This window comes from Anolis carolinensis, chromosome 4 (genome assembly GCF_035594765.1).
Source record: "Anolis carolinensis isolate JA03-04 chromosome 4, rAnoCar3.1.pri, whole genome shotgun sequence".
Lineage (NCBI taxonomy): Eukaryota > Metazoa > Chordata > Lepidosauria > Squamata > Dactyloidae > Anolis > Anolis carolinensis.
In genome coordinates this window covers 131,617,048-131,685,761 of record NC_085844.1, presented here as the reverse complement: position 1 = coordinate 131,685,761, position 68,714 = coordinate 131,617,048, and the positions used below count along the sequence as shown (strand labels likewise).

The following is a 68,714-nucleotide window of genomic DNA, read 5'->3' as shown; positions in this document are numbered from 1 at the left end:
CCGTTGGGCCAAGATAAATAACAAGAGATTTGCAGTGGAAGGAACTGTAGTGGCGCAGCGGGTTAAACTGCTAAGCTTCAGAACTGTTTGATTGGAAGGTCGAGGTGAGTTCCTGTTGTTAGTCCCAGCTTATGTCAACCTTGCAGTTCGAAAACATGCAAATGTGAATAGACCAATAAGTATTGCTTTGGCAGGAAGGTAACAGCACTCCATGAAGTCATGCTGGCCACAAGACCCAGGAAGCACCTATGGACAAAGCTGGCTTTTTGGCTTAGAAATGGAGATGAGCACCACCCCCGAGAGTCGGACTCGACTCGACTTAATGTCAAGGGGAAACCTTTACCTGTATCTTGCAGTGGAAAATAAGGATTATTTAATGTGTTGTCAAAGGCTTTCATGGCCGGGATCACAGGGTTGTTGTATGTCTTTCGGGCTGTGTGGCCATGTTCCAGAAGCATTCTCTCCTGACGTTTCACCCACATCTATGGCAGGCATCCTCAGAGGTTGTGAGGTATGGCTCACAACCTCTGAGGATGCCTGCCATAGATGTGGGCGAAACGTCAGGAGAGAATGCTTCTGGAACATGGCCACACAGCCCGAAAGACATACAACAACCCGAGGATTATTTACTTGGTATGTTGATGATGAGATTAACACTGTGTAATCTCAAATTACACTATGTGACAAAATTTGATTTTTTTTTCTGTTCCTGGTTTGAAAGTGCTATTTCCTGTTTAATTGTGCAGAACTTACTTTGAAAGTAGTTGTTCTACTCCAGGAATTTTGTTTTTGTGGCTGCCACAAACTACAGTATATACTCGAGTATAAGCAGGGGTTTTTCAGCCCTTAATTAAGGCTGAAAAAACCCCCCTCAGCTTGTACTTGAATCAAAGTTATTTATTATTTTACTCTATTATTATTATTTTTATTACATTTACTATTTTACTCTATGTATTATTACATTTATTATTTTACTCTTTTATTATTACATGTATTATTTACTCTATTTATTATTACATTTATTATTTTTCTGTATTTATTATTATTGTTATTACAGTTATCATTTATTTATTTTATTTATTTATTACAGTACTTGTACCCCGCCCTTCTCACCCAATAGGGGACTCAGGGCAGCTTACAATAAAACACATATATAAAGATAATACAGTTCATTCAATTGATTAAAATCAAATACATTAAACATTCATAAAATATACATATAGATATACAATTTGCACATTTTACTCTATTATTATTATTTTACTCTATTATTACTGCAATTATTACATTCCCATTATTTGACTCTATTATTATTTTTATTACATTTCTTATTTGACTCTATTATTATTGGAAGGATACATAAACACATTTACATTGAAGAAGATTAGGATAATGGTTTAATCAGGGTTGGACAGTTTTATCTTAAATTACAGGTTTATGTAAATATTCAACAACTTTTAACCTACTGATGCCTCAATTAATGTAATTTTATTGGCATCTATTTTTATTTTGAAATTTACCAGCATCTGCTGCATTTCCTACCCTTGGCTTATACTTGAATCAATATGTTTTCCCAGTTTTTTTGTGTTAAAATTAGGTGCCTCGACTTATATTTGGGTCGGCTTATACTCGAGTATATACGGTATGTTGAATTGGTTGAGATTGTATGAGATACTCATTGAAAAACTATAATAAAACGTGCTGCAGGATGTTCTTTTTCACCCGGCTGTTAGGAATTGTTAGAGTTGAAGTCCAAAACACCTGGAAGGCCCAAGTTTGCCCATGCCTGCTATAGAGGCTCAGTGCTATCCATGGAAAATGGATGGGCAGTGTGTGGCTCTGTGGATATGTGTGAGCTCCAAGCTCTTCTGGGTGGTACTTGATGGTAAAAAGAACAGTATGACAGTACTTGATAAGATAATTGATACTACATCCATAATTTTGATTTTTTTAGTTCGATATCAATCGTCATGATCATAATAAAGTCAATTTAAATATATTATTCATTTATTTAAAAATAAAAACTAATTTATTCAATTAATCACACATTATGGTGGTGTCATGATCACTCATGCCATGCAACGATCACCCCCCCCCCCCCCATTGACATAAAGCACATGGCCAATGGCTAAAAGGTGGACAAGAGTCTACAAGGACACATGAACTGGCCATAAAAGTAAATTTCCTTGAGGTGGGGAAGGTGAGAAATGGCAGGCACCAGACACCAGGGCTCTTGGGTGGTTTATGGTCTTGTAGCTAAGGCCCTATATAGGCAGGCAGTAGCACTAGGCTCTTATATTCCGGACAATAAAGATGTATGGTATCTTCAGCCCCTATGCGTCTTGGCATGTTCTTTCAGGAGATTAAACCCACAGCAACACAGTCGGAACAAAGAGCCCTCAGAGGCGATTTATTTCTTAACAATGTATTTAGCGGGTTGAAGAATATTACTAAATTGAACACTTAGTGAAGAGTTAATTTTTAATTAATTTCATATATATTTTATCTTTTTTACATACGGTATTTGAAGTTTTACAAAGTGGCTAATCCATCTCCTAACAAACTAAAAGAAATGCGAGCTGTGAATAATAACAAAAAGTGGGCCTTGTAGTGGCTCCTCAACATCGGGGAAATAACACAAGTTTAAGACATGCCTTTAGAGAAGAAAGTGCGATTGAGCTCCCAAGGACTCCCTGTGTTCAATCTAATCTGACCTGCAGCAGGGAGTTCCACGGATCCAGAACAAGCCTGTTGAGTCAGCAACCATGAAGTGTGCGCCCAGCAGCAGCCTCAACGAGCCTGGATCGCCTTTTCTTCTGCCTCTCTCCCCAACCCTGACATTATAACTAATCCCTAATAAAAGTATCATTGCATTTTAACCTTTCCCTCTCAGAGTGATACAATGTGTCTTTTCACTAATACTAACCTATGAACCTTTCCCCTCCACTGACTCTAGCCCTCTTAACATATGAATCCTTTCCTTTCCTAAGCTGCGGGAAGCCACCGGCAAGCCAGAATTGCGTTTCCTTGAACCATGGTTACTGAGGACTCATTGGACCCGGTATCCACGGGTCAATGGATCGGCACCATTTTGGCATCATATCTTCCTAAATTAATTCTAAGACTAACTGCTATCCCACTTTCCGCACTTTGGACTCCTATGATCTGGGAAATAACCTTTTATTCCAAGAAATCAAATTTAAAGGGAAAGAACAGCTGATTGTCAACCGCGGCTCTCCGCCGCTGCGCTGCGCTCTCCGTTCACTCGCCGCTGACTAAGGAATTTGGACTCCATAATGAACTCAAAGGAGTCAACCTCGATGTTCCCCAGAACCCCAGGCCATGATCAGAGCTTTCATTGAACTTCCCCAGGACTTTGGCCAACCTCACCAAGTTATATGGAGACTTTGGAACCCTTTCCCTCCTGGATCTCTTATTTCTCTATGCAGTTTATGGACTTATCCTGGACATTTTGGTGGGTGGGGTGGGTTGATATGATTTCCTCCTTCATGAATGTGCCCCTCATATGTCTCCCTTTTCCCATGTCCCCTACATGAACTATAAAAATATGAAATGCCACCCTTGTGTGACCCCAGCACCCTCAGCCTCAGGGAAGCCTCCTCCTTTCCGAGGGTAAATAATCCCCTAACAAAAGGACTCCATCAGAAACTCCTTGCATAAACAAGAACAATGGGTACTTCTCCTCCAGGCATCAGAGCAAGCCCACCTGGAGGAAGTGCCCCCCTGGTATTCCTGTCACATTCCATTGAAGGGACAGTCCGCTTTTGGAAAGCTAAGATTGTCCCAAACCGAAACTGTCATCAAGATTTGCCTAATTGTCCCTGGCCGAAACTGTCATCAAGATTCGCCTAATTGTCTCCATATCCCGTCTTTAGAAAATCCGGATTTTGAAGGCCATGTCAGACTCAGATATATATTCACACAATTGGAAATAATATCTTGCTGGCTTGAGGACCCCTGGGGGTTATTGCCAGCTGTCAGACAGACATTAAGCCATTTAATCCACTCAAAATTCCATTCGCGGTTCTTTGTCTCCCGCTTGGACCGCCTCCTCTCTCCTGATTGGCCGAAAGGCCGAAGTGGCCCTGGCTTTCTGATTGGCCGAGGCGCCCACGCCTCCTTTCCAGATGACGACGATGGCCAATCAGCACGGAGCTGGCATAGGGGGGTGGGAGAGGGAAATTCAAAGCTGACTACCCTGTTTTTCTGCTATAAAGTGTACTGTAATGCTTTGTGTGGTATGTCTGCTTGACGAATTATCGCGGTTTGACATCCTTTCCAGCTGGATCGCAATAAATGACTCAGTGGCATTTTCTTCAATTCTGGTGAGATTTATTTGGGAATCACAAGGGAAATTCTGATCATAAAAGGCTGTCTTTTTCTCATCAGGGTATCGGACTCTTTCCTTCTGGCGGGTCTGCGGGCTCTCTCCCTTTGGGTGAGACCCTCCAAATTCTAGTTCGACTTCAATAGGAACCTCTTGGTTCACTTTGAAACTTTTGTATCTAAGTAAGGATATCCATTGATAGAAAAACCATTACTATCCATAGAAAACAACTGTGAAATCTGGAATGTTGTGTAGCTGAATTGGGAAACAGTATATCCATCCGCAAACAAAACATTATAAGAAAGACAAGAGTTTCTAATCCAGGTCTTATTTCACATTCCTTGAATTCATTTTCTTTCTTTCTTTCTTTCTGTCTGCCTGCCTTTCTTTCTTTCTTTCTTTCTTTCTTTCTTTCTTTCTTTCTTTCTTTCTTTCTTTCTTTCTTTCTTTCTTTCTTTCTTCCTTCCTTCCTTCCTTCCTTCCTTCCTTCCTTCCTTCCTTTCTTTCTTTCTTTCTTTCTTTCTTTCTTTCTTTCTTTCTTTCTTTCTGTTTGAAAACATTTTTAGAATGACCTTAAATCAGGGGTCCCCAAACTAAGGCCCGGGGGCCGGATGCGGCCCTCCGAGGTCATTTACCAGGCCCCCGCCCTCAGTTTTATAATATAATATATTGTATATACATATAATATTGATAATAATATTATAATGTAATACAATATAACACTAATAATAATACCATATAATAATATTAATTATATATTCTATATTACATATAATATTACTAATAATATTACAGTATAGTGGTATAGTTCAATAAAGTAATATATAATGCTAATATTGTGCTATGCTAATAATATAATACATTGTATGTACATATAATTTGTAAGCCACTCTGAGTCCCCTTTGGGGTGAGAAGAGTGTGATACAAATGTAGTAAATAAATGCAGTAAATAAATAAATAATAAATAAATACATTTTAGACTTAGGCTTGCCCAAAGTCTGAAATGACTTGAAGGCACACAACAACAACAACAACAACAACAACCCTAATTAACTTGACTATTTCATTGGCCAGAAGCAGGAACACACTTCCCATTGAAATCCTGATAAATGTATGTTGGTTGAAATTATTTTTATTTTTAAATATTGTATTGTTCTTTCGTTGTTGTTGTTGTTGTTGTTGTTGTTGTTGTTGTTGTTTTTGCACTACAAATAAGACATGTGCAGTGTGCATTGGAATTTGTTTGTATTTTTTTTTCAAATGATAATCCGGCCCCTCAACAGTCTGAAGGATTGTGGACCGGCCCTCGACTTAAAAAGTTTGAGGACCCCTGCCTTAAATGATAAAAAGCATTCCTATGATCATCATGCAGGAAAGATAAAGAGTAAATTATTTTAGCCATGAAAAATAGCCTGATGTTTTTACACATTCCACTGAAAAGAAGAGTACATGGCAACACTATAATGTAGTCCAGTATTATTCAGTCTCTTGGTGTGTTACATTTAGATGGGGATGCTGTTGGCATGTAGGATGTTCCATGAAACCAGTTGCAGTTAAAACACTGGAAAGTTGTTAGTTGCCATCCCATTCATGTAAGCAAGCAGGGGCTCTGGTGGGAGTTGACTGCTTTATCAGTAATATCAATATTGCTGTTTTATCTACAGCAATTGCTGTATTTTATTGTTTTAACTAGGGGTACTGTGAATTTATGATGGTGTGTAGACTGTTTATTGCCTATGTTTTGTTTTGCACTTGTCATATTTTGCGTCATACCTTGAGTGTTTCATGAGCCCCCCCCCCCCCGAGTCCCTCTGAGAGATGGTGACAGGATATAATAATTATATTATTATTATTATTATTATTATTATTATTATTATTATTTGAAAGGATAGTGTTAATCACTACTCCACATATCTGCAATGAACTTCATAGCGTTTCCCACTTGCATTTCTCTTTTTTTAAAAATCCCCCAAATCTGAAGTAATCATGCACTGTTTGTTGTTGAGCAGTACTTTAAAGGCTATTTAATGCTAATCAAGCTGGCCAATTGCAACATTCACACTTTCTGCGAGATCTCGCGAAATCTCACGAGAATAGCAAGGACTTCCTTGTTCCGTGGCGAGCAACCCAATGGTCATCGCCGCCGCCGCTGCGAAAGCGCCCAGCAAGGCCTGCGCCCGAAGCGGCGGCTTCAAGGGCTTCTATTATGAACCAGCCCTGCTCCTAAGTAGTGAGAGCTATAGCTATTTGTGGAAGTGGTAACTTGTCTGTGTAATTGGACACTCCAGCCACACACACATACATATTTTCACTTTTATTATGTGTATCGATAGATGGTTTACAGAGACTCTCTGTTTCTGCAACATTTCTATGTAGGGTTGGATGATTTTCAGTTTTAAATTGGGGAAAGCCACTCCCTTCAGCGATACTGGGTGGGACATATTCAGTATAAGGCAGCTTCATCTGCAGAGAAATCAACTTAAAGCTCTTAATATTTATATACTTTAACATACAGTAGACTCTCAGTTAACTGACACCCATGGAAATGTGTGGATCTGGATAGAAGTAGTTCTGATTGCTTGAGAACTACTATTAAAAATAGGCTGAATACTATACTCCATACCAGGGGTCCCCAAACTACGGCCCGCGAGCCACATGGGGTCCATTGAAGCCATTTATCCGGCCTGCACAGCACAAAGGCAGGAGGGGGTTGGACTAAATGGCCCAGGGGTCTCCTCCTCTTCTTCTTTTTCTTTTTCTTCTTCTTCTTAACATTGAGGCTGGGTGGCCATTTGTCAGGGGTGCTTTGCTTGTGCTTTTGGTGCACAAAGGCAGGAGGGGGGTTGGAGTAAATGGTCAAAGGGGTCTCTTCCAACTCTCTTTATTGTTGTTGTTGTTATTATTATTATTATTATTATTATTATTATTATTATTATTATTATTATCATCATTATTATTAACATTGAGGCTAGGTGGCCATTTGTCAGGGGTGCTTTGCTTGTGCTTTTGGTCCACAAAGGCAGAAGGGGGTTGGGATTATTATTATTATTATTATTATTATTATTATTATTATTATTATTATTATTATTATTGCTCGGTGGCCAACTATAGTCCGGCCCTCCAATGGTCTGAGGGATTATGAACTGGCTCTCAGTTTTAAAAGTTTGGGGACCCCTGCTCCATACTATACCATACCATTCAATCTGTATTGACTTGATATTAATATTGAAATTAAATTAAATGCATAATAAGATGAAGGAAGACAAATATATCTTAATGTAACCCAGTTTTACTGTATTACAAAACAGTTTTGTGAATGTTATTTCTTCAGGTTTTTTTGCCGATGGCTTCAGGCTTCTGGTTGCTTGAGTACTGGTTAAATAAGAGTCCACAGTGCACTTGATAGGTATTTGTGAATAAATGAAAACTGGGGAGAGGAGCAGGTAATAGCTTCTGAGACACAATCACACTGAAAAGTGTTGGCTGCTCCTCTTCAGAACCTGATGCACTGGGGACTGTGTACTTCAGTTCAGGTGAAAGGCCACATAGAATATGTAGGGAAAAGTTCAAGGCAGTCGGTAAATAGTGTTGAACCTATTGTGCAACAGGGCTGCCCAAGGGATTTGAAAAATGACTGGGAGTTACCAAGGAATACAGAAGAAGGTTATTAGACTTCTTAAATATTGAGTAAATACTTCAGGCCATAGTTCACACAGCCATGTGATGCCATCCTAGTCAGATTAGTCAATTACCTCCTGAAGATTTCTTAAAAGTCTCCTCTTACTCAAGACCTTGTGCTCCATCTGCTTCAAAACACCTTGCCTGCCTGTTCATTGATCTTCTCATAGGGTCAGATCTTATGTGGCCAAATCAGTATGTCCCACACATACGAAGATATACATCACATTGTGGACAACAAGTTAAACATGAGCCAACAATGTGATGTGGCGGCAAAAAAAAGCCAATAGGATTTTGGCTTGCATAAATAGGAGTATAATGTCTAGATCCGGGGAAGTGTTGCTACCCCTCTATTCTGCCTTGGTCAGATCACACCTGGAATACTGTGTCCAATTCTGGGAACTGCAATTGAAGAAAGATGTTGACAAGGTGGAAAGCGTCCAGAGGAGGGCGACTAAAATGATCAAGGGTCTGGAGAACAATCCCTATGAGGAGCGGCTTAAAGAGCTGAGCATGTCTAGGCTGCAGAAGAGAAGGCTGAGAGGAGACATGATGAGGGCCATGAATAAATATGTGAGGGGAAGTCATAGGGAGAGCAAGCTTGTTTTCTGCTACCCTGGAGACTAGGATGCGACAGCTTCAAACTACAGGAAAGGAGATTCCACCTGAACATTAGGAAGAACTTCCTCACTGTGAGAGCTGTTCAGCAGTGGAACTCTCTGCCTCGGAGCTCCTTCTTTGGAGGCTTTTAAGCAGAGGCTGTATGGTCATTTGTCGGGGGTGCTTTGAATCTGATTTTCCTGCTTCTTGGCAGGGGGTTGGACTGCATGGCCCATGAGGTCTCTTCCAGCTCTATGGTTCTATGATTCTATGAGTCTGTGAAGAAGGTATCTCAAGTCTTAGGGAACTTCCAAGATTTGCCAAAATATTTTGCCTTTATGGAGTGAGGGATAGGTTAAACTTTGTCTTGTTGTCAACAGCATAAATAAACATAAAAAGAAAATTTAAAAAAATACAGCTGTAATAAAGGCATAAGATGTACATAGTCTAAAGTGAGAAAAATCCTGCAAAATTGAAAGCTAAATTACTACAAAATGGAATGATTCCTACAGTGGAATTATTGGCAAATACATTCAGTTAGGGCCCCTGGCGGTGGCAAAGTGTGTTAAAGCGCTGAGCTGCTGAACTTGCAGACCGAAAGGTCCCAGGTTCAAATCCCGGGAGCAGAATGAGCACCCGCTGTTACCTTTACCTTTACCTTTTCCTTACATTCAGTTATACCTTCTTTTTGTATAACCTAACAGGAGAATGAACATGGCTAAAACTTTTAGTAAGTGACTTATAATAAGTCTTTACATTTTTTTGCCAAATTCATATTTCAACTTTATTTCAAGTAAGGATAATACAAAATATTTTTCCTCTTAGTTTAGGAATATACTATACAAACACATTTTAAATGCTGGTGTTGTTTCTAAGAAGTCAAATGTATCAGTAGTAGCATCCTCAGTGTTGTCAAAGTTGTCATAAATAAAAGTGATCGTATTTATAATAATAGTGATCGTATTTATAATAATAATAATAATAATAATAATCTTTATTAGCAAATCTATAATGTAAATAAAGAAAGAAAAAGGTATTTTCAAATAATAATAATAATAACAATAACAATAATAATTAATAAGCTTTATTACAGTCCAAAGACCCAAACAGCTCAACACCCAAAGATACATAATGTGCATAGAGATTAATAAACTAAGGCACAAGAAGGCGTGCTAGACAAAGTACATATAAACAAGAATGAGAACACTGTTAGTAAGTACAAAGGCTAATTTCAGGGTCTAGTAGTAGATGATAAATCTTATCCTGGCTGCCTCAGAGAGAAACTTGGTAATGGCCAAAGTCACAAGGAGAAGATTAAAGGTAAAAGTTTCCCCTGATGTTAAGTCCAGTCATGACTGACTCTGGGGGTTGGTGCTCATCTCCATTTCTAAGCCGAAGAGCCGGCGTTGTCCGTAGACACCTCCAAGGTCATGTGGCTGGCATGACTGCATGGAGTGCCATTACCTTCCCGCTGGATTGGTACCTATTGATCTACTCACATTGGCATGTTTTCGAACTGCTAGGTTGGCAGAAGCTGGAGCTAACAGTGGGCGCTCACTCCGCTCCCGGGATTTGAACCTGCAACCTTTTGGTAATGGCGCTCTATGCTGTCATGCCAGCCACATGACCTTGGAGGTGTCTACGGACAACGCCGGCTCTTCGGCTTAGAAATGGAGATGAGCACCAACCCCCAGAGTCAGACATGACTGGACTTAAGGTTAGGGGAAACCTTTACCTTTTACCTAGACATGGCTTAAGTCATACCATTATAACACATAGAACTTCATTTCTTTTGTGGTGTAATTTTCCTTATCACAGAAGATTATCTCCTAGCAAAAACTTAACAGAGAATTGAGCTGATCTACCAGGTAAGTTGCTCAGTAATGCATTAATAATATGTTGTCGAGCCTGTTTATAAAAATGGCAGAACAATAAGATGTGTTTGATATATTAAATTTCCTAGTTATTGCATCGGTAACATCTGGCACCTGCAAATCTATCCCAATGCGAATCCCCAAATATATAAATCGGGGTATCATAAGACCATTGGCTATCTCTTATCTACTTGTCACATGACTATAGAAAGCTTCAAGTATATCAGAAGGAAGGTCTGTCTCTTCTATATGAAATGCATCAGCTTAGGCTTTCCTAGATTACTTCTGGGAAAGGAAGGAAGGAAGAAGGGGAAAAAGGAGAAAGAAAAAGAAAACTACTGAGAAGGAGAATTGACTGCCTCATCACACTACTGCATGAATCCACTTTCAATCTGGTTTCTGCCTCCTGCAGAATTCTGGGGTTTGTATTATGCCTCAGCTCAGGCCTTCCCAGATTACTCTATACCATGGGAAGGGGATTGGAGAAGGGGGAAGGAGAGGAAGAGGAGGGGAGAAAAGAGGAGGCCATATCATTGGGGCAAATCTACAAATGGCTTCCAGAGTTTCCCTCCAAATATCCAAGGTGATTGCCTGTATAGTAAAGAGATGAATGCGAAATGAATATATTGACCACAGATTCATTTGGTTTGGGGCGTATATGACTACTTAAGTTAGTTCCATGTTGAGATCTTAACGCAGAGCCAGGCTTAGGTTTAAAGCTAATACGCACACACACACTGTGCATGTCTGCCTCTGTGTGTGTGTGTGTCTGTATGTATATGTGTGTGTTAAATTTTCACTTCTGTGTTTCTTTCCCTTTAGGATTCCTATAGAGACCATCATTTTCTCCTCTCTACCTAGTGAAGAATGCTCCCTCCTCACTGTTGGAACTATATCCTACACAAATTTATAGTTCTCTTTAAGGAAATAGCTAGGCATTTGAGTTAGGTACCATCTACACTGCCAGATAAAATAAAAGTTATCTGCTTTTAACATTTGAGTGTCATAGCTCAATCCCATGGTACCCTGGGATTTGTGTTGGCAAATGACACAGAAGGGTAAGTATCTCACAAAACTACAAATCCCATAATTCTATCACATCAAGCCATAGCGATTAATGCTATTATCAAACTATTATAATTCTGCAATGTGGATTTGATAAGAAACAATTGCTCAAACAAATATTGTTTACAACATTATCAATACAGTAGTATTCACAGACGGGTTTACACCAACATTTTTGCTAGTTCTAACTCTCTTCAAAGTTTTCCTAGATCTTTCTTCATATATTTTGGAATCCTCTCTCCATCACAGAAAGAACTCTTAACCGTTCAAGTCCTTTTTAAAAAAAAAACAAACTTTTTAAGCTTGCTCCTCTTCATGATCAACTGTCACTTCATGTTACACTTCAGGTTATTTAGTTACAATCCAGCATTCTTCACAGCAGATAGGTATGCTTTGTTGTTTTGTCCAATTGGCCTTTGTATTTATACAATTTAATTGGAGCATTTCATTGTGTGTTTTTTTAATTGCTAAGTGAAGGTAAAGGTAAAGGTTTTCCCCTGACATTAAGTGTAGTCATGCCCATCTCTGGGGACTGGTGCTCATCTCTATTTCTAAGCTGAAGAGCCAGAGTTGTTCGTAGACACCTCCAAGGTAACGTGGCCAGCATGACTGTATGAAGAGCCGTTACCTTCCTACTGGAGCGGTATCTATCGATCTTATTCACATTTGCATGTTTTTGAACTGCTAGGTTGGCAGAAGCTGGGGCTAACAGTGGGAGCTCACTCCGCTCCCTAGATTTGAAGCACTGATCTTTCGGTCAGCAAGTTCAGCAGCTCCGCAGTTTAACCCACTGTGCCACCAAGGGCAAACAAAGTAATTGTTTATGTTTTCAGAAAATGGCTCACAGAATATAAAAGGAAATATACAAGGTGTTTCAAAATGATGGCCCCAAATTCAAAGCCAAAAGTTAGAAACATTTTAATGAGCTATCAAGTGATCAGCAGTAAAGTTAGCAACAAAAAGTCTAACAAACGACACCAAAAAAGAGAGACAAAATGACGTCTCACAAGAATTTACAGCAGTCACATCAAAGCAGTATTCGGCAATGAGGAGACAGCAGTATAGGCAGTCCCCAAATTACAAACAAAATTACATTGAATTTGTATGTAAGTCGAAACAGGTACAATTTTTAAATGTAACTCCAGCCAAAAATACATATTGTTTTAGCTTTGGATAGCATAGGGAAGAGCAAACACCCATGTGCTGTTTGTTTTGTATTATGTGCCCCTGTTCAGAAGACTTTCTGTCCCTGTGATAATTGGATTTCAAAATATTTGGCTCATTGTGGAATTTAGTGATTCAGTACCAGAGTCAGTTCTTTTTTTCAGAAAGTTTATCCTAAACCTAAGAAAGTTTGTGCATGTTTCAAAACTCTCTTCAAATCCTCTAAAATATTTATTTGATCTAAAAATGCTATATATTTATTTGGTCCATCTATATAATGTGCATAATTAGGACCGAGTTAATAACAAAATCACGGGGCCAAATCACACCAAATTTGGCCACAGTACTCAATCACTTCCCATGGAATGACCTTGCAGCTTCAAAGCCTGGTTGCTTCATACCTAGGGGACTGCATTGTTGGCCAACTTGAATACCATTGAATAGCCTTGCAGCTTCAAAGCCTGGCTGTTTCATACCTGGGGGAATCCTCTATAGGCCACCTTGAATGCCACATGTTGCTTAGGACTACACTACAGCAACGCGTGGCTGGGCATAGCTAGTGTTCTATAATAAAGCCTAATGTAAGCCTCAATTAACTCTGAACACAGTATTGCTACCTAAGACACATAACAGCAGAAATAAACTTGAAGGTAATTTTTTTTATTACACCAAGTACTACAGACATTTGAACTTATAAACTAAAAAAAAAGTTTTATTACACCAAGAACTACAGACAGACATTTTAAATTAAAAGAATGAAATTAACCAGGATTGGTTTATCTGAACCTTTAGTAGTCAGTTTGTTATACCGCAACCATTCTCCATCTCATTCCAGATACTTCTTTTCTAGATATAAGCTACTGGTGGCACTTTGAAAATTACGATGAATTCTTGACAACACTGAATTTGCTACATTGCAATTTTACTGCAGTAGGTAAAACCTGCTATGCACTTTTCCCAGGGCATCCAGCCTTTTGTAGCCTGCTAGCACTTGGTTGCCGAGGTACTCGTTGAATAGATCCTTCCCGGCTACTCTGGTCTGACAGCGTCTGGTTCCCAGATGTTGCAGATATAGTTCTGGGCCTACCTGCAGAACAACAGATACCAAGTTTATTATTACCAAGCATTAAATGCTTGAACTGCTTTTAAGGATTTTGTCTAAATTATATCTAGATAATAACCTTACAAAGGCTTGCATGGTTAGGAACTACAGAGACCCATATTTAAAAGCAGCACACAAAGCCAGGCTCAAATAATAGCTCAGTTAAGCATCAGCAAAAGGGTTTACTTATCAGTTAATATTTACACAGGGATGCCTTCCTATGCCTCATTTCTACAAATAGTAGCTAGAAAAACAAATTCCATTGGCACTACTCAAATATCAATACTCACTTGTAACTTGCAGAGCTTTTACTTTGCTCTTTCCTCCTCATACAAGAAATCCTTGCTCACAAAATCAGTCTTCCATTTTTGAAATAAGGAGTAAACCAATCTGTATTTTCATGTACAGAAGCAAGAATTGAAGACAGTTGGTATCTCACCGTGTCCCAAGAATGAGCTGCTCGAACATTTATTATTAATATTTTTGCTTTCACAAAACAGGTGCTACATTTAAAATATATTACATTTTAAGGTTAAAAAAATACAGTTTTGCGTTCTGAGTTTTGTAGCTGAGTTTGTGACATGCTAACCTCAAATTAATCAATGGAGGCTGCTTATTTGACTAAAATTAGATTAAGACTCCATATTTATTCCTAGTTTTTCACCTAGCCAGTAGAAAAATTAAACTAGAAGTATTGTGTCTCCTCCAAGGTAATTCTGGCATTGTACACAAATCAGTTTGAAGAGTATAAGTCATTTTCAGAGTTGCACTCAGAAGTAATAGATTGATTTTTAGTCAGTGAACCAAGCTCAGTGGATGCTTTTGAGCTTAGAATGAATTTAGCTTCTCTCCTCTTCAGCATCTTCTACTATTCTCTCTATAGATGACCCACTAACAATGAAATCAGTCAGACATTCAAATGATTACCTAGGCTCATACATGCAATAGCTTATCAAAGTGAAGGATTTTGGAGCTGCAGGAAGCTTTTAAGCTGTGCTTAGGACAAAACACATGGTTTCCTCAAACATAATTATTATTGGGAAGACTATTTAAATCCACATTTTGGGTTAAATAGCTCAATAGATCAGTTCACGTTTAATCTGCCCACAATGTATCTGCTGCATGCAAAGGCTGCTATGTGTAAACAGAAAGTATTGCATTGACAAATGGTAGCATGAGGGTAACTAGGTGGAGGAAGGTTAAAAGTGCAAGAAGCGATGGGACAGTGGAACAAGTTTCTTATGTACATACAATGACAATCTGAAGGGGACAGGCTAATTTTTTTGGTACTGAAAAAATATTGTACTTCATACTGAACTTTCCATTGACATTGTCCCACAAGACTTTTCCTGAAGGATTTGTCTAACTCATCAAGAAAACTTCATTCAGGTATCACAAAGAAGAAGTTGCCTACCTGTAACTGTCAAATTAGCAACACCAGAATCAAGCCTATAATGGCCAACGAGTATTGACTGTTCTACCTGGTTGCACAGGACAATTAGGCTGGTGCATAACTGCTCCATGCTACAGGAAAACCTCAGTGAAGAAAGAGCCAAAACATTCTTGGGATCTCCATAGCAAAGGGTTTATGTGACTTTTTGAGCTGACCTGTTCTGTGCATATAGAACGGAACACAGGACATACCTATGAAATGTTGGTTTCCAGCAGTGGAAGGAGTAGTAGGCTTGCTCCTCCCATTCACTCTAATAGGCAGGACAAGGTTTGTGACAGCAGCTAGCAGGACAACCAGCCCACAAGATATTATGTAAACATTACAGCTGGACAAGGAAAAAACCATCAAGTGTGGAAAGGGAAAAAAGAAAAAGATGACACGAAGCAGAAAGAGCCCAAACCTCCCCACACCAGCAATAAAAACAGATCTCAGTTCTGAGTGGGAAGAATGTTTCCGCTCCAACTGCTGAAAACAAGTGGAGGGGAAAAACATATACTGGGACATACTAAAACTTCCAAATGGTTGGGTGGACATGATGACAAAGTAGGAACAATTGTACTAGACAGTGGGGTCTCCATGGCCAAGAGAAAAAAAACTTGAATGAAACTTATCTCAGAGGCTCAGAATAGTTAACAACTTTATAAAGATCTCAGTTAGGGTATCAACAAACTGTTGATGGTCTGAGAAAATGAGCTGCCCTCAGGAATCTCCTATTATTTGGATGTGATGAAAGCTTCATTTTGACTGCAAGCATTGGGGTGCATGTATTGGCTGGCTGCATGAATGTAGGCACATAGGGATGAAATAGCTTAGAGATAGATTAGGATATTTAATTGTTTTTCTTTTTTGCTTGACAACCCAATCTCAAATATGCATTGGGCAGATAATCCTGTCCAGCTCAGTCATAGTTAATTAAGTGACTCACTGTTATAAAAGAAACTGCGTGAGACTGAAACCTTGCATTAATTTCCATGGGACTATACTATTGCTTCTGTAAATATTTACTCTGCATGTATTTGTCAATGATCAAATTCAGCTGAAGATTTTTAAGTGTGCTGAATAATAATAACAATAATAATACTTTATTTATAACCTGCCCTCTCTCCCCGAAGGGACTCAGGGCACTTTACAAAAATAACAAAAATAGCAAACATTCAATGCCCCAAAAAAAAGAACAATCAAAGCAAAACATAACAAAAACTCAACATAACTTACAATTATCCAAAATCAAGGGTTAAACTAAATAAACATAACAGGCACAAAAATCAAACCAATTAATACAAAATACATTAAAAGCATAATATAATAATATTAGCAAGCTGAGGTAAATATCCATTGTCAGGGCGAGTGTGTGTGTCAGATATGTAAATCCTCCTTCTTTCCATGGACTAGATTACACAAATGAGTCTTTAAAAGCTTCTTAAAGGAGAGAAGAGAGGGACCCGTTTTTAGTTCTCTTGGGAGGCAGTTCCAGAGGCGGAGTACAAAGAGTTTTCTTCCTGAATATGGTTGAGAATTTCAGTCTTACATGAATTTGGGAAAGACTAATAAGCTCTCAAATGACAATGAGTGGAAGACAGCTGATTTTCTAAATGAAATAGGTATGGGCACAAGAAAGAAAGTAAACAGCAGGAACTATGCTATATACATGCATGAAGGTGTGCAGGAAATTATAGCCAAGAAGTATTACTCGAGTTTGAGAAGGTTTCAAAAATGCCCTGAGAGGTAACCTGTATGTGTGAGTCATAGAAATAGAAAGGGACAGAATATTTTCCCCCAGAATTCAGAATTCTATAAGCTGAAACTCTACACAGTATCTTTATACAAACATACTAAGCAATCTCAACAAGTTGATTTCAAAACCAAACCAGTTTAGTATAAAGTCAGTTCTGTCTAAATACCTCACAGAAGTATCTCTGTCCAAATTTTCCTGAAAACACACTAACGTGTCTTGGAAACAAAGATATTTGGTGAAGTGAACACTCCATCAAGAACTTCCATAAGAATTAGAAAAATTCTAGATAGACGCACACTACATACTGTGTTTGGTCCGGGTCCCCAATGTATCAGTAGGAACAATATTAGGTGACATAATCCAAATCAGAAACAAAAGTGCTAAATCCCTATGCATAATTTCTCAGGGACACTTTGCTGTGTAGATGCAATTCTAGTGCTTAGCATGTCAAAACATTTTGCCTTTCTGCTGCTAAACTCACAACAGGCAACCTTTCAGAAATCACAGGGGATTTATAGTCATCACTTCTCCAGTTTTCAGTCCTACCAAGATGGTGTATTTAGTTGTGAAGTAAAAAAAGTATATATGTATTGGGTTCTATAGGCTATTAGTTTTGCTGTACTTTTCTCATTAGTCATATTAAAGGCTTACAATATATTTATTTATTTTACAAGATCAGTCTCACTGTTAGAAATAAGCTGAAGATTATTTTCACAATGTTCAAGTTTTATAAGTTTAAAGTTAAAATGCAAAGGACCTTTACTTGGAAGCAAATTCTACTGAAACCAATAGGACTTGCAAATACACATGTTTAAGTTTGAGAAGCAAGAGAACCAGTCTTTAAAAGGTTTTTTTTATCATCACAGAAGACTGCACTAAAACCCGGTAGGTAACTAACACACACAACCTGCAAAAGGAGAGAACAGGCAGCAAGAAAACTGGAAAGAGCCAGGGGGACCTTGAGAGAGAGGCGAACAAACTGCAGCAGGACTGTAGACCACAGCCTTAGTGACTCCTATTCGTGGAGGTCGAAGGACAGAGGAAAATGAGAGTGGTGCAGGGATTTTACTGGTCTTGGCAGAGACAATTGGGGGCTCTAATTCAAAGAGAGACATAGAAACAAATTAGAAAATCCACATGATGACAGTCACAGAAAAAAGTTTGTAAATTCTCAAATATCTTAACAAATATCTATAGTTGTATAACTTGGATGTTATTATACAAGATACAGTATTACTTTTTGTCTCCATATATATGTAATTCATGCTTAATACATTTTTATATAAAAAGATACTACCATACTATGACTAATCAGATTGAAGTGTTAAGAAAAGGCAATATATGCAGCTGTTTGTCAAAGCTATTTTAATTTCCAATTTTTTTTCTTTTATGTGTAATGCATCATCATCTTGATTTCTCTATGAACATATGCATACACACATTACATATGGGGTTCTAGGAAACATACTTAATAAGGCACTAAGCATTGCAACAGTAGCACAGTCAATATATTGAATATCTGAAATCCTCTACAAAGAAGGACATGGATGGAGCTGAAGAAAGAATACAACCTAGGAAATAGGGCAGTGGCTCACAATGTGTGGCCCTCCAGGTGTTTGGGATTCCGCCTACCAGAAACCCTAACCAGCTTGTCCCATGGTCAGGAATTCTGGAAGCTGAAGTCCAAACACCTGGAGGACTACACGCTGGTGTAGGGCAACGGAAGAAAAACTGCTTTTCTTGATGAAGTCTCACTGTAGTTCTGTAGAATATAAAGAGAGTGACAGCCTTACTACAAAATAACTTGTTTAAACCCTTTTGTGCTACTTTCTGTGGTATCAAGATCAGTTCTAGCTCTGCACAGAATCCTTCAGTTTGTTCAAAAGAGTTGACTTCATTAATTTCAGTATCCATCTGTGTTTATTAGGAAGCAACTTTTAATAATGAAAATGCCAAACATGAAGTAGGACATTCTTAATAAAACAGCACCACCTACTGACAAACCATTCCCACAAAAAAATGTTTTCACTCCCAAAATAAAATACCACGTTATCTACTTTGCACTGGAACATATGGCAGCGTGGACTCAGATAAACCAGTTCAAAGCAGATATTGTGGGATTTTCTACTTTGATATTCTGGATTATATGGCTATGTGGAAGGTCCACAGGTGATCACATAATACCAGTAATTCTTTCCTCTTAAACATTAGCGAACACCCAAAATTTAAATGCTAAACTAGATCTCATTGAAAAAATTCTTCCTTCCCAAGGGCTTCCAACTCAAGGACTAGAAAACAAAAATATATATACATTGATGTAATATAGATAAATCCTTAATAATTCCTTTCATTGTGTGTAAAGTTTCAGTCTGTAAAACTTAAGACAAAGTCAGTGTGACAACTGATAATGTGTAGGTCATTGTAAAAACCTTTTTGGCCTAAAAGAAGGAAGAAAAGATGCTTATGATGATAATGATAATGATGATATTTTTATAACAAATCCTGGGGATGGGGGCAGAAAATTATAGTTCCTTTGGTTTAATCAAACATCTAAGCTATGAAAATTGGCAGAAAAGATAACAGAAGGACATGTTTGCTAAAAAAGAAGTGTGGCTTCTTCAAGTGAAGTCCTACTTTGCCAGACCTTTCAGGTGCTCTGAGTGTCAAGTATTGGAAGATTATTGAAAACATTAAGAGGATGAATGCTCTCCTTTAACTGGAATCCACTAATTCCCCAGTCAAAAGTGGAGAAGTTTTTATATGAGTAACTGATTAAAGAACAGGAAAGAGAAGATAGAATGAACTTGAGAGAATATGCATATTGAAGGATCTGTATTTGGATTACAGTATATATATCATGGATTCATTCAGAGAAGTAGCCATTCTAGTCTACTAGCAAAAAGAAGCAAATGTGGGAATTTTAACACCTTCTTTCATAAATGTAAATGGACTATATAGAGCCCACTTTCATCATACATCTGATGTGCCATCCTATGTTGAAGGTACAAAGTTTAAGCAACTGTAAGCACAGAGATCACAATGTAATGCAAAAATAAAATAAGACAGTCACATTTTAGCATAACATTGACCAACCATCAAAACAGAGATGGTGACAACATAAACACAAATCCGGCAGTGGTAGACTAACATGTGTAGTATGAAAAACACCAATTAATGCAAAACGCAATAGAACTGAAATTGCTTGATAAACTGATAATGTTACTTTGTAGTACAACCTTTTCTGCAGGGTTTTTTAAATCATGTCAGAAGCAACTTGAGAACATATTGCTTGTCGCTTCTGTGTGAGAGAGTTGTCAGTCTACAGAGACGTTGCCCAGGGGATGCCCGGATGTGTCACCATCCTGTTTGGAGACTTCTCTCATGTCCCTCTAAGCTAGAACCGATAGAAAGGAGCTCACCCCACCTAGCTGATTCGAACTGGCAACCTTCAGGTCAGCAACCCATCCTTTGGGTCAGCAGTCCAGCTGGCACAAGGGTTTAACCCACTGCGCCACTGTGGCTTCTTCCTACAGGTTAAGGGGGGGGGGGGAGTGTAAAGAAACCTGCAAGTATCTGTCTGCATGAGTCTGAAAAGTATTAAGTCTATGGTCCCATTGAAGAAGGAGCAGAAGAAGGAAGAGAGGCTTAACTAAAATACTGGTAAAAACAGCCATCTGACCCAGGCTGATGACAAAATAGTGGGGGTATGGCAGAGCCAATGGGGTCGGACTCTCTTCTTTCTTTCTCTCCAAAGTAAGACAGTTTTTTTAAATTGCTAATCTAAGGTGCTATCAAGTATATGGCTCACACCATTTTTGAAGTCCCTTAAAGGTGAAAAACTGTACCTTAGATTCAATGAAAGACAGTATAATCTTTTCATGAGAGAGGCAACTTTTTACAAAGCAAGCAGAAGAGAGACAGAAAGACACATTTTTCAGCTTTGAAGAAATAGGAACTGTGGGGTAGGCAACTAGAATTAAGCAGACTTGTAAGATCATAGAGTCAGAGTTGGGAGATACCAGAAGGACCACTTAGTCCAATCCACTATCAAATTACTGAGAACTGGCAATTCAACCTGTTTAAAAATTTCTAGAGAAAGAAAATCCACCAGCCTCCAAGCCAGACCATTCCACGATCAAATAGCTCTTAGTATCAGAAAATTCTAATATTAAACTGGAACCGTTGTAATTTTTTGTAATATACCAAAATGGTAAGACAACTTTCACCACACATATTTTCTATGATCTACTAAGATCAAACTTAGAAGCAATTTGCCATATAAGTATTTCAGTGTTTAGTCAGAAGGATGTCATGTAGGCATGTGATGTTATATTGCAGTATATGCCAGCAAATATCAGGAAAACCAACAAACAAGAGACAATGATAACGCTTACAAAGTTGCAACTGAGAGGCACTGAGAGCAGAATGTTGGGGTACAGTTTTGTCCAACCACTGCTTGTGAAGACTGCCTCTTGTTGACTCTCTTTGTTTCATTCAATTACAGCTTTCATCGGCTGCATGGCTAAATAGTTCCCCCTAGACTTCACAATTTCTGTGAGTTCATCTTCTGCTATTTGAACCTTACTTCTCTAGCTCTCTTGTGGCTTTCTCCAGCCTTCTTAGTGGCTTTTTAGCAAACAAGCCTATAAATAAGAAATGACATCACTGTTAGACATATACTACAATCTAACAGGCACTGACATAACTGCTGTGAGAGTGCCTTGCTTAAGAAGAAGTGATGCTGTGACATAAACAACCTACCAAATGTGCTCCTTTCTACTCACAATTTGGTTAAGTTGAAGAAATAATTTTGAATTGAGACATTCTATTTTAGCGCTAAATAGAAACTGAGATAGTTTAAAAACAGAGAAAACTGTCGGCTTCAGTAATTTTAAAACATTTATTTACGTATTCCAAAAACTGCCCTGAGCCATACACATAAGGAAACAGCTTATAAGATGAAATCTGAAAAAAATTATTTCCCAGCTGTACTGGCTAGCTTTAATTTGGAAGCAATACAAGTCAGTACAGGTACTTTATCACTGCAACTACAGTTTACTGAAAATAGATGAACTTTTTATATCCCAGTGACAGAAACATATGCTTTGCATATGAAAAAGTGCTTCAACTTCTGGCTTCTCCAGGCGGGGCTGGAACCCATCTGAAACCTAGAGAGCTACTTCGAATTAAGTGTAAATAGTCCTAAAGCAAATAGATCAAAGGTCTGATAAGGATGGATCTATTCATTCAATGCTTATGGTACTTAAATCTTGAAAATAAGCCATACAAATGCAGTAAATATAGGCAATGAAACCTTTTTAGAAACTCAGATTTTTATGGATAATCTGAAAAGGAAGAGTGTATCTTGGTTCTCTGTTGCAAAGAACAAAATTAAATTGTGAATTAGGGAAGAAAAGTTCTATCACCTGTAATTGCATCAGCACAAAGAAGTGTTTTTTTTCTTCCAAGAAATAAATAGATTGTTTCAACATTGGAAATCCAATTCCTATTGGGATGGCTTGATTTAAACAATTTTTTTTACACACAAGTCTAGAATGTGAAGGCAGCTTTTAACAACCAGGGAAAAGCTTTCCAAACTGTGTGTCATGACACATTAGTGTTCCAGCTGCAGTGTGAAAGTGTATCATGTGAACATAACAAGAAATGACAAAAATCTAGGAAATGTTATTATATTATAAATCATATATTTTAAAAACTATAAATGAAAGGTTTTTGTGAGATATTTTGTGCTGTTATTACAGTTTATGCATGTGTCTTACAAGCGTGTTGGTTTAACCCCCGGTTTGCTAATAACGCTGAATTACTGCGTTTTGAAATGATGCATTGTCTAAAAAGTGTGTCACCAACATGAAATGTTGAACTAGAGAGAAAAGTGAACCATGGCTCTGTTCTACCTAATGAACAATCCTGTCATTACAATACTGAAAACTGAGAGTACAGGAAAGAACCAAGGAAAAGGAGGAGGAAAGGCTCAGAGGTCGTTGTCATGGCTCATGTCCCTCTACTCTGCTTAGACCTTGAGCCACTGCGGGATGGCACTGCCTTTTCCCTCTGATGCTCATGTGTGTGTGTATGTATATGGGGATGGGGGGAACTCCACTGACCTCGCGGGGGCTCGGTGGCATTGGCTTCAGGGCCGCTCACTCTCTGCCCGGCAGCACACATGGCACGCAGCACCTGGTAGATGGCCACAGGGGCAACATTCATGCGCAGCAGGTCCAGCAGGATCCTAGGAGAAAGGGAGAAAAACACACTAGAATAGGCATAGACCAGGGCTGTCAAATTATAGTGCTGAGGCAATGGGGATATCGGGAGGGGTAGCGCCACATGGCACTTGGAAGCCCCTTGGTGTCTTCAGGGTTGTTCCTGGGGTTATTTGGGGTGCTGATTCAGAAAATTGTATTGGATTGACCACATCAGCTCTAGATGATTAAATATGGTTTTCTGTGGGCAAGCAGACGGCGACTACTGCATGGCATATGTTCTGTATCAGAAACTAAAACTGATGTGATCTATCCAATGCAATTTTCTGAATCAGCACCCCAAATAACCAAACCGAATCTAAAGTTGACCAAATACTGATTTGTAACCCTTTTGGTACTAATGTTGTAGAGTGGTCCCTGGTCAAAGTGGTCCCTAGTCAGAAAAAGATTGGGAACCACTGCTTTAAATCCTGTAGCTGCTTCCTGAAGAATTCTGGGGTTTGTAGTTTAATAAAGCCCATGCTCTCTCTGGCTGTGTGTTGAGTCCTCCACTTTACACTTTGTACATATACAATTGTACCCCCGTCCACCCTAGCAATATTACCAAATTCATCAATGATACAACTGTAGTGGGGCTTATCTCTGAAGGGAATGAGTCTGCCGATCGGGGTGTGGTGCAGGGACAATAGCATCAATAAGACTAAGGAGTTCATAGTGGACTAGAAAGAACAGACCAGAAATATAGCCCTTGGTCATAAATAAAGACCAAGTGGAGCGGGTGGCCAATTCTAAGTTCCTAGGTGTCACTGTGAAGGAGGATCTGACCTGGAGTACCCATATGGCAGTGTTGATTAAGAAACCCCAGCAGAGACTGTACTACCTGAGACCAACTGAATGAAAAACTGCTGGTGACTTTCTACCACTGGGCTCGAAGAATTGTCCTAACCTACTGCATCCGTGCATGGTTTGGTGGCTTCACAATGGCAGATAGGAAGGCGCTCCAAAGGGTCACCATTTCTGTACAGTGAGTCATTGGTTGCCCTGTCTTCAATTTGGAAGAACTCTATAGGTCCCACAACCTTAAGAAAGCTCAGAGCAGTCTTGGGGATCCATCTCACCCAGCATATTCTTTTTTAAAATTATTGCCTTCAGGCAGATGGTACAGGGTGACAAAGAAAAGGACAAACAGAGAGACAGCTTTGGAAGCTGCCCTGAGTCCCCTTGGGGAGAGAGGGTGGGCTAAAAATAATGTTTTTACTTTGTTTTTATTTTATTTATTTATTTTATCCTATGTTGAATGCCATGGTTTCGCACATTTTTTTTAATTATTGCCATTTGGCAGACAGTACAGGGTGGCAAAGACAATAATAATAATAATACAGTAGAGTCCCGCTTATCCAACATAAAGGGGCCGGCAAAATGTTGGATAAGTGAAAGTGCTAGATATTTGGGAGGGATTAGAAAAGCCTATTGTCAAATTACGTTATGATTTTACAAATTAAGCACCAAAACATGTTTTACAACAAATCGACAGAAAAAGCAGTTCAATACATGGTAGCATTATGTAGTAACTACTGTATTTACAAATATAGCAGCAAAACACTGCAATGTATTGAAAACATTGACTACAAAAACACTGACTACTAAAAGGCAGACGGTATTGGATAATACAGAACATTGGATAAGTGAAGGTTGGATAGGCGAGACTCTACTGTAATAATAATAATAACAACAACTTTATTTTTGTACCCCATCTCCATCTCCCCGAAGGGACTCAGGGTGGCTTAAATGGGGATGAGCTCAATCAACATACCCTGTTTCCCTGAAAATAAGACATCCCTGGAAAATAAGACCTAGTAGTGGTTTTGCTGAATTGCTAAATATAAGGCCTCCTCTGAAAGTAAGACCTAGCAAAGTTTTTGTTTGGAAGCATACCCGCCAAACAGAACACCTGAGTATGCGGGATTGGTAAATATACATAGTGTTGTACATGGAAATAATGGTAGTAACAAGGAATTCTTGATAGGATTCACAGTTTGTCTGGTTATGCCGGTTTGTGATGACAACTACTGTACAGTATATAATGTTCATTTTTTGTTCAACAATAAATGTTAATTCTTCTTCATGGAAAACTAAGACATCCCCTGAAAATAAGACCTAGCACATCTTTGGGAACAAAAATTAATATAAGACACTGTCTTATTTTCGGGGAAACACGGTAGTTAAAATAACACACGGAAATACATAAAATGATATCATAAAACAGAATAAAACAACAACATTGTAACAGAGTATAAAGAAAACAGTAACCCAACAACCAATGAGCCTGAAATAACAATCAGTTTCTGGGCATAGGTGCGTGGACTGATGCAAATAAATTTTGAGGATAGGGCTAATGGAGGACAAAATTAGGGATGGAGAGCAAAGACAAGGACAAACAGACTGAGAGATAGAGCTGTGGCAATGTTGAACTCCATGGTTTCGCATTGATGTGGCATCGGGGGCTGTGGTGGTGGTTGGGGTGTGGAGGGATAGGTGTGTTGTTTTGTGGTGTGTGCTGGGGAAGGCATTGAATTTCGTCGTGACAGCAATAAGAAAATAAAGCTATTCAATTCTATTCAAAGGTTCCTCCCAAACCAAAGAATGCTGCAGGAGGCAGGCCCAGGATTTGAAAAGGAGACCAGGCATGGGCAAACTTGGGCCCTCCAGGTGTTTTGGGCTCCAACTCCCATCATTCCTAACAGCCTCAGGCCCCTTCCTTTTCCGCGGCTGAGGGGGAAAAGGAAGGGGCCTGAGGCTGTTAGGAATTGTGGGAGTTGGGAGTCCAAAACACCTGGAGGGCCCAAGTTTGCCCATGGCTGGGATAGACACTCTATAGCAGGCATCCTCACATTCTCCAGCTGATTGAGCCTCCAACTCCCAGAATTCCTGGCTACTGAACAAGCTGGCGAGGGCTTCTGGGAGTTGGAGGCTCAAACCAGTCGGCGGGCCACAGCCTGGGGCAACGACAACGTATTGGAAAGGCGAGGGGCGCCCACTCACTTGAACACTTCCGGATCGAGCCCGGTCCCCGCCGCCTGCGCGAGCTCGAACAACTCGGCCTCTTCCGCCGTGAGGAGCTTCCTGCGGGCGCGAGACCCGCCGCTGCCCTTGGCCTCCATGCCCGACGACATCGCCCTCCCCGGCCAGGGGCTTCGCGGCCGCAAAGCACCTTGGGCTGCCCTGTCTACTTGCGGCGCCGGTCTCTCCCGCAAGGGGCGCTGGGAAGCGTGGTTTTTCTGAGGGATTTTGCGCGCCAATACTCCGCTGGGCTCTCGAATGATTCGCTTTTCATCCTGTCAGGTCTTTTCGTCTTCACAAGAAGCCGGGCCTATGGCGGCTTGGATAAGCCTGAGCTCGATTTGTAATGACATTTCTTTAATGTGTTGTCGAAGGCTTTCATGGCTGGAATCACAGGTTGCTGTGTGTTTTCCGGGCTGTATGGCCATGTCCCAGAAGCATTCTGTCCTGACGTTTCGCCCACATCTATGGCAGGCATCCTCAGAGGTTGTTTAGTCTGTTGGAAACTAGGCAAGTGGGGTTTACATATCTGTGGAATGTCCAAGGTGGGAGAAAGAACTCTTGTCTGTTGGAGGCAGGTGTGAATGGTGCAATTGGCCACCTTAATTAGCATCGAATGGCCTTGCAACTTCAAAGCCTGGCTGCTTCCTGCCCAAGAGAATCCTTTGTTGGGAGATGTTAGCTGGCCCTGATTGTTTTTGGTCTGGAATCAGGACCAGCTAACACATCCCAACAAAGGATTCCTCTAGGTAGAAAGCAGCCAAGCTTTGAAGCTATAAGGCCATTCAGTGCTAATCAAGGTGGCCAATTGGAACATTCACACTTGCCTCTAACAGGCAAGAGTTCTTTCTCCCACCCTGGACTTTCAACAGATATATAAAACCCACTTGCGTAGTTTCCAACATACCTCACACCCTGACGATGCCTGCCATAGATGTGGGTGAAACGCCAGGAGAGAATGCTTCTGGAACATGGCCCTACAGCCCGAAAAATACACAGTAACCCAGACATTTCTTTACATTTTGAGTTTCTTCCTTTGAGTATATGGCAGTGTGGACTCTGGACCCCTCCACACAGCCATATAACCCAGAATATCAAGGCAGAAAATCCCACAAGATCTACTTTGAACTGGGGCCCCTTCCACACAGCTGAAGAAAATTCCACATTATCTGCTTTGAACTGGAATATATGGCAGCATGGACTCAGATATCCCAGTTCAAAGCAGATATTGTGGGCTTAAAGAACTGGGCATGTTTAGCCTGCAGAAGAGAAGGCTGAGAGGAGGCATGATAGCCATGCATAGAAAGTCATAAGAAGGAGGGAGCAAACTTGTTTTCTGCTATGCTGGAGACTAGAAAGCAATGGAATAATGGCTTCAAACTACAGAAAAGGAGATTCACCTGAACTTCCTGACTGTGGGAGCTGTTTATCAGTGAAACTCTCTGCCCCGGAGTGTGGTGGAGGCTCCTTCTTTGAAGACTTTTAAGCAGAGGCTGGATGGCCATCTGTCGGGGGTGCTTTGAATACGATTTTCCTGCTTCTTGGCAGAGGGTTGGACTGGATGGCCTACGAGGACTCTTCCAACTCTTATGAATTTCTGCCTTGATAATCTGGGTTATATGGCTGCGTGGAAGGGCCCTGAGTCCACAGTTCAAAGCCAATAATGTGGGATTTTATTCAGCTGTGTGGAAGGGGCATTCGATAACCCAGGGTCCTTAGTCAGTGGCTGATACTAAATGAGAAACTCCCTCCTGGGCACACAGAAGACTGGGTGACTTTGAAGGCGCTGAACAGACTGTGCTATTTTTATTTATTTATTACAACATTTATATCCTGCCCTTCTCACCCGAGAGGGAACTCAGGGCGGCTTACAATAAACACACATATAAAAATTATACACTACACTATACATCAGATTAAAATTATTAACTTACATCAACATTAATAAAAACATTCTAAAATACAAATAGGTGTGTTCAAGTTCAAAAGACTGGGTCTGTCAACTGAGTTCTGGCATACATAATAATAATTAGCGCTGCTAATTAGCGTTGACTGGACAGGAAAAGGCTCCTGTCCAGTCAACATCCGGGTGGCCATCTGCCGGGAGGGATCGGATGGTGTCTATGGCACCACGAGATGCAGAGCTAACCTTAAGAAATGAGGCTTCAAAGTGGAGCCCACAACATGTGCGTGTGGAGAACAGCAAACCACAGACCACTTACTACAATGCAGCCTGAGCCCTGCCACATGCACAATGGAGGGCCTTCCTATAGCATCACCAGAGGCACTCCAAGCGGCCAGCTTCTGATCAAAGGAAATTTAGTAAAATATCACGTTTTTAACTTTGTGGTTTTTCATGTATTATAACTGTATTCTCAATTCGCTTCTAACACGTTAAATAAGCTCAAATGTCTGGTTCCGTGCCAAACAGAGGTATGGATCTTAGGAAACAAAAATGCAAAACTCAAGGGACAAAGTGCTGATTTGGGTAATCAAAAACTTGGCTGTCAATAAAAGTATTAATGAATGCACACACTCTAAGCTTCTATTTATGTGAAGGAGCTGCAGACTTTCAGCTTCTTGTGAATTGTACCGCATTTTGGGCTTATCTGACTGGCAAGGGAAGTCACTTATTTTGCATAAATACATACATACAGTGAATCTGATAGTTATCTGGCGTGAGAAATAACCAGAGGGATTTGCCCAGCCTTTTCCATTCTCAGGAGACTATCTGAACAGGGTCACAGAGGGGTGAGTGTTTTTAAATTACATTTTGATACATTTTAGCAGTTTATATACATTTCATATATAAGAAATAGATACAGTACACAGTTGAAAGATGCAAGTTACACAAAATCATAAAGTTGATACAGTTTATTGAAGGATATGATAGAGTTTAGGGTTTAACAGCTGTTGGTTTGGTCTCAGTCTTCTGATGCTTTGAACTTGCGCAAGTCCAGAAAGGGTCTTTTAAAAATGAAAAAAATCATATATTTATTTCCAAGCCCTTGGTGAACTATAAATCTTCAAGGGTGGGAGTTACCATAGCTTGATAACGTAAGCATTTCAGACTTTCTTCCTAGATATGCTGGTCATTTGTTTCAGTTCTTCTCCAGTGATTTCTTCCCTGTTCTAAATTCTTATCCATGTCCCTTAGCTCAGTTGAAAGTTCTTTAGTCATCCATTCCATCACTGCTCGATCATCACTGTTGGTTAAGATCAGATCTAAAATAGCTGATCCCCTTGTTGCTTCAGGACAATGTAATGATCTACAAGACAGGTGAGGAATTTGTTGGACCTTATATTCCTAGCAGAGTTTGACTTCCAATAAGTATCAGAATAGTACACTAATACTACATCTCTCTGACATAATGGACCCATACGTGAACTCTGGAATATTAGTCCTTGAGGAAGCCTATGTGTGTGCACTGTGCATGAGAAGACATGTATGGCCACAAGAGGGCACTTTTAAAACTCCTATCAGAAGTCAGGGAAGGACATTTTATTGGGCTGTGTGCTGAACAATGGTTTATTTAATGAATCACTCGTTTATTGATATGCTTATATTTGTAAAGATACCTATGTTTCACCTATTTGGATTATCAAGAAATAAGCCAGAACATTTTAAAAATCATACTTATCCCCTTGTTGCTTCAGGACAATGTAATAATCTACAAAGTAGGTGAGGAATTTGTTGGACCTTATATTCTTTGCAGAGTTTGACTTCCAAAAAGTATCAGGATAGTTGAAATCTTCCACTAATACTACACCTCTCAATAATGAATCTATATGTGAACAGTGAAATGTTACTGGTACTCCATGCAGAAGTGCATGTGTGTGCATGAGAAGACATGTCTGGCCACAAGAGGGCACTTTTAGAACTCTTTTCTACCAGAATTCAGGTAAGAACGTTTTATTGAGCTGTGTGCTGATCATTTTTTTTAGTGAATCACTCATTTATTGATATGCTTGTATTTGTAAGGAGCCTCTAGTAATGCAGCGGGTTAAACCGCTGAGCTGTGAAACTTGCTGACCAAATGGTTGGTGGTTCGAATCTGGGGAGCGGGTGGACTCCCATTGTTAGCCCCAGCTTCTGCCAACCTAGCAGTTTGAAAACATACAAAATGTGAGTAGATCAATGGGTACCGCTCCTGTGGGAAGGTAACGGTGCTCCATGCAGTCATACCGGCCACATGGCCTTGGAGGTGTCAATAGACAACGTTGGCTCTTCGGCTTAGAAATGGAGCAGAGTCAAACACGTCTAGACTTAATGTCAGGGGAAAACCTTTACCGTATATTTGTAAAGATACCTATGTTTCACCTACTTGGAGTCTCAAGAACTAAGGCAGATAGTTTTTTTTATTTTATCTGAGCCTACACAAACTATAAAATTTCTTTGAAATATCTTCACAATTCAAGGACATACTTAAAATTAAACAAACCCTTGCTCAAGGAATCTAAACAGTTCTTTCTCACTAGTTTACTAGAATAGGAAATACTCCATAAATCTAAAGCATTGGCATCATTGTCAAAGTTCAACACAGCCATCCTGACCAGTTGTAGAAGTTTTCCAGTTATTATAAACCTTGGGTATCTGAATGATTCACTGGAATGCACTATCTAATGTACCATAAAGAAATATGCTGTAAGATAATGTGTACCTGGCAAAGGTGTAGGAATCTATATGCACATTTCTGTTGCAGTGGTACATGTTTATACAAGAGTATGGTTATCGATACTAGTGTCTATATGATTTTATTTATACATTTTCTATCATGTTTCCTCCCTCAGATCTATAACTCAGGGTGACAACAAGAACCAGGTCCTGTCTACATGGACTTCATAGCTTCTTTGATCCTGACACACAATATTTTTCATGTCAGGAGCAACTTGAGAAACTGCAAGTTACTCCTGGTGTAAGAGAATTGACCTTCTGCAATGATGTTGCCCAGGGGATGCCCAGATGTTTTGATGTTTTTACCATCCTTGTGAGAGGCTTCTCTCATGTCCCTGCATGGAGCTGGAGCTGATAAAGGAATCTCATCCACGCTTTCCCCAGGTTGGATTCGACCTGGCAACCTTCAGGTCAGCAACCCAACCTTTTAAATCATCAGTCCTGCCGGCACAAGGGTTTAACCCACTGTGCCACCTGGGGCTCCATGTACATGCACTTCTTTTAGGCTTTAGTGTGATAAATTAGCCTTTAATATGATTAATATGATTGTATTTTGTGTGTTTTTATGTCTTAATGCAACATTGAATTATTGCCAATTTGGAAGCTGCTCTGAGTCTTTTTTGGGGTTGAGATAGAGCGGGGTAAAATACAGTAAATAAATGAATCAAAACTCATGTCATGTTCTGTGATTTGTAGGAAAAAATGTTTTGTTACTGTGTTATGCTAATTGTGTGTATTCTAGATTGAGGTGAAGGGAGTGGGACAGGTTGTAGAGTGGCAAGGAGGGAGGCAAAGGCAAATTACTTACTCCAAGCAGAATTGATAGACCTGAGCAAAAAGAAAGAGCCCCCACTTCCCCATTTCTCAGTGCTAAAATAAAGGGATGTTTAATGTAAAAAAGCATACACCCCAGCAAATTACAATGGATATGTTTAAAAAATAGCAATGATTGCCACCCAACAACCTGCCTCCCCCTCCCCCCTCCCCCCTCCCCCCTCCCCAAGGTCACTTCTTTTCTATTTATTTTGTCCTGGGAAGCAATTCCTGTTTCTGCTCAGGTCTGTTACCAGACAAACAGCTTCCCAGCAGAGCCCTACTGAGGAAGTTACTTATTTAGAACAATGTGCCCAGCCATGAGATTAACAACAAGATACTAGATTGACTTGCCTCCTAAGAGGTGATTGGGTGCCTCGTTCTAATATTTAGGCAAGTGACCTTCTCAGTGGGATCTGCTGTGAAGCTGCTTGGCTGGGAAAATAACTTTGGAGGAGGAGAAGAAACAAAAACAGTGCTGATTTGAATTTGGGACGTGGATAGCAATGGAATTTCAGTACTATATACTACAGGTAGGTGAAGTGCTAACTGTGAATCCAGTGCAGCTCCAGGGTTGAATACTCAGAATTACAGCTGGGTTGTTTTGGAGATGTAGACAAACCTTCAGTCATGTTTGATTTTTAGTATCTTGGTTCATTGAAAAAACATGGAGCATTTTTGTCCCAACATTTCATTGTTTGAACCAAAAAGTTCCAATAGATATGTGGGCCACTTTTTGACCTGACAGTTCTATGTCTGAAAATAAATCTGTTGGACTAGTTGCTGAAGTATGCTCCTCAAGTGTCAAGTTTGTAAAATTCCTGAATTATAGGCCCAGTTCTAAATTGATTCTATAGCAATACAAATTTCTAGAGATCTCTGGGAGTCATCTGACGCATGAGGATTAAAACAGGTACAAAAAGAAACAGGTTATGATATTGAAATAGTATTACATTGAAAAGTATTGTAATTTAGGAGCACATCATTAAAAGATATAATATCAATATTTTAAAAGCTTTTTCCTTAGGTATTTTTGAATTTCTGAAAGTCTGCCCATATAAAAAAAATTAGCTTCCTACCAGTAGATGAGCTGCAGGGAAGGAGACTGCCATTTGAAATTTCACCAAGAGGCATTCTTTCAGTTCCTTCCACTTGTTTCCATCCTTCCTATTCCATAGTATGAATACAATTCATATATAACATTAAAGATCATAATGAATGTTTGGAATTTTGTCCAGAAAGAAACTGGCAATCTGTGAAGCTGTCATACCAAGGAGGCTTCCTGTCACTAGCTGCCATAAACAATCTACTTTATCTACACATGTATAAGTCTAGAAATCTGAGTAAAAAAATAACCTAAAATACCTGGGTTAACTTATTAACAGGTCAAAGTGAGTTATGGACTTATGGAGTTATGGACAAAATAAAAGTGTGCCCTTTCTCTGACTTGAAAAAGCCTAAAAACCTCCCCTCCTCTGTTTGTAATGTCACAATTTCTGGCCTTTTTCAATGCCTGGGCAAAGAAATGGAGATGACAGCTTGGGGCAACTGGCCTCCTGGGTTGGTATTGATGCTTTCCTCTCTTAAGAATGATTCTTGATTCATCCACAGGCTATAATAAAATCCATAATTTTGGCATCCAAACTTCCTCTTATACATAAGTACATATGGTAGCTACTGCATTTTGAACTCACTGAAAATTATGTCCGCTTTTCAAAGACAGAGCAATCTAGAGTGCATTGTGGTAATCTTAATGGGATGTAGTTATCACTTGTTGTCACTATGGACACATAATCTCAAGGACCAGTTGCAGCTGAAGGCTGTTTAACACTTCAAAAGCACTCCACAGACATCTAAAATTCTAGGTTGAATCCAGAGGTTTACCTAAATGAGATCCCTCCCCTACATGCACACACCACCGTCCAGCACAAGTGAAATCTATGCTTGTTCATCTGGTTCACTACAGATGCTGGGTTACAACTAAGGCTGGATCTACACTGCCTCATATCCCAGGATCTGATCCCAGGTGATCTGCTTATCCTAGATTACCAGGCAGTGCAGACTCATATAATCCAGTTCAAAGCAGATCATCTGGGATCAGATCCTAGGATAAAGGACAGCATATTTCCAGCCTAAAACAGCTTTCTCATATTTAGATGGAAAAGAAAAATAGAGATGTGTGGCATCCAGATACTGGTAGTACTGAACAATGAGAAACCCCTAAAATTAACAGCTGCTGCTTCAAACAGAAGTCCTTCAGAAACACCTCTGGAATTTCTTCAGGAAGAACCAAGCCATCTGAAATTAATGTGTCCAAGTGCCAGGGAGACAGCCCAGAAAGATATTGAGCAGTCCAACAGAACCAACATAGACACACGTATCAAGGTGACCAAAGCCATCTCCATTCCACAATGACAGACCAGAATATAAATGGTGGCTTTCTTTTCTCCAAGGATATGGCAGTCTCATATATGGCAATTAAAGTTTATTCACAAGGCTCATTAAGATCATTCTGATTTTCAATCTAGAAAGACTGCAGTCACATGACAAATCCTGGTGTGATCCAATTTTCCTGACTATTTTTTTTGCATCTATTTCAGTGAACTTCATCCCCCCAAGTGTTTTGAGCTTCAACTCCCACAATTCCTAACAGCCTACTGGCTGGGTTGTTGTATGTTTTCCGGGCTGTATGGCCATGTTCTAGAAGTATACTGTCCTGACGTTTCGCCCACATCTATGGCAGGCATCCTCATAGGTTGTGAGGTATGGAGAAACTAAGCAAGGAAGGTTTATATATGTGTGGAAAGTCCAGGGTGAGAGAAGAACTCTTGTCAGTTGGAGGCCAGTGTGAATGTTGTAGTTAATCGCCTTAATTAGCATTGAATAGCTTCAATACATACAACAACCCTGTGATCCCGGCCATGAAAACCTTCGACAACACAGCCCACTGGCTGTTAGTAATTGTGGGAGTTGAAGTCCAAAACACCCAGAGGGCTGAAGTTCACCCAGGCCTGATCTAACCCATAAATTGGATTTTACGTGGCAGCAAATAACCATTTTCTTATGGTCAGTGACACATTCTTGTACTGATAGAAAACCATGTTCCCTTCACATCTTTTGATCTGTCACACTTCTGAAACTTGCATGTACTTTAAGGGAAAATTTACCCCAGAGTAGTCAGTAGTGAAAAACTTTTTGTACATGTATTGTTGAACAGTATCTTTGGGAATCAGTTTAGATGTTTTTATTTAAAAATGAATTGGAATATGAGCTGCCCTATTCCCCCAGAGGGAGTGAGAGGGGAGATAAGAAAGGGAAATGTCAGATTAGTCACAAAGAAGTCCCCCACCTCTGTCTGTATATAAAGTTTACAAGGATCTCCTCATGATACTTCACAGCGATCTCTGGTACATCATAGCTATTTGGCTAACAGGGTGTTTTTCTCTCTTGAGTGGAAGGTAGTTCACGTTCCCTTTGCACATTTTCATTGGAAGGTAGCTGTATGGAGCAACAACTGGAGATGGAGCCTAAAAGGCTGGAAGGGACACCAGCAGAGGGTGAGAATAGGAAACAAATCAGGCGGCTCTCACTGCAGCTTGGGTTCATGATTCTGCAGTGGATAGTCTTGCTCATCTGCCTTGTCCTCGTTGGTTTGTGTTACTTTAAGGTAAGTGCACACAAGAACCCTACAGTGTTGTATTTGATGATAGTTTCTTACAGTTTTCTATGCAGAAGCTCATGAGTTTTGTGCAATTGGTGTTTTAATGTATTTTCTAATATAATTTTCCTAAAATGGGCCTGTTTTTCAATCTTAGCATTGTCAGAAGTAATCTTACTATCAAATAATCAGAAATAGTCCCATTATTTAGACTGTGGAACACCATGTGTATAAAAAACGAAAAGGAAAAAAAAACAAAACTGGACAGCAGTGTGGTGCAAATGTACCTCTGAGTAAATTGTATTTGAGATCAGTCTTGGGCACAAATATTAAAAAAAAACCACACTACTTCCTCCTGTTATCATTAGGTAACCCATTGCAGGTTGTTTTATTGCTTTCACTTTTGAAAGAGTGAAATATCACAGCCTTTTTCATATCGGCTGTTATTAGACAAATGAATATTTTAAGTGCTACACACAAAGAAAATATAATGAGCATTTACACTTGACCTGGGGTATTTAATGGTAAATCTCAACAGTCATTTTTAACAATGAACATTATAAACTTCCATCTCATATTAATAAATATCAGAATTTACTAATACTCATCGGTGTGTGTGTGTGTTTGTACATGGACATGTGTGTGTGTGTGTGTGTGTATATATATATATGAATTGTAAGATGCCATTGATGTAAGCCTACCCTAATTTCAGTACCATCACCACCACCAAAAATACATAAAATTGCCATTTATATATAAAACCCCTAAAGGTACAATCATTTCATAATTTATTGGTAATCTTGAGGATCTGGTACAATGATGAACACAATGAATGCCTTACCCGTGTAGTAAGGTTGCATGTTGGGATGAGCATTGAGCATGGCATCTGTCCACTTTGGTCAGGCAATTGGGTATAAAAACCTGGCCTTGATCAAGCTCTGACAGTTTTCTCTGTACCTTCGTGCCACACTCGTCTTGTGGGGATATGGGTTTACTATTTGATTTTGTGACAACTTTGTTGGGGCGCTGGGCATATGGCAGATCCAGGATTGGGAGTCTATGACCAGCTAAATCCATTGGGATTGGGAGTCAGACTGGCCCAGCATTGTACAGTAGCTTACCAACCTTCTGCTTCTGAGAGACGGTGAATGAGTTTGGCCCAGTTTGTATTTTAAGCTATCCTAGGGGATTTGTACCCGGGATGGCTCTGTGGGTTCATCAATCAATAGTTGGGTAGGTTGATGTTTGGATCCAACTGTAACCAAATAACATTGTGGCCTTTTTTCTCCGAGCTATATATCTGTTTGGTCATACCTATAGACCTTGCACCTGATTACTCACATTTTCATTTTTTCTACCTTTATTAAGAAAGTTCCTAGATTTATTACTGTACATAGCCCATCAGAACAAGCTTTGTTATCAATGTTTTTTTATAATCTTGTAAATTACAAAGAATTACAATGATTTTTTTAAAAAACACTTTGAATATTTCAACTCTGGCAACTCTTATTTCAGTCTTCCAGAGTTTGTCATATCATTGCTATATTATGCAGATTATTAAAATTATGCATATTATTATTTGGAATTCTAATTATGCAAATTTATAAATTGTGTAAGCCGCCCTGAGTCCCTCCAGGTGAGAAGGGCGGGATATAAATGCTGGAAATAAATAAATAAATATATCACTTTGTTAGATTTTTTACTACCACTATATACCAGCCTTGGTATAATTTAATAATAATAATAATAATAATAATAATAATAATAATAATAATAATAACAACAACAACAACTTTATTTTTATAACCCGCCTCCATCTCCCTGAGGGGACTTCGGGCAGCTTTCATGGGGAACCAAGCTCAAAACAAATATACAAGGTATAAAATAAAATAAAATACATAACAACAGTAAATTAAAAACAGTTAAAACCACAGAGGAAAACATCATAAAATACATCCATGAACATCTGAACGAGAAGTGGCCAAATAAGTTGTAAGGGAGAGGGCAGGGATTGTGCAAAACCCAGGACAAGAGGACCAGGGATGGGAAGAAAATGCTGGAAGCAGGACAGTAAACAATTCAGGCTATAGATACTATAGCAGTTTTATCAGAAATATTTGAACTGATAACATGAAACCTGTGAGACTGAAGTTTAACTTGCAAGAGGAACCATATAAAATAGTTGTGCTTATTCCTTGTACATTGGTAGTAATGATGGCTGATGCCAGCAATAATGTTTTGTCATTCATAAGCCCTTCTTGTAACGTTGACTCACAGAACTTGAAATAGGTATAAATAGAAGACTTCTCTCATTGATTTGTTTCATGCACAGTGATTGGAAGCAATGGTGACTGCAATTTTGCACCTTTAACCCTGTTCCGATAAAATTTGAGCTGTGGTTGGAGAACGCTGTGCTCAAAGATACTTTTGTTGCAGTGAGGAGCCATCCATGCCCTAGTTTGAAAAAAAAAATCCAAATTATTTTTGCTCCAGCTCACCTCATACTTCTTATAGGGTAGGGGTGGGCCACAGTATGGTGAGCACAAGCCAATTTTCCCACCTCTGATCCCCCATGGGCTGCACCCCAAATACTTTCCCTAGATATGTCTACTTGGACCCAGACCTTCCTAAAATGTCAAGTGGAAGTAACATTGCATCACCTCCTGTTGCCATTTTGAGGATTCCAGTGAAAATAGATACAGTTGGGTTCCGGGGTTAGTTCTATCTAGGGCTGGAGGTATTTTGTGTACTTTCAATGTGAATTCAGTGTGAATTTGTGTTGGAAATCATTTAGACATCATGTCTTCTTGGGGACAGGATTGGGTTGCAGAATTGGGGGCGGGAAGGATGTTCATAGGCAACAATTGTGGGTCCTGTGGTATGTATGCAGCTGGCAGGTTGCATTTACCCTTCACTGCCTTATGAGTTGTGTGAGACAATTTTGATATGCTCGACCATCTTGGGCCCTTCCCCCTCAAAAAAAGTCCAGTCCAACAATTGCCCAACGGTTGCCCATGCCTGGGTTTGCTTTCTGAAAAATAACAAAACCTTGAAATCTGTACCAAAATGGGGATGCATAGGCACTAGGTGACATCTGATTTATCGTGTGATATGGCAGTCCTGTCACTAAAGGGGATGCAGGAGAGAGAAAAAAGGGAAAAAACTGAGTGTGGGTGGAAGGAATTTCACAAACAATTAGTATTCTTCATCTTTTATAACAGTATTTCCCAACCTTTTTTTGACCAGGGCCCACTTGACCAAGTCCCACTTTAACCACTATCCAACATTAGTACCAAAAGGGTTACAAATCAGTTTTTGGTCAACTTTAGATTCAGTTTGGTTATTTGGGGTGCTGATTCAGAAAATTGCATCAGATAGACCACATCAGCTCTAGTTTCTGATACAAAACATATCCCGGGGCTGTGGTGCAGGCTGGAGAGCAAGCCAGCTGCAACCAGCTGCAATGAATCACTCTGACCAGGAGATCATGAGTTCGAGGCCCGCTCGGAGCCTCTGTTTGTCTTGTCTTTGTTCTATGTTAAAAGGCATTGAATGTTTGCCTATATGTGTAATGTGATCCACCCTGAGTCCCCTCCGGGGTGAGAAGGGCAGAATATAAATGCTGTAAATAAATAAATAAATAAATAAAACATATGCCATCCAGGAGTCGCCATCTGCTCGCCCACATAAAACCACACACCGGATTTTTGTTCTCATGGCCCACCATCTGGCTGCGGCCCACAGGTTGGGAACCACTGCTCTTTAATGAATAAGAATCTTGGAAGGACATTCTCTTTCTAGTTCTGAACAAAAAAAAATAGACAGGGATAAATATGAAGAAATTATTAATATTTACAGATACTGGAAAAACTACCAGTCAATTAATCGGGATGTGTGCTGTCTTCCCGATGTATGTATCCAGGATGTCACTGACAGGTTGGTGAAGCTTATTAAGAACACAGAACAGAAGTACTTTCTTCTGATTTATATAAGCACCAATGACGTTTGAGCAGATTACCTTGGATTATGAAGCCCTGGGGAGGAAAGTGAAGAGTTTAGAGGGACAGGTGATATTTTCACTAATTCTGCCAGTATTAGATAGAGGACCATGCAGGGACAGGGGGGATATGGCAAGTGAAAGACTGGCTATACAGATTGACTCAATGTCAGAGGCTTAGCTTCTAGGATCACTTTGTTTTCACATGGCCTATACCTCATGAAGACTGGAGATGATAGTGTAAAATTCTGTTCAAAAGCAAGCTTTAAACACAAAGATGTGGACTGTCTTAGACTGTAGAGATGTCAACGTGTACGTGCAGCCCAAAGGCTTGGTCACTCTTGAGTCTGTTCTGCCCCTTTCACAGGAGAACTTTTTAAAAGAATGCATTCTTTCATATCATAATCTTGCCATTGCTGAGGTGTTTCCTTTGCTTTGCTGCCTGATGACAGGTACAAGGTACTTCTAAGAGCCACACTGAGGGCAGTTCAATTGCAGGGTGTTTACAAGAGTTGTCCAAGTGTCCGAGTTATCTTTCATGGCTTCCATGACGTTGATGACTCTCTATGTGATGTTCAGAATGAGACGTCTGCAGACTTGCTTCCTATTCTGCTGTGATCCTCTTGTCAACTCCCGCCTTCAATGTCTTATTATCCCAAAGAATGTCAACCAGTTCCCAGAGGAGGGTAATGAAAATGGTAAAAGGTCTGGGAACATGCCCCATGAGGAGCATCTTAGGGAGCTGGGTATGTTTAGCCTGAAGAAGGTTAAGAGGTGACATGATAAGCATGTTTCAATATTTGATATTTAAAATGGAGCTAGATTGTTTTCTGCTGCTCATGGGAACAATAGATTCATACTGGTAGATTCAAACTACAGGCAAAGAAATTCCATCTAAACATGGAATAACATTTTAAAAGCAGTAGCAATGATATGCCAGGAGAGCAATTTTCCTCCTCTCCCCCATCTGCTCTCCTGGTGTGCCATTGCTACATGCCAGGAGAGCTGTCGGATCACTCTAATGGAGGCCCGGTAAGTTAATTTACTTTTCAAAGGGGTTTGGAGGGCTTTTGGGGAGGAGGTTAGAGTGTCCGAGTGTTCTCCCGGAAAGTTCTGGACACCTATCCCAGAAAGCATGTGCTTTCTGGGGTGTGTGTAGGTGTGTATGTGTTTTTTAAATGCACATGTTCCCGGGATAACTGTATATGTGGAACTGCTCTCAATCTACAAATCCAGGGCCAAAATTCAGAGGAGAGTGGGTATAAGGGAATTTATATTATCTAATAAAGCTGCTATTACAAGAAAACTGAAAGGAACATAAAAACACCACAAATACTAAAGAAGGATGGGACTAGACTAGGAAAGGAGGATAATGTTTGGGTACTGGTAATAACACAATCTTGTACAAACAAAATTGTCACAAAACTGAAAGTCTAAATTGAGGACTAGCAAAAGAGAGGGAAAGATACAATAGATCAACCATAAGTACCATTAATAAAAGAATGCTCTTGGTATCTTTGCCTTGGCATGGAAGCTAGAGCCGTTAATGAGAAAGGTGCAGCAACCCTACTACTCTCCCTACCCTGATACTAGAATAATATTAAGAATGCTATTTGCCGTAAGTTAAGAATGCTGTTTGTCTTGTAAACACAGTTATGTCACTAAAATAATAGCAGGAAATGTGTTGTCGAAGGCTTTCATGGCCAGGATCACAGGGTTGTTGTATGTTTTCCGGGCTGTATGGCCATGTTCCAGAAGTATTCTCTCCTGACGTTTTGCCCACATCTATGGCAGGCATACTCAGAGGTTGTGAGGTATGGAGAAACTAAGCAAGAAAGATTTATGTATCTGTAAAAAGTCCAGAGTGAGAGAAGAACTCTTGTCAGTTGGAGGCCAGTGTGAATGTTGTAGTTAATCACCTTAATTAGCATTGAATAGCTTCATCTCCTGACTTCTTCCTGCCTAGGGGCATCCTTTGTTCAGAGTCGTTAGCTGCCCCTGATTGATTGCCCTTAGGCAGGAAGAAGCCAGGAGATGAAGCTATTCAATGCTAATTTAGGTGATTAACTACAACATTCACACTGGCCTCCAACTGACAAGAGTTCTTCTCTCACCCTGGACTTTCCACAGATATATATAAACTTTCCTTGCTTAGTTTCTCCATAACTCACAACCTCTGAGGATGCCTGCCAAAAATGTGGGCGAAATGTCAGGAGAAAATACTTCTGGAACATGGCCATACAGCCCGGAAAACATACAACAACCCAATAGCAGGAAATTATACTGGAAAATGTATATACGGCAACAAAAGCAGAGTGGTATATGATCTTCTAGGAATAGCTGTACTTGATATGAGAAGCCAGTTATTGCTCCTGGCCTCATATCTAAAATCACTAACTATCCTGGAGAAAAGCCCATCTAGACTATGAGTGCTATCCTCATGATTACTATTTCTTTTTCATCCTTTAATACCAAAGCATGAGAAACAGTGCTTGGATAAAGAAAAGATTTTTCACATGAAAAAGAGTACCTCTCCACCCACTCCTGCATCATCTAAGAATAGGTCACTATCTATGACTACAGCTGACCTGTTGAAACTTTCCATGTAACAGACCTCTCGCTGTGTAGGCAGAATATTGTTTCTTCTCATATGCCCTATCTGAGTTTGTGTTTTCACACCAGCTTTGAGAACATTTTCCATAATCTGTTTTTGTTCCATTTCTGTTTCAGAGCCCAGGTCCACAGACACAATGGATATTTATCAAGAATAGCAGTGAGTTGGCTTTGTTTTTGTTTTTGCTCAGATTTGTGTCCTAACTCTTTGGTTTGAAGTAGGTTGTTTTGAATTTAGTGCAGTCCCTTTCTTGCTGGTAAGCTTATATCCTTTCCTAAATGCTTGTTTGTAGCACCTGTCTTGACAATCCAATTCAACATTGGCAGGAATGAATTAGAACAGATTGCATAGGGAAATATAGTAGGAAAACCTCCAACCACACTCTCACTGGCACAGTATATCTTCACCTTTCTTTCCTTTTAAGCACCTCAGGGAGGAGAAGAGATGTATGGACAAAGTCAGCAAGAGAACAGTCCTCTTCTCAGCTCCATAGGTTTACCTATGTCCTCTTGTTTATTATTCTTAGAATATGGATCACTAGGCTCTAATATCCAGATATAAAATTCTCTTCTCTTTAGTGTACTTTAGTCTGTATTCCTTTATTGCATCATGATACCTGGACAAATCCAAATGAGATTGTAATAAGCTGTTACAATGTTACATTTGCAATTGAAATGTTTTTAAAATCCTTAACTTTGATTATAATTACAGTAAAAAGAAGGCAAATTGTAGTTACAGTTACATTGTTTCTAAGTATCCAAGGCAGAGAGTTTCACTGTTGACCAGCTGTCATGGTCAAGAAGTTTTTCCTAAGGTTCGAATGAAATCCCCTTTCCTATAATTTGAACCCATTGCTCTGAGTCCTAGTCTCCAGGGCAGCAGAAAACAAGCCTGCTTCCTCTTCCATATATATCCTAACCATGCCACCACCACCCCAAATCACATTTAACATTCAGAAAGACAGTGTATCATATGCAACAAGCAAACAAAATAGTGACTGGAATCATGCTCAGTATTTATGAGGGTTGAATGAAAAGTAATGCCTCCACCTTCCTAACTCCTCAACAGATGGCAGTACTGGTATGCGGCAAGTACTGGCTTGTTCAGTAGGTTTTCCTCCACAGCTTCATTTGGCGGGAAGCCTTAGCATTGAACGGTTGTGTTGTTAAAGTGCAAAGTATGGAACCCTGCACAGATGGTCGGTCAATGCGACTTAAGCAACATGCAGTCATTGAATTCTTGACAGCAGAAGGTGTCACCCCATAGGAGATACATCAGAGAATGCAAGCTGTTTATAGTGATGTGAGTATTGTGTGTCATTGGGCAAGTAAGTTTAAAGATTTTGAGGTGGGAACATCTGACATGCGTGATAAACAAAGAATTGTGTCCTGTGACAGCAATCACCAAGTTTCACAAGCAAAAGGTTGATAGATTGATTCAGGATGATTGTTGTATCACTTAGAGAGAAATTTCAAGCATCATCAGCATTTCACAATAATGTGTGGGTCACATTATTGCTTTGCTTGGCTATCAGAAGATCTGTGCACGATGGGTACTGTGAGACGCTGGTTGCGGAAACAGTGTGTCGACTTTTTCCGTGACAGCTTCAGAAAACTTGTTCATCGTTGGCAGAAATGTATCCAATTGTCTGGTGATTATGTGGAAAAGTGAATAGTGGTAGTTAAAGAGGATTCGAAGGATTACTTCGGCATTTGATTTATTAATCCAAACCGAAGTAACGAAGGTGGAGGCATTACTTTTCATTCAACCCTCGTCTTATGTTGTCAGCCAGACTTCAGATAGCTTGAATATTCAATTAATATTTGTGGTTGTGCAAACAAGAGTCAAAGAACATGAAAGGCACTGCAGACTAATTCAACCAGAGAAATCAGCCATAGCAGAGCACTTGATGAACCAACCTGGACACAGTATATTATTTGAGAACACAGAAATGCTTGACCACTCCAACAACTATCATGTCAGACTACACAGAGAAGCCATTGAAATCCACAAGCATGTGGACAACTTCAACAGAAAGGAGGAAACCATGAAAATGAACAAAATCTGGCTACCAGTATTAAAAAACTCTAAAATCAAAACAGTAGATGGGAAGCAACACACTGAGGGCAGAGGAGCCCCAAGGATGGCTAATGACTGAACAAAGGATGGCCCCCAGGGAAGAGACAAACCTTTCCAATGCTAATTAGGGTGATTAACTGAAACATTAATGCTGGCTTCCAACTGACAAAGGACCCTTGTCACACCCTGGACTCTCCACAGATATATATTTTCCTTTCCTTGCCTAGTTTATCCATGCCTCACAACCTCTGTGGATGCCTGCCATAGATGTGGGCGAAACGTCAGGAGAGAATACTTCTGGAACATGGCCACGCAGCCCGAAAGACATACAACAACCCTTTCAGCCACTCCCCTCCTGACATCCCCATTGCCTTGGTACTATAAGTGGGTTTTGTGAGACCAATCACTCTTGTTGCAATGGTGTAGTAACGCTGAAGCCGCGGACCATATTTTAGTTCTTGTTCCATGGACCACACGTTGAAAACCACTGGTATAGATGATTAATTCTTTACTGAAATAGAGAAGGAAGAACATTTTTAATGATCAAAACTTTTCCAGGTGTCAAGAAATCTTAGCATTTTGAGACTCTTTGTATGCAGAATCAGTATGCAAAATTTGCATATGGCTATTTTGTACAGAAAATAGCATTTTACTGCAGAGAAATACAGTAGAGTCTCACTTATCCAAGGCTCGCTTATCCAAGGTTCTGGATTATCCAAGGCATTTTTGTAGTCAATGTTTTCAATATAGTGTGATATTTTGGTGCTAAATTCGTAAATACAGTTATTACAACATAACATGACTGCGTACTGAACTACTTTTTTTTGTCAAATTTGTTGTATAACATAATGTTTTGGTGCTTAATTTGTAAATTCATAACCTAATGATGTTTAATAGGCTTTTCCTTGATTCCTCCTTATTATCCAAGATATTCACTTATCCAAGGTTCTGCCGGCCTGTTTAGCTTGGATAAGTGAGCCTCTACTGTACTATTTTCTGTGCAAAAAATACTGCTTCCTCTGTAATAAAATCTTTTTTTCGCAAAAAAGCAACCCACAAAATGTACATAATCTCAAGTGTCATGGTTATATTCAATGAACTGATGTAAAAATTAACTGCTAAAATTATTCCTTGTTTCCTTCAGGACAGCAATACTGAAGAATTACATCTTTATACTGTTTGAGTATTGAACTATGACTTTGGAAAGCAGGGTTCAGCTATGGAAACTCACAGGGTAACCTCAGGGAAGTTACACTCTCTCAGCCTTAGAAGATGACAAACCCAAAGCCTCTGCGAAAAAACTTGCCAAGAACACCCAAATGAGCTCTATACTCTAGGTTCATGAAGTACTTGTGTGTGAAACATAAGAATGATCATGGATTTTGATGAAAATACAACAGCTAACCAACCCTATTTTTTTCCTCACCCATTAGAAACTGCAGATGAAGTTCTCAGCTGGTCAGTTCTAGTAGCAAAGCTTGATTATTCCCTTCTGTGCTCTCTTACACTCAGGCCACAATTGAACATAAGAACAGTTCAAATAAAGATATTAATGTGTTGGAAGATTTTTTTATTGTGTCAGAAGTGACTTAAGAACATACTGCAAGTTGCTTCTGGTGTGAGGATTAGCCATCTACAGAGCCTCTGGTGGTGCGGTGGATTAAACCGCTGAACTTGCTGACTGAAAGGTTGATGGTTTGAGTCCAGAGAGTGGGATGAGCTCCCGCAGTTAGCCCCAGCTTCTGCCAACCCAGCAGTTTGAAAACATGCAAATGTGAGTAGATCAATAGATACCGCTTCAGCAGGAAGGTAAAGGCACTCCATGCAGTCATGCTGGCCCCATGACCTTGGAAGTGTCTACGGACAAAACCAGCTCTTCAGTTTAGAAGTGGAGATGAGCACCAACCCCCAGGGTCGGACACAACTAGACTTAATGTCAGGGGGAAACCTTTACCTTTAGTACAGAGACATTGCCCACGGGATGCCCAGATGTGTTGCTGGGAGGCTTATCTGATGTCCCCGCAAGCTACAGCTTACAGATGGAAGCTCACTCTGTCTCGCGGATTCAAACTGGCAACCTTCGGGTCAGTAATCTAACCTTCAGGTCAGCAGTTCACATGGGTTTAAAGCATTGCATTACCATGGCTTCTTTGTTGGAAGATTATATGTGGCAGACTGCAAAGTCCCAGTCTCTAAGCCTCACACATGCACTCATCCAACTGTCAGCACTTTTGGTAACTATTTAAATAAACTTCTTGGTATGGGGAAGTCTTATTCAAGGAAGCCAATAATCTCATATACCCTTTCAAGAGCTCAAAATGTTATTTATAATAAGAATAAATGTGGTGGAGGCTCCTTCTTTGGAGGCTTTTAAGCAGAGGCTGGATGGCCATCTGTCGAGGGTTCTTTGAATGCGATTTTCCTGCTTCTTGGCAGGGGGTCTCTTCCAACTTTGTGATTCTATTATTCTAATAAGAATAATAATAATAATAGTAAGTTACCAATTGTTCTATATTTTAATAACTCTCTCTGTGTAACTGCAGCCCCAGCTCCTAGAGTTGGGCAAGCAGGAACTCAGTAAGACGCAACAGGCATTTTGTGTGACTTATAGAGGGAGATTTAAGGGACTGAAACAGGACTGGAGTTCTGTTTCAGTGTATACTTAAAAGTATTGAAAATGGATGGCGAGGAAGCTGCTTCACTCACCTACAACAGCTGTGGTAAATTCCGTTTTTGCCAGAGGATCTGTATAAGAGACCAGTATAAGAGAAAAGGCAGGGCTACTCAATACCTTCTTTGCCTTGGTCTTCTCTCCCAAAATAGAAGTGGTTCAACTTGGAAAAAATGGAGCAGATGAAATACTGGGGCAGTTAGGAGTACCTTTGGGAGACAGGCATGTTTAGCCAGGAAAAGAGAAGGTTATGAGATGACATGATAGCCATATTTAGAAAGGATGTCATATTGAAGATGGAGCCTGGGGGCATCCATCCATATGTGGCAATGGATTTAAGCTATAGGAAACGTGACACCAGGTAAACATTAGGAAGAACTTTCTGATGTTAAGAACTGTTCAGCAATAGAATATGCTGCTTTGGAATGTGGTTGACTCTCATTCTCTATAGATTTTTAACATGGGCTGAATGGCTATCTGTTTAGCATGCTTTGAATGTGTATTCCTGCATGGCAGGGGGTTGAACTGAATGACCCTTCTGGTCTCTTTCAACTCTATGATTCTAAATGGCTTGTTTGTTTTGTTGTGTACCTTCAGCTTTTTCTGTCAGTTTCAGCTCCCCATGCGGGGACATGGGGGAAGCCTCCCATAAGGATGGGAAAACATCAAAACATTCGGGCATCCCCTGGGCAACATCCTTGCAGATGGCCAATTCTCTCACACCAGAAGCAACTTGAAGTTTCTCAAGTCGCTCCCGACACATGCACACATTTTTTCTGTTTTATGTGTTTTTATGGTGAGCCTCCGGTGGCTCAGTGTGTTAAAGCGCTGAGCTGCTGAACTTGCAGACTGAAAGGTCCCAGGTTCAAATCCGGGGAGCGGAGTGAGCGCCCGCTGTTAGCTCCAGCTTCTGCCAACCTAGCAGTTCGAAAACATGCAAATGTGAGTAGATCAATAGGTACCGCTATGGCGGGAAGGTAACGGTGTTCCCTGCCATCATGCCGGCCACATGACCTTGGAGGTGTCTACGGACAATGCCGGCTCTTCAGCTCAGAAATGGAGATGAGCACCAACCCCCAGAGTCGAACACGACTGGACTTAACGTCAGGGGAGACCTTTACCTTTACTACCTAAGGTGACCCTATTATGGAGATTTCTTGGCAAAATTTGTTGTGGGCATGTTTGTAGGGATGCTTCAAAAGGTTTCATCAGAACTTGCACCCCCACCTGAGTTATGAACCACAGTCATAAGTCTCAGCAACAAATACTTCACAATGAATTGAGCTGCCTAGAAAAGCTGCTGTTTATTTCTCATGTTCTTTGATGTCTTTTATTGGTTTGCCTATTATTTATCTCTTTTACAAACTCACCCCCACAGCACACTTGCTTATTTGTAATTATTTTGTAAGATAACTGCGTGTCTTTGTGGCTGATGTCCAATTCTGGGCATCACAGTTAAACAGAGATATTGACAAGCTGGAGGATGTCCAGAGGAGGGCAACTAAAATGACCAAAGGTCTGGAGACCATAAATCCCTATGAGGAGTGTCTTAAGGAACTAGGAATGTTTAGCCTGCAGAAAAGAAGGTTGAGAGGAGACATGATAGCCATGTATAAATATGTGAAAGGATGTCATAAAAAAGAGGAAGCAGGCTTGTTTTCTGCTGCCTTTGAAACTAGGACTCAGATCAATGGGTTCAAATTACTGGAAAGGAGATTCCACCTGAACATTAGGAAGAACTTTCTGACTGTACGAGTCATTCAACACTGGAACTCTCTGCCTCAGAGTGTGGTGGAAACTCCTTCCTTGGAAGCTTTTAAACAGAGGCTAGATGGCCATCTGTCAGGGTTATTTTGATTGTGCTTTTCCTGTATGGCCCATGTGGTCTCTTCCAACTCTATTATTCTATGATGAATCCATGGCCTTCTTTGGTATTTCTTGCATTCCAGATCAATCTATCATCTGCAAGAAAGCAATTGGAATTAAAAAGAAGGATGGAACAATGAATGTCAATGATTTGAAATGCTCCATCCCAATCCACTGTGATGGTTTCTACCTGGTTTTCTTGGAGGGAATCATCAGACTGAAGGGAGCAAATGACTCTCTGATGCTTGCCGTCTACCATCAGCCTGGAGAGAAGTTCTTGACTATTACGTCCCATGGCCTGAAGACAGAAGTGAAAGAAGTCATAGTGCACGAGTTTCGTTTTGAAGATGAAATCTTTTTAAAATATAATGATTCTAATTATGACACCTCCAAACAGGACCTGACACTGAGCCTCATCATGTTAACTCCTCCTTCATATTGCTATTCCAAAATGTAGTAAGCAATACTGTGAATTCATAGTGCACTTAGACAATGCTCTACAATAAGTTACTGATTCTAAAATAATCTTATTACTTGATGTGTCTTAGAAAAAAAAATCTCTGAGTTAATTTTATAAATCAGAGAATGAACCATGAAATGTCTGCAGTTTGTCTGTTTCTATTTTCTTTCCTTCATGTCATTTGTATGAGGTTACTTCTCTCTTTGCTGAAATCAAGCTCATTTCCTGGTCTAAAAAACTGTGTGGGTGTGAAAATAAAATAGTGCTCTCTTTCCTACAAAGTGGCCTGGCTGAAGTGACAGAAAATATTTTGAGTACGTTTTAAGGGACGCCATGACAGAAATATAGAATTATTGTTTGGGATAAAATAGCAAAAGCTCCCTATAGCTAGACTAAATGCAGTTGAGATATTTTCCACTTTGCTATGAGCGCTCATGTTTTTTTTTATCTACAGCAGTTGTTCCCAACCTTTTCTTTCTTTTTTTTTGACCAGGGACCACTTTGATCAGGGACAACTCTCCAATGTTAGTACCAAAAGGGTTACGAATCAGTTTTTGGTCAACTTTAGATTCGGTTTGGTTATTTGGGGTGCTGATTCAGAAAATTGTATTGGATAGATCACATCAGTTCTAGTTTCTGATACAGAACATATGCCATCTAGTAGTCGTCACCTGCTCTCCCACAGAAAACCACATTTAATAATCTAGAGCTGATGTGGTCTATCCACTGCAATTTTCTGAATCAGCACCCCAAATAACCCCAGGAACAGGCCTAAAAATGAAGACACCAAGGCACCTCCACTTCCAGGTGACACATGGACTAGCTCTGCTCAGGGGGAGGGAGGGAGGAGGAGAAGCAGCAGTCAGGAGGCTTGTTATTGCACCTTTCGTATGTATTCAGCCACTCCCCTCCTGACATCCCCTTTGCCTCGGAACTATAAGAGAGTTTCATCAGACCAGTCACTCTCATTGAACAGTGTAGTAACGGTGAGACCACGGACCATATTTTAGTTTTTAGGGACCACTGGTTGGGAACCAGTGATCTACAGGATGTTTAAAAATTGTACCCCCAATTTCCAAGCAGTATATTTAATGATGGCAACACATTACAACATATTACAGCATGGAGGATTTTACTGGAAAATGTTTAACTTACTCATTTGATTACCCATGCCCACAGATTTTGTAAGCCTCACATATGAAGCCATGTAGATCAACTTCGTATTATGGACTTTCTGCTTTTAATGTTGTGAAATTTTGGTCTTAATGTTAACACTTTTATTTTATTTTTAAATACCCTCTGTTTTTACTGTTTTAATGATAGAAAGTTTTACACTTTTGGTCTGTGACTGTAACGATAGAATTAATTCAATTACACAAAAAGTTACAAACTGTTTAATGACTTAGCAAGTTACTGAGTTTTACTAACGATGTTGAGCTAGAAACAAATCTAAAAGGGAATTCCACAAACTGAAAATATCTCATTAGGCCTTGTGTTGTGGAGTTGTCCCCTTGTGAACGACTGAGGCTAGGGGCTGTTTGTGTGCTGGGAGAGGCATCTAGCAGCAATAATTTAAAACTCGATGCGTCACTCTTTCAAGTGGTTAGAGTTTCATTTATGGATGATTCATGGTTGCAGAGCAAAATCAATTTCAAACTAGCTCCATCTTTCTGCAATTATAATTGTATCAGATTCCACAGGCTTTCCTGAGATTCTCATTGATATGCTTTGGTTTTGTTATGGGCTGGATGAAGGGACACAAATTGAAACTGAATCCAGACAAGAAAAGGAGCCCTTCTACACAGCCATATAACCCAGAATATCAAGGCAGAATCTCCCACAATATCTGCTTTGAACTGGTTTATCGGAGTCCACACGGCAATATATTCCAGTTCAAAGCAGAAAATGTGGGATTTTATTAAGCTGTGTGGAAGGGGCCAGAGGTGCTTGCCAGTAAGGTTCCTAATGTAGGGATGGTGGTGTGTCAACCAGTCTGGATTGGATTACACTCCTCCTGAAATACTGTGTTCGCAGCTTGGAAGTGTTCCCGGTTCTGTCTCTTCAAATCTCAGCCCAGGTAGATGCGATGACCAGCTGTGCCCTTCCCTAGAACTGGAGATGGTAGAGCATGAGCTGGGAACCTCAAGGCTGGACTTTTGCAATGTGCTTTACATTGGGCAATCTCTGTACTAAGTTCAGAAACTCCATTGAGTTCAAAACATGATAGCCAGATTGATTATAGGAACATCTAGGAGTGAGCATATCACACAAGGGAACACATCACAGAAGTCCGTCCCCCTGGTGCCATTTTGCCAGTAAGCAAGGGGGGGGGCATCGCCCAACAAAGGCAGAAGTGTGCTGGATCCATTGAAAGCCTTCCCATGTTGATGAGGAAGTGTCCTAAGATGTTTCCTTATTGGTTGGGTGCCGGGCCTCCACCAGAAATTAAGGGACATAATATGATAGGCTGTGTGCCCATCCATCCATCCCTCAACTGGCTGGCAACTGTCCTAGAACGCTTAAATTGATAAGTGTAATGAGGCCCTTATGAGGTCACTCCACTAGTTGCCATTTAGGTTCTGGGAGAAAATACAAAGTGTTGGTTTTGATCTTTAAAACTCTACATCAGGGGTCCTCAAACTAAGGCCCATGGGCCGGATGGAGCCCTCCAAGGTCATTTACCTTCCCCCCACTCTCAGTTTTAGACTTAGGCTCACCCAAAGTCTGAAAAGACTTGAAGGCATACAACAACAACAGTCCTAATTAACTTGACTATCTCATTGGGCAGAAGCAGGCCCACACTTACCATTGAAATCCTAATGGATTTATGTTGGTTAAAATTGTTCTTATTTTTAAATATTGTATTGTTCTTTCATTGTTGTTGTTATTGTTGTTGCTTTGCGCTACAAATAAGACATGTGCAGTGTGCATAGGAATTTGTTTGTATTTTTTTCCAAATGATAATTCAGCCCCTCAACAGTCTGAAGGATTGTGGACTGGCTTTCTGCTTAAAAAGTTTGAGGACCCCTGCTCTACATGGTTTGGGTCCAGATTACTTACAGGATCGCCTTCTCTCATACAATTCACCCTGGACACTTAGATCCTTTGGGGGACTATTAGTCCAATCAGCTCGAACCCGACTGGGGACTGTCAACTAGACATCCCTTTCATTGACTTCCCAAGATTGTGGAATGATCTGCCAGAAGAGCTTTGACAGCTAAATCAGATATCATTATTTAAGATATGACTGAACACTTGTCTCTTCTGACAAGACCGCCTAGTATGTTTTTAACTATAAATTTTTAATTCACATTACATGTCTATTGTAATCTTTGTTCCATGTATTTTAATATTTATTTTTATAAAAAATATATTTTAATATATGCTTTTCATTTAAGGGATTTTATTCTAATGATGTATTTTCATTATATTGTGCTCCACCTCAAGCTGTGCTGAGAAGCCAGTCATAAATAATAATAATAATAATAATAATAATAATAATAATAATAATAATAATAATAAGAAGAAGAAGAAGAAGAAGAAGCAGCAGCAGCAGCAGCAGCAGCAGCAGCAGCAGCAGCAGCAGCAGCTAGGATAGATGAGCACCCTGAGTTACTATTAGACTTGAGCCTGGATCTGTTTTTTAGCCATTCCTTCAGCCAATCCGGCTTCTCTGTTTTGTTCAGGTGCCCGAAATGTCAAGGGCCCAGCTGTTACAGATTCCCATCCAAAAAGGGACCACATGGCAGCCTATCATCTTGTTTGATGTGGATAGGTGGTTGCATTGGGGGGGGGGGGGTGAACATTTTGTAGACACTAGGGTTGTATGTGGATTTCATTTCCCTCATTTCCTTCACAATCTTTAGTACTTCGGGGGCTCATAATGGTAAAGGCCCTCCCGGTATGAAAACCCATCTGACACGAAAGCAAATGGGTGCCGATCTTGGCTCCTCCTCCCCTATTCATCATCACAGTTGAATCTTTTTGATTTTCCTTTATTTTCCTGAATCTATTTATTTAGTGGGAGTGACTGGGAGTTAGGGACCTGAGGTATGGTGGATGGGGTGCACGCACATTTGTGGGCTTGGAGAGTCACCCTTTTACTTTAGCTTCTTTTTCTCTTTCCTTTCCTTTCCTTCAGAAAATACTTCTAAAAGATAATAATTATTAATAGTAATAATCCCAGCTAACAAAAAGAGAAGCCTACCTTTCCTCTAGAGTCAAAAGTGGAAACAGCTTTAAGAAAATATTAAACCAAAGCAGAAAGGAGATTGCAGGCAGTAAACAGAGGGGATTTTTAAGGTAGTCCGCGGAGCTCCAGGTCATCCAATGAGCTCCAGATCATCACTCTTCCTTCCCTGGGTCTCCTTAAAATGCCTTGGAAAGCTGTGTGGCATGCTTCTGGGAGGGAAAGCATGCGCATCTACCTCTCCTCTAGAGTATAAACAACTTTAAGAAGCATTAAACCTGGCCTCCTCTACAAACAGAAAGGAAAGAACACAGAAGGAGTGATATCTTAAATCTGATGCTTTTTAAATCCAGGTCTTAATGCAGGATATCGAAGGGGAGCCAGTGGGAACCCCCCCCCCCAAATGGGTTGGATAGGGTGCTTTCTTAACCCCATTGCTGACACCCAGGCTTCCTTGAAGGGTGCTTCCTTAATCCCGTTGCTGAAGCCCAGGCTCCCTCCACTGAAGGAAAGAAAGGAAAAGCTCCCAGGAGAAAGAAGAGCCTTGCAAGTTCCCATTGCCATCAATGGGCCGAAAAGGGCCACTTTTTTTTCAGATGTGGAACAAAAATGCCCATTCGGCAGTGAGTTGGTTTTCGGGAGGCACATGAAAATGGATATGGGGGGCTTCCAGTATCCGACAAACAGAAATGTATAGGGATTCACCCGAAATGCACAAGCCTAGTTACTACCTTATCTTAGAATACTGTTCCTGCAGGATGTGGCACCAGATATTACTTAGAACATAATAATAATAATAATAATAATAATAATAATAATAATAATAATAATAATAATATGTTCTAAGTAATATTATATTAATATTAATTATTATTATTACTTAGAACAGAAGCATGGCTTAATGTAGATATGATATCTTGAGCTGCTCCCTACAGAAAGATCTCTGCATAGATATTGAAATTCCCCAGCACAACTAGCATGGGGACTCTGACATCACCACCAAGACCAACTCAGCCAGCTGTTTTTTTTTAAAGTAGCATAACACTATATGTTTTCATATAGGAATAAGCTATTTTTAAAGATGACAAAGAGAGAACTTGGGTGCTCAATGAATATACATACATTAGTCAGTCCTGCACTGATTAGTCACACAACAGTAAATTTCTAACCTTATGAATATAATGAAGTTATTTGCATTAAAAGAAATTGACATTTCATCACCAGATTGCATGCGAAAGTGTGGTGCTGTAGATGGTCTAAGGCAGGGGTCCCCAAACTTTTTAAACATGGGGCCAGTTAATGATCCTTCGGACCGTTGGAGGGCCGGACTATAGTGGGCCGAGCAATTATTATTATTATTATTATTATTAATAATAATAATAATAATAATAATAACAAAAACAATAACAACAATAAAAAGAGGTTTGGAAGAGACCCTTAGGGACATTGAGTCCAATCTCCTTCTGCCTTTGTGCACCGAAAGCACAAGAAAAACACCCCTGACAGATGGCCACCCAGCCTCAAAGTTAATAATAATAATAATAATAATAATAATAATTCTCAATTAAAAGACAAAGTATGGATTGTTGATGTTGCAATCCCAGGGGACAGCAGGATTGAGGAGAAACAATTGGAAAAGCTGACACAATATGAGGATTTAAAGATCGAACTGCAAAGACTCTGGCACAAGCCAATCAAGTTGGTCCCAGTGGTGATCAGCACACTGGCTGCAGTACCTAAAGACCTTGGCCTGCACTTAAACACAATCGACACTGACAAAATTACCATCTGTCAGCTGCAGAAGGCCACCTTACTTGGATCTGCCCGCATTATTCACCGATACATTACACAGTCCTAGACACTTGGGAAGTGTCCGACGTGTGATCCAATACAACAGCCAGCAGAATGTCTGATGTGAACTCATCTTGTTGCGTTTCAAATAATAATAATAATTGACAAAATTACGATCTGACAACTGCAAAAGGCCACCCTACTGGGATCTGCACGCATCATCCGAAAATACATCACACAGTCCTAGACACTTGGGAAGTGTTTGACTTGTGATTTTGTGAAACGAAATCCAGCTTATCTATCTAGTTTGCTGTGTCATAATAAAATAATAATAATAATAATAATAATAATAATAATAATAATAATAAGGGTTGTAAGAAGGGGGTTGGGCTAAATGACCTAAGGGGTCTCTTCTTCTCTTACAACCCTATTATGTCATAATAAAATAAAATAATAATAATAGGGTTGTAAGAGAAGAAGAGACCCCTTAGGTCATTTAGCCCAACCCTCTTCTGCCCTTGTGCCATGGGGGGACGGATAAATGGCTTCGATGGGCCGCATCCGGCCCCCGGGCCTTAGTTTGGGGACCCCTGGTCTAAGGTGTGAATAAAGCTCAGCTACTGAAAACGTGACTCATGTTCTTGACATGGTTGCACTTACAAAGATGTACGAGGAATGATTCTGCATTCACTCAGTGTCAGCTTTACAGGAAACCAGAGTGTTTTATGCCTCCAACCCGTTAAAATCCATTTCCCTCTTTACAGACCAAAGGCTGTAAGCAGGAGTTTCCCTATAAGAAAAAAAAAAAAAACAGCAAGGCCTTCCTGGCAGCTACTTGTATCAATTTGGTAGCACACAGTCCTTTCACATGGCTGGGCCAAAAATGCTTACCATTTCACCTTGTGCAACAAGTTATCCAAACGGAAATAGAAAGTGAACTAGCTGTGCCCGGCCACGCGTTGCTGTGGCGAAGTCTGGTGGTATGGGAAATAAAGTATTGAGGAATTGGTAGTAGTTAAGGTAAAGGGTAAAGGTTTTCCCCTGACATTAAGTCCAGTCGTGTCTGACTCTGGAGGTTGGTGCTCATCTCCATTTCTAAGCCGAAGAGCCGGCGTTGTCCGTAGACTCCTCCAAGGTCATGTGGGATGACTACATGGAGCGGCGTTACCTTCCCGCCGGAGCAGTACCTATTGATGCACTCACATTTACATGTTTTTGAACTTCTGGGTTGGCAGAAGCTGGGGCTAACAGTGGGGGCTCTGTCAGTTCCCCCAATTCAAACCTGCGGCCTTTCAGTCCAGAAGTTCAGCAGCTCAGCGCTTTAACATTCTGTGCCATCAGGGGACATTATTTCCTAAAGGTTGTGAATATACAATATTTCTGATTGTTTTTTTTTTTTGTCTGTTGGAGGCAAGTATGAATGCTGCAATTAGGAAAAATGATTAGGATGTAATGGCCTTGCAGATTTAAAGCCTAGCTGTTTCCTCCCTGAGTGATTTTTTTGTTGGGAGGTGTTAGCTGGCCCTGATTGTTTCCTGTCTGGAATTACCTTGTTTTCAGAGTGGTGTTGTTTGCGATATTTTATATGCCTCTACTGTCTGTGGCCCTGAGAAAACAGAGGATTGGCCAGACTTTGATGATGGGAATCCTTTGTTGGGAGGTGTTAGCTGGCCCTGATTGTTTTCTGTGTGGAATTCCCCTATTTTCAGAGTGTTGTTCTTTATTTAGTGTTCTGATTTTAGAGATTGTATTGTTCTGTTTTATTATACCACATTAATTTTTATATATTCTGATTTTAGTGTTTTTGAATACTTGGAGCCAGATTGTATTCATTTTCACGGTTGACCGCAACATAATAATAATAATAATAATAATAATAGTAAGGATAGTAAGGATAGTAATAATAATGACTTTGGTAATACATAGTGCTTCACTGCCTTCTCAGCTTCCTTTCTGGAAGAATCCTTTCTTGGGAGGTGTTAGCTGGCCCTGATTGTTTCCTTTGTGGAATTTCCAATTTCCTTGCTTTCTTTACTTTCTTTATTTCTTTATTACTGTCCTGGTTTTAGAGATTATATTGTTCTGCATTATTCTATCCTAGAAATTATTTCATATCAAAGTAGAATCTCACTTATCCAACATTCGCTTATACAATGTTCTGGATTATCCAACACAGTCTGCCTTTTCATAATCAATGTTTTTGTAGTCAGTGTTTCAAATTCATTGTGATATTTTACTGGTAAATTTGTAAATTTAGTACAGTAGAGTCTCACTTATCCAACATAAGTGGGCTGGCAAAATGTTGGATAACCGAATATGTTGGATAATAAGGAGGCGTTAAGGAAAAGCCTATTAAATATCAAATTAGGTTATGATTTTACAAATGAAACACCAAAACATCATGTTAGACAACAAATTTGGCAGAAAAAGTAGTTCAATACGCAGTAATGCTATGTAGTAATTACTGTATTTATGAATTCAGCACCAAAATATCACGATATATTGAAAACATTGACTACAAAAATGTGTTGGATAATCCAGAACGTTGGATAAGCGAGTGTTGGATAAGTGAGACTCTACTGTAATTACTACATAGCATTACTGCGCATGGAACTACCTTTTTTGTCAAATTTGTTGTATAATATGATGTTTTGGTGCTTAATTTGTTTAACGATTACCTAATTTGATGTGTAATCGGCTTTTCCTGAATCCCTTCTTATTATCCAATATATTTACTTATCCTGCCGGCCTGTTTATGTTGGATAAGTGAGAGTCTACTGTATATTGATCATCTTATATTATCTGCTTAGAACTGGATTATATGAGGCCCCTTCTTCACAGCTGTATAAAATGCACACTGAAGTGGATTATATGGCAGTGTGGAGTCAAGAAAATCCAGTGCAAAGCAGATAATATAAGATTATAAATGGGTTATATAGCTGTGTGGAAGGACCTTGAGTCTACACTGCCATATAATCCAGTGCAAATTAGATAATCTGTGGAAGAAGCCTAAGTGAGGCCTAAATTTGCCTGTCCCCTAACTGAAACCTGGCTGTCCCTTGGTTGCTAGGCAACGAAGTGGGCATAGATTAGCCCTCTAAACTGGCAGCAATTGGATAAAAACAATTATTGCTCTCCCTCTAATTAGGACTTTATTTTTCTTTTCTTTTTGTTGTATCAACCTAGAGGCGTGGATGATGGGTTGTGTTGTCAAATTTCGAGGTTGGGGGGCCTGTAGTTTTGTTGTTTTGTCCACTGCCCTGATGCCATCACTCTTTTATATATATAGATGTGCTAATATAGAATCTACATTTCCTGTGAAACAGTGAAGGAAAGAAAAGAAGGACTAAGTCAATAGTGGAGGAAAAAAAAGAAGGACTAAGTCAGGACCGGGCTGTGGTGCAGGCTGGAAAGCAAGCCAGCTGCAACAAATCAACAAATCACTCTGACCAAGAGGTCATGAGTTCGAGGCCAGCCCGGTGTCTGCGCCTTGTCTCTGTCTCTGTTCTGTGTCATGGCATTGAATGTTTGCCTTTATGTGTGCAATGTAATCCGCCCTGAGTCCCCTTCGGGGTGAGAAGGGCGGAATATAAATGCTGTAAATAAATAAATAAATAAATAAATAAATAAATAAATAAATAAATATTTAGTTTGTGTTTTGATTTCAGGCACAACCACTTGTGTCCTTTTCACAGTTGCTTTGAGTCCCACATGGCAAATTAAAAATAAAGTAAATTAAAGAAATATAGCTGTTTCCTTTGGTGAAAAGTATGCCTACAGTCAGAAAAAAAGATCAAACACAAAGGCACCATGCATACTTTTGGCAGACAAATGGCCACGATTTTCATTAGTTATAGATCACTGGAGCCGCTGTGGTGCAGTGGATTAAACTGCTAAACTGCAGAACTTGTTGACCAGAAGCTCAGCAGGTTCGAATCTGCAGAAGGGGTGAGCTCCCGTTGTTAGCCCCAGCTTCTGCCAACCTAATTATTTATTTGTTTATTTGCAGTATTACTATCTGCCCTTCTCACCCCGAAGGGGACTCAGGGCGGATCACAATGTACGCATACAAGGCAAACATTCAATGCCTTATGAACATAGAGACAGAGTTAGACACAGAGGCAAATTAATCTTCTACAGCTTCCAGCTTCCTGAGGATAAGCTTGATTCCAGCCACAGGGGGAGCAGCTGCTTCATCATCCACTGTGACAGTGACTTCCTCATTCCAAACGCTGCTGGACGATTTTTACGGCGTCATAAATTAGTTAAATTAGCCTCCCCACATAGTGGTACCTAAATTTCCTACTTGATAGATGCAACTATCTTTTGGGTTGCTTAGATCAACAAGGAGCAGGGCTATTTTTTATTTTAATGGTCTGGTGCTCACTCCGCCACGGGCTGGCCTCGAACTCATGACCTCTTGGTCATAGTGATTTATTGCAGCTGGCTACTAACCAGCCTGCGCCACAGCCCGGCCCTATAGTTTTCGAACCTAGCAGTTTGAAAACATGCAAATGTGAGTAGATCAATAGGTACCGCTTCAGCAGGAAGGTAATAGCACTCCATGCAGTCATGTCGGCCACATGACCTAGAAAGCATATATGGACAACGCTGGCTCTTTGGCTTAGAAATGGAGATGAGTACTGTCCCCAGAGTCTGACTCGACAAGACTTAATGTCAAGATGAAACCTTTACCTATACTACAGATCACTGCCCAATAACCAAATGACCCGAAACCTTCACCAGCTACTGGACTACTGACCAAAAGTGGGAATCAGCAAAGGAGATGGTGACCAAGACCAGGTTCATAGCCACCTTGTGACTCTTCACTATTTGAGGACAAAGCTGGTCTACCCTTATGTGAGTATTTATTTGTCAGCCCCTATGCCCCCCTCCCCCCCACACACACCGGTCTAGTAATGGGATTTCATGACTTGATGGACACAACTGATACAAAGTGTATTTACTTAAATACCCCCGAAGCAGACCTGAGAGGGAAACCGTATTTTGTCTGGGAAGAGGCTCCCTACCATTCCCCCATTTGATCAACTACTAGCCCATCTAGACAGTCCCAAAATGCAGGACTTATGTCTGTTTTTACCAGAGGCATCCAAATGATGTCTCTGGTAAAAATGAATTAATTCAGAATAAACCAAGTGAAAAGGTTTAGGCAAGGCATGGTGAGATAGGGCCATCCAAGCCAATTCCATACCACCCCTTAACAACTAATGAAAAAATGACATCTATGAAAGGAAGATTGAAACTTTTGCAGAAAAAGTATGAATAGTCAGGAATGGCTAGTGGAGAAATCCTTAGGGGGAAAAAAACTATAAGAGTAAGTGATTAAAATGCCTCTGTGTGAATCACCCCATAAGTTTTCAAAACATATTTTTCATTTGACTCTGCAATGAACTTTCTAGTTGAAAACAAAGGGTGGGTGCAGGACTGCTGTGCTGTTATACAAACTTTAAGATTTAAATTCCCATAATGTTTCACCACGCTGGTTAGAGTTGCTAGGGGTTGCCCACTCCTATCATATGCAACTGAAATGAACTTTTAAGTATCCTTTTTAGTAGCAAAAGATTCCAATGACATTTTTCTTAATGTTTTGCTCTATATAAACATCGGAAACTGATTCATATCTTTACTCTGTTGAGTGTGGAGGTGGACAAGCAGTGGCTCTCAGATTAATTAGATATTATATTTGGCTTAATTTCATGTAGCCTGTATTTAATTTCAGGCAGTAAGAATTATCTGGTCTCGCTTAAATTAATGTATGACTCTGTATATCCAAAGTGCCTGTTGAAAATGCATTTCATTTTTGTTAACATTTATTTATCATTAAAATGTTTGTATGATAACATTGCTAATAACAAGGCAGCAGGAGATGATGGGATCCCATCTGAGTTGTTTAAAATCTTGAAAGATGATGCTGTCAAGGTGATGCATGTCATATGCCAGCAAATAGGGAAGAAAGGCCATCAGATTGGAAAAAATCCATTTATATCCCCGTACCAAAAAAGGGAAATGTTAAAGAATGCTCAGACTTCCGTACAGTGGCACTTATTTCCCATGCCAGTAAGGTAATACAGAAGATCCTGCAAAGCAGACTCCAGTAATACATGGATCACTGCAGATGCAGACTGCAGCCAGGAAATCAGAAGACGTTTACTTCTTGGGAGGAGAGCAATGGCCAACCTCAATAAAATAGTAAAAAGCAGAGGCATCACACTGGCAACGAAGGTCCACATAGTGAAAGCAATGGTATTCCCCATAGTAACCTATGGATGCGAGAGCTGAACCATAAGGAAGGCTGAGCGAAGGAAGATAGACGCTTTTGAACTGTAGTGCTGGAGGAAAATCCTGAGAGTGCCTTGGACCACAAGAAGATCAAGCCCTTCAGGAGCCCTCCAAATGAGCCCTTCTCCAAACAGCACTCAAGGATCATCTACCCACAGAACACCCCAAAAACTGCCATATAATTCAGTTTCAGAATGCAGATTAACTGCATTGAACTTGGTTTTAAAGTAAGGTAAAGGTTTCCCCTGACTTTAAGTCCAGTCATGTCTGACTCTGGGGGTTGGTGCTCATCTCCATTTCTAAGCCAAAGAGCCGGCGTTGTCCGTAGACACCTCCAAGGTCATGTGGCTGGCATGACTTGCATGGAGCGCTGTTACCTTCCCGCTGAAGCAGTACCTATTGATCTAATCACATTGGCATGTTTTCGAACTGCTGGCAGAAGCTGGAGCTAACAGCGGGCGCTCATTCTGCTCCCGGGATTTGAACCTGTGACCTTTCAGTCTGCAAGTTCAGCAGCTCAGTGCTTTAACACACTTCACTACCGGGGCTCCTGGGTTTTATGGCAGTGTAAACTCCTACAATCCAGTTCAATGTAATTAATCTGCACTCTGAAACTGCATTATATGGCAGTGTAGATCCAGCTGGTGTGAGAGTGAGTATTTGAAGTGGCAAAATAACATTCTACAGTTACCTCCAAAAAAACTAAGTGCTTGAGCTAAAGAAGATGCTAAAACCAGAGAAGTAAGTACAAAATGGAGAAGCCACAATGCATGATGGCATGGAGATTCTGGTAGCCAAAAGCGAGAAACATCTGAACCATAAACTGAACTTTACAACTTGATAAATAGAGAACATCAAAGATTGGTACAGCCAAAGGAGCATAACACTTGGGAGGTTCCCTTGCCATGATGGATTGAGTGTGTACTGAGTTGGAGATACACCAACCTAGCAGTTCAAAAACATGCAAATGTGAGTAGATCAATAGGTACTGCTCTGATGGGAAGGTAACTGCACTCCATGCAGTCATGCTGGCCACATGATCTTGGAAGTGTCTACGGACAACACCAGCTCTTCAGCTTAGAAATGGAGATGAACACCAACTCCCAGATGGACAGAACTGGACTTAATGTCAGGGGAAACCTTTTCTTAAGTTGAGTAACAAAGGGTACCTCTCCGACACAGATGCAGCAAGGTGTACCAGGACTAAGACATAAAGGAACGATGAGATTACATGAAAAAGTACATTATGTTTATTACCATGAAATGAAGAAACCATAGTCTAGAATTGCTTCAAAATGATATAAAAGGAGGATTTCTTCAGATACGGCTTTGTTGTATGGTGCAGCGCTACATCGAAATCCCATCACTTCTGCAAAGGAAATTGATCAGTCTTTTGTCAGAGGATTGGTGAGTATGTGTGAATGTGGTGTAGTGCCAAAGCAATGTATGATTTTAAATGCTGAAAAAAAGTTACACGCATAATGTTTAAACCCAAATCTGGTGTCACTGGGATTTTTTTCAGCGTGTACAGTCTCAAAAGGTACAGATTGTTCAGTTTTCCCTCTTCCCTGAAATAAGAACACAAATGCATCTATGAGAGAGGTGGGACCCGAATGTGAACAGCCGGCATTGCCACATTATAGAGAAGACTGAAACTTCTGCAGAACAATTATGAATAGCAAGAGATGGCTAATATTATTCAAAGGAGGAAATCCTTAGAAGAAGATTGCTAGAGTAAGTGATTATATCACCCTTTTGTGACTCTTCCCATAAGTCTTCAAGACATATTTTCCATCTGACTCAGCAAGGAACTACCTGGTTGAAGACAAAAGGGATAATGAAGCTATGGGTGAAGTGATTTCTGTGATGATAATTGGGAAAGACATTGCCTAATATGGTTTGAACATGTTTAATGGTAATAAACAAGTCTTCTCACATCTTAAAGACTAACATATTTGGTCTCATTATTCAGGCTGGTATGCTGAGAAAGGCATTTGTGGACTGGAATGCACCCCGAAAGTCACTAGGCAGAAGAAATACTTTTTGAAGGGGGACCAGGAGCCCCCGATGGCATAGTGGACTAAAGCCTTGTGACGTGAAGATTGGGTTGCTGACCTGAAGGCTGCCAGGTTCGAATCCCACCGGGGAGAGTGCGGATGAGCTCCCTCTATCAGCTCCAGCTCCATGCAGGGACATGAGAGAAGCCTCCCACAAGGATGGTAAAAACATCAAAACATCCGGGCGTCCCCTGGGCAACGTCCTTGCAGACGACCAATTCTCTCACTCCAGAAGTGACTCAAGTTGCTCCTGACACGGAAAAAAAAAGGGGGTGACCAAGCCAACCTACCTGCCTTCCTTCCTTTCCAACTCTTCACTGGCATCAACAGGCCACAAAACAGAAATATGAACTCAATCATGGGCAACATTCCCTGTATATGATAATGTTTATTGAAATATTTAAGAGTCCTTATTACAATGTATGGATAAAGCACAAGGATATTGGATGAACGGATTTTAACCATATGTTTTATATTTTATACTGTACTAGCTGTGCCCGGCCATGCGTTGCTGTGGCAAAGTCTGGTGGTATGGGAAATAAAGTATTGAGGAATTGGTGATAGTTAAGGTAAAGGGTAAAGGTTTTCCCCTGACATTAAGTCCAGTCGTGTCTGACTCTGGAGGTTGGTGCTCATCTCCATTTCTAAGCCGAAGAGCCGGCGTTGTCCGTAGACTCCTCCAAGGTCATGTGGGATGACTACATGGAGCGGCGTTACCTTCCCGCCAGAGCAGTACCTATTGATGCACTCACATTTGCATGTTTTTGAACTTCTGGGTTGGCAGAAGCTGGAGCTAACAGTGGGGGCTCTCTCCGCTCCCCCAATTCAAACCTGCGGCCTTTCAGTCCAGAAGTTCAGCAGCTCAGCGCTTTAACACGCTGCACCATCAGGGGATATTATTTCCTAAAGGTTGTGAATATACAGTATTTCTGAATGGTTTTTTTTGTTTGTTGGAGGCAAGTATGAATGCTGCAATTAGGAAAAATGATTAGGATGTAATGGCCTTGCAGCTTTAAAGCCTGGCTGTTTCCTCCCTGAGTGAATTTTTTGTTGGGAGGTGTTAGCTGGCCCTGATTGTTTCCTGTCTGGAATTCCCTTGTTTTCAGAGTGGTGTTGTTTGCGATATTTTATGTGCTTCTACTGTCAGTGGCCCTGAGAAAACAGAGGATTTTCCAGACTTTGATGATGGGAATACTTTGTTGGGAGGTGTTAGCTGGCCCTGATTGTTTCCTGTCTGGAATTCCCCTGTTTATTTACTGTCCTGGTTTTAGAGATTATATTGTTCTGCATTATTCTATCCCAGTAATTATTTCATATTAAAGAAGAATCTCACTTATCCAACATTCGCTTATGTTCTGGATTATCCAACGCAGTCTGCCTTTTCATAATCAATGTTTTTGTAGTCAGTGTTTTAAATTCATTGTGATATTTTAGTGGTAAATTTGTAAATACAGTACAGTAGAGTCTCACTTATCCAACATAAACGGGCCGGCAGAATGTTGGATAAGCGAATATGTTGGATAATAAGGAGGGAATAAGGGTAAGCCTATTAAACATCAAATTAAGTTATGATTTCACAAATTAAGGACCAAAACATCATGTTAGACAACAAATTTGGAAGAAAAAGTAGTTCAATACACAGTAATTCTATGTAGAAATTACTGGATTTATGAATTTAGCACCAAAATATCACGATATATTGAAAGCATTGACTACAAAAATGCGTTGGATAATCCAGAACGTTGGATAAGCAAGTGTTGGATAAGTGAGACTCTACTGTAAATACTACATAGCATTACTGCGCATGGAACTACTTTTTCTGTCAAATTTGTTGTATAATATGATGTTTTGGTGCTTAATTTGTATAACGATTACCTAATTTGATGTTTAATTGGCTTTTCCTGAATCCCTTCTTATTATCCAACATATTCACTTATCCTGCCGGCCTGTTTACGTTGGATAAGTGAGACTCTACTGTATATTTCTAATCTTATATTATCTGCTCAGAACTGGATTATATGAGGCCTCTTCTTCACAGCTGTATAAAATGCACACTGAAGTGGATTATATGGTAGTGCGGAGTCAAGATAATCCAGTGCAAAGCAGATAATATAAGATTATAAATGGGTTATATAGCTGTGTGGAAGGGCCTTGAGTCTACACTGCCATATAATCCAGTGCAAATTAGATAATCTGTGGAAGAAGACTCAGTGAGGCCTAAATCTGCCTGTCCCCTAACTGAAACCTGGCTGTCCCTTGGCTGGTTGCTAGGCAACCAAGTGGGCAGAGATTAGCCCTCTAAACTGGCAGCAATTGGATAAAAAAAATTATTGCTCTCCCTCTAATTAGGACTTTATTTTCTTTTCTTTTTGTTGTATCAACCTTGAGGCGTGGATGATGGGTTGTGTTGTCAAATTTTGAGGTTGGGGGGCCTGTACTTTTGTTGTTTTGTGAATTGCCGTGATGCCATCACTCTTTTATATATATAGATTTAACTATTTGTAATAGATTTTATATGCTGTCTGTTTTAATGATGTGTCGGCATTGAATTGTTGCCAATTGTACGCTGCCCTGAGTCCATTCGGGTGAGAAGGGCGGGATAGAAATATTGGAAATAAATAAATAAATAAATAAATACTATTTTTTACTCCATGGGATGCTAAGCACTTTATCCTTAGAGACCCCGGCGGTGCAGCGGGCTACACCACTGAGCTGCTGAACTTGCTGACCAAAAGGTTGGCTGTTTGAATCTGGGGAGTGGGGTGAGCTCCCGCTGTTAGCCCCAGCTTCTACCAACCTGGCAGTTCGACAGCATGCAAAAGTGAGTAGATCAATAGGTACTGCTCCGGCAGGAAGGTAACAGCACTCCATATAGTCATGCCGGCCACAAGACCTTGGAGGTGTCTACAGACAACGCCAGCTCTTCGGCTTAGAAATGGAGATGAGCACCAACCCCCAGAGTTGGACACGACTGGACTTAATGTCAGGGGAAAACCTTAACCTTTACCTTAAGGACTTTATCATACAGAAATGGCAAACTGGTATAGTAACAGAACTGCCAGCTTTGGTGATGGTTCCTATTGCGTCATGTATGCATAACCTGTTGCTCATTTGCCACCTCCCTGTGATAAACCAGTCCCCAGCTATTGATAGGCAAACCCATCAATACTCCCTTATTGTGCTATGGTGCTGGTGTAAATATCCTAGCCATTTATGTGCAGGGATGCTGGCAGAGAAGTGACATCAGGGGTGGGATTGTCCTCTCTCAATCTCCTCTCACAGCAATGCATTAGGGTTGTTTTTTTTTAAACTAAATCTGAAATTGTGCAGTTGCTTTAATTAAATGTAAAAATAAATACATGCTGGAGCTGTAAAATGGGAAGTGTAGCTGTGGGATGAAGAATCACTGAAGTGTCATTGTTGTGCAATACTTTGTGGCACAGTAGGGTTGGTCATCATGTCAGTAAGTTGCTTCTATCTTTAAAAAAAAGGAAGAAAAGAGTAGATGGGAGCTGAGAAGAAACCTTACAGCAGAAATGATGATCATGTGGCCAAATATTAGTGGACACTAATCCCAAAAGTTTCTCACATTTGGTTGTATTGGTGAATGCTCATTGGCATTGTACTCCAATATACAAAAGGCTTCACAATTTTTCTCCAGCTTTATGGTACACTGGGTCTCGCTTATCCAACATAAACGAGCCGGCAGAACATTGTATAAGTGAAAATGTTGGATAATAAGGAGGGATTCAGGAAAAGCCTATTAAACACCAAATTACATTATGATTTTACAAATTAAGCACCAAAACATCATGTTTTACAACAAATTGACAGAAACAGCAGTTCAATACTCAGTAAAGTTATGTAGTAATTACTGTATTCACGAATTCAGCACCAAAACATCACAATGTATTGAAAACATTGACTACAAAAACATTGACTACTAAAAGACTGTGTTGGATAATACAGAATGTTGGATAAGCGAAGATTGGATAAGCGAGACTCTACTGTATATCAATCTTGTAAGTATGCTATGGAGGGGGGCGGAAATGAGCATGAAGTGTTAGAGAGACTTGTTTGGACAATGCTGTGTAAGGCAGCGTTATACAAACATTTTATGTTGGTGATGAAAGGTTTTGCCAGCTTTATCAGCAAACCAAGGAAAAGAAAGGATGAGGCAAAAGAGAGTGCCAAGAGGCTATGCCAAGGAATGCTGGGTCCATAATAGAATGTCTCTATTATGTTTCCTTCTGCTGTTGCTGCTCTATGAACTGTCAGTCCTTATTGAGTTTCATGTATCAACTAGTATATATGTTGAGTGATTTCAGTTCTTCTAAAACAAGCATGGGCAATTTTTGTGTGTGTTGGGGCCATATTGTGGGCCCGTCAGGAGGGAGTGGGGCACATGCTGAGTGGGATGGAGCCGGGAAGGGGAGGGGGAGGGCTAGGAAAGGGCAGGGAGGGCCTGGGTCATCCTCTGGTTGTTCTCCGAGCAGAAGGATGGGGCTGCTCACCCCATCCTTATGCTGGGAGAAAGGCAAGACATGCGGCAACTGCCCCGATACTCCCTCCTGATCCTCCTCCCCAATTCTCGGGCTGCCCTCAGAGGGCAAGACAGGTGGTGGCTGAGAGTGTTCCAGAGGGCTCTCAGTTGCCATTTGCCTTCCTCAAGCTGTCCTCCTTTCATAAGAATGGGGCCACTCGAACAGTCCTTATGCTAGGAGTAAGGAGAGGCATGCACTGGCTGAGAGCGCTTCAGAGGGCTCTTGGCTGTTGCATGCCTTTGCCATACCCCAGCCACCTTTGGCTTCTGAACCTGACCCAGAAATGAACTATGACCAGGATGAAGCTTATTCTGACTTTTTACCTAGTCCACAGAGCTCTTTCCAATTACAGCTGCCGGCTGTTGATAGCTTGGATGATTCCTTAATTGGGATAGAAAGTGAAAATCTTACTCCCATGGCGGAACCAGATGTTCTTAGTTCCCCAGAGAATATGTCCTTCAACAGAAGGGAGTTTCTGCATCGCGAGAGATCTGAGAAACAAGAACTCCGCAGGAGTAACCGCTTGGCATCTCGAGGGGATAATGGATAGAAGGTTTTCCCTTGGGAACCTTTAGGGAGTTTGGCTTTCCTTGTTTGTGATCAATCTAAGTTCCATAAAAGTGTTTTGCACCGTGGACACTTCGCGGTGTCAACTTTGCGATTTCTTGAGGAAGGTTCACTGACTCTAGCTCCTGTT

At 40.3% G+C, this 68,714-nt stretch overlaps 2 protein-coding genes across 11 annotated transcripts; one reads left to right on the top strand and one right to left on the bottom strand.

Moving 5' to 3' along the window:
- Nucleotides 1-9,694: 9,694 nt before the first annotated feature.
- Nucleotides 9,695-26,501, bottom strand: LOC100559499 (mitotic-spindle organizing protein 2B). Of its 6 annotated transcripts, none has more exons than XR_507668.3 (5): nucleotides 26,286-26,501; nucleotides 23,145-23,269; nucleotides 17,927-18,115; nucleotides 14,122-14,221; nucleotides 13,607-13,816 (listed from the first exon to the last, which is right to left on the bottom strand). XR_507668.3 is itself a non-coding variant. In XM_062977823.1 (5 exons), the coding sequence occupies exons 1-4, from the start codon at nucleotides 26,414-26,416 to the stop codon at nucleotides 14,140-14,142; spliced, it is 396 nt and encodes a 131-aa protein (XP_062833893.1). In that variant the 5' UTR covers nucleotides 26,417-26,500; the 3' UTR covers nucleotides 13,607-13,816; nucleotides 14,122-14,139. The 6 variants fall into 6 exon arrangements, 4 of the variants coding, with proteins under 4 accessions (XP_008121175.1, XP_008121176.1, XP_003229087.1 ...); XR_507669.3 differs by having other exon boundaries at nucleotides 17,978-18,115; nucleotides 26,286-26,499; XM_062977823.1 differs by lacking the exon at nucleotides 17,927-18,115 and adding an exon at nucleotides 21,605-21,662 and having other exon boundaries at nucleotides 26,286-26,500.
- Nucleotides 26,502-27,198: 697 nt separating this feature from the next.
- Nucleotides 27,199-49,278, top strand: LOC103281429 (uncharacterized). Of its 5 annotated transcripts, XM_062977821.1 has the most exons (5): nucleotides 27,209-30,205; nucleotides 31,095-31,388; nucleotides 35,290-35,458; nucleotides 42,177-42,219; nucleotides 48,760-49,278. In XM_062977821.1, exons 2-5 carry the CDS (start codon nucleotides 31,318-31,320, stop codon nucleotides 49,131-49,133), a joined length of 657 nt encoding a protein of 218 aa, XP_062833891.1. In that variant the 5' UTR covers nucleotides 27,209-30,205; nucleotides 31,095-31,317; the 3' UTR covers nucleotides 49,134-49,278. The 5 variants fall into 5 exon arrangements, 4 of the variants coding, with proteins under 4 accessions (XP_062833891.1, XP_062833890.1, XP_008121173.1 ...); XR_010005237.1 differs by lacking the exon at nucleotides 48,760-49,278 and adding an exon at nucleotides 45,284-48,753 and having other exon boundaries at nucleotides 27,199-31,388; nucleotides 35,286-35,458; XM_062977820.1 differs by having other exon boundaries at nucleotides 27,209-31,388.
- Nucleotides 49,279-68,714: the final 19,436 nt, after the last annotated feature.

What these genes read in the sequence shown, in the direction of transcription:
- LOC100559499 (XM_008122968.3), bottom strand. Translation starts at nt 26,416, where the DNA reads ATGTCGTCGGGCATGGAGGCCAAGGGCAGCGGCGGGTCTCGCGCCCGC. An exon ending in CTCGATCCGGAAGTGTTCAA is followed by an intron (nt 23,270 to 26,285) that starts GTGAGTGGGCGC and finishes CCTTTCTCCTAG; the next exon opens with GATCCTGCTGGACCTGCTGC. An exon ending in CCTGTTCTCTCCTTTTGCAG is followed by an intron (nt 13,817 to 17,926) that starts GTTGTGTGTGTT and finishes GTTGTTCTGCAG; the next exon opens with GTAGGCCCAGAACTATATCT.
- LOC103281429 (XM_062977821.1), top strand. Translation starts at nt 31,318, where the DNA reads ATGGAGCTGGAGCTGATAAAGGAATCTCATCCACGCTTTCCCCAGGTT. An exon ending in TTCGACCTGGCAACCTTCAG is followed by an intron (nt 31,389 to 35,289) that starts GTCAGCAACCCA and finishes ATTGGAAGGTAG; the next exon opens with CTGTATGGAGCAACAACTGG. An exon ending in GATATTTATCAAGAATAGCA is followed by an intron (nt 42,220 to 48,759) that starts GTGAGTTGGCTT and finishes CTTGCATTCCAG; the next exon opens with ATCAATCTATCATCTGCAAG.